This window comes from Cupressus sempervirens, chromosome 7 (assembly GCF_028749045.1).
Source record: "Cupressus sempervirens isolate cs-2001-9-10 chromosome 7, ASM2874904v1, whole genome shotgun sequence".
Lineage (NCBI taxonomy): Eukaryota > Viridiplantae > Streptophyta > Pinopsida > Cupressales > Cupressaceae > Cupressus > Cupressus sempervirens.
The window spans coordinates 890194264-890266352 of record NC_143124.1 but is presented as its reverse complement, the minus strand read 5'-3'; the positions used below and the strand labels follow the sequence as shown (position 1 = coordinate 890266352).

At 34.6% G+C, this 72089-nt stretch overlaps 1 protein-coding gene and 1 pseudogene across 1 annotated transcript; one reads left to right on the top strand and one right to left on the bottom strand.

Annotated features, from left to right (window-relative positions):
- The first annotated feature begins 42247 nt into the window (after positions 1–42247).
- On the top strand, positions 42248–42976 carry LOC149550355 (tRNA (guanine-N(7)-)-methyltransferase-like; annotated as a pseudogene).
- Positions 42977–50010: 7034 nt separating this feature from the next.
- On the bottom strand, positions 50011–51872 carry LOC149550354 (short-chain dehydrogenase reductase 2a-like). The gene is made up of 2 exons (XM_089795074.1): positions 51346–51872; positions 50011–51200 (listed from the first exon to the last, which is right to left on the bottom strand). The coding sequence occupies exons 1-2, from the start codon at positions 51513–51515 to the stop codon at positions 50393–50395; spliced, it is 978 nt and encodes a 325-aa protein (XP_089651200.1). The 5' UTR covers positions 51516–51872; the 3' UTR covers positions 50011–50392.
- Positions 51873–72089: the final 20217 nt, after the last annotated feature.

The window sequence follows — 72089 nt, the reverse complement described above, 5'->3', positions numbered from 1 at the left end:
TATGTTCAAATATGTTTGTTAGATGAATCTACAACTTAAACTATAACATTATAATTAATAACATGCTAAATTTATAACATATTTAATCATTAATTCAAACTACAACTTACTAGTGTAGGCTCCTCCTCAAGATATAGTGGCTACATCATCAAATCTACAAAACTCTCCTGTCGAACCTCGTGTGCACTAACAGTTTCCTATGAGATACAAAATAGTAGTTGTTAATATCACAGAATTCAGTTTTGAACTTATTTATGAAGATAAGGAAAAATAAAAAATAAATGATACTTATACATACAATGGGGCTCTCGGTGTGAATGGAAATGCCTAAGCATCTACGATGCAGAATCTGTATGGGCTCATCATCAATAGCCATGCCCTATATACAATAAAGAATGTAATTAAATTTCATTACCATAAATTTTTTACAAGAATTCATCAATATTTAATCAAATAGAAAGCACCTAATTACCTTTCCTTTGTCAATGGGTGCTGGCTCATCCCTCGCACTTTGTCCCTAGGGATAGGTGGTACCTGCAAGATAAAAGAAAGAGTAGAAGCCATATATGCTACAATATCAAATAGAAAAAACAATGAGAACACAACATAATGTACCATAGATTTCTTAAGGCCAAATGAAATGGCCGAGAGCGTGGCATCATCAATCTATCTTAGCTCCTTCTTGACCATCAACTAAATATGAATGAAGATCACATACATGTATAAGTCAGTATGGTTTAAAAATTAAAATTACTCTATTATAAAAATTAAATTTAAATTGAATATGTCATAACAAAAAAATGTATACACGTGCCGACATAGAAGGAGTCCATGCCTCTACATTCCCCTCCTCTCTCGCATCAGGGTCTATAGCCTCTGCATGTGCATCTGGTGTATCCTTGTCTAATACAAAATGATACTTAGGAATATCACCTATGGGACCTAGGCAAATATTCTTGCACGTAATGCAAGTGTGAGGCACACAAACATGTGATGAGCTAGCCGATGATGAATTGACACCAACATCATCAACACGGGGAGGTAGGACTGACCTAGTTTGAGATATCAATAGGCTACTCAGTTTATGAATGGCTCTAATGGTCTGAGAGTTAGCCTCTATGATAATATTAGGATGCTACACTCAAGGAGGGGGGAGACATTAGTTGGGCAAACAAAAGTGCCAACTTTCTTCTATTGGGAAGAGGGTCTATTCTGAGGAGCTCCTAACCCTACACCCATGTTGGGCTTCATGCTCCAATAGTTCACCTTGAGGCCTAACATAAATTTTGCATATAATTTTGTAAGGAAATAAAATGGCACGTTTAAATTTCTAGGTGGAGGGATATCAAAAACCATCCACCAACGACCCCAAAAGTTTGCATGTATGGTGTCATTTGTGCACCATTTAATCAATAGTTTGGGTTTTTTGTGATTGACTGGTATACTGGTTTTTGGGTTCACAAAAAGGCCAGTCAAATCATCTTTGGTTATATTGAGGGCTGCAACCTCATCATAGTCTAAGCCATCATCAAACATCTCATGCATTCGTCATGCCAATGAAGAGCAGCATTTTGTTCATTGGTAAGGGTTTCAATGTTATCCACTATGGTGTTTAACATGGATAACATAGGAGCCAATGCAGGTAGATTATTATATATTGTTCGCAAGGCCCTCAATTTGGTGAGATTTTTAATTATCAAATCCTTAATTTGAGGAGAGTTTTGAGGGGGTAAAGGATCATTTGGTGGATGATATTGCAGGGGCACTGGATCTTTTGGTGGGGGGTTACGAGGAATAGTATTCCTTGCCTCAGTGTCATCATTTTGATAAGCCATTCCTATTAATTTGCAAAACATAATTTATATTAAAAAAACCTTAATTTTAACAATTTCTATCTAAAAAACCCTAAATTCTAATGAATTCAACTAAAACTAACAAATTTATGATAAAATTTATTAAATTTATACTAAAATTGATAAAAAGCAAAAAAAAAACCTTATATCATGTATCCAATTGAAAACCCAATATCCGTACTGCAAAACTTGAAATATGACTATGAAAACAACCCACAGGTTTTGCTTTTAAAAAAAAAATAACACTGACAGATATCGGGTATCCAATATAATATTAGATATCAGATATAATATCAGGTATCTGATAATATTGGGTATCCGATATCAAATTAGATACCCAATAAGGGTTGGGCCTTAGTTTCTAGGTTTGGTATCTGGATGGGTGAAAAAAAGTCAAAGTAGATTTTGGAACGCTTTTAGACATTTTCAAACTCTATTTTTTTCATATAGCCACTTTTTGGCACACCATGATCCTACATATACCCATATATTGAAGGTTGGCTTTTCCTCTTATTAAGAGTATTTTAAGGTATATCATGCATTAAATTTCTTCATTTTTTCTATTTTTGTGACTATGTATTTATCTGGGTTGGATGATTAAATGATACATATTAGAACCCTCTTTCTAAATTAGTCACATACACTTGAGACAAACTATTTTGGTTGAAAGAATGGATTCATAAGGTTCATGAGGGATAGGAGAGAGATACTATCAAATGAACAAATAAATCTAGTTCTTCACAAAGAATACTTATGTGCATGGGCTAAGTGGTGCTTTAATATTCATCCATTGGAAAAATATTATTTATACATAGACTAAATAAAAATCATGGCTTGATTAATATTTTTGGTAACAATTATTCAATTGTATATTGTCATTGATGTTACACAAATGTTATACTCTAACTGAGCACTGCCAGTTGGAACCGAGTTTAGGAGACTCTAGTATCTGCTGAGCACAAGTTCAAAAGAAACAAGTTTAGGAATTCCTGTGTAAATTGAGTTAGTTTAGTTAAAAAAGGAGTTCAGTGTAAACCATGTCAAGTTCGTTACCACAAAACTTAGTGATAACTAAGTGACCCATTTTTAGCCGACCTGCAACATATTAGTTTTATTTATTAGTTGGTTTATGAAAGTCGACTTGGTTGATGTTATTTTTCTATTTGAAAGGGTATTCAAGCCAAATTGACATTGGATTTCATATATATGAAAGGTCAAGATGTTGAATGAAGAATGAAAAAGTGGAGAAGAAGATAAGATGCAAATAAAGAAGGATATCTGATTGAGAGCAGAGTATCCAAGGAGATGCAAATAATATTTTGATTAGGGGGATCTAGAGGATAAACTAGAAAAGTGATCTAAATTTTCAATTCAGTTGCTTCGTCAATCGTACAATCATTGTTACTCTCTAACAATTGTAGTAGTGAATAAATCTCTTAATAGAGTTGACTTAATAGTCATTTTGTAAATCCTCTATCTAGGTGACATTTCTAGATTGAAGTGTTTTAATACCTCTAACAATGCCACTTCTAATAGGGTGATTTAAATTCTTTAATAGGCTCATACCTAACAATGTGTTTTGTAACCTTTAGTAGGGTTGGCTCTTAACAGGGCTCACTTTGGAAGAGTGAAAAGTTGTAACTAGTTGCATTGGTAGTTTTCCCAAATTGGTTTTTCACGTTAAATATTGGTGTCTCATGTGTTCATGTTATTTTCTTATTGTGTTATCTTTCTGCAACTAAGTTACTAAAGGTTAATACACATCTTTATCTTAAGATTTCTTTGTTAACTCAATTATAGTGAATATCTAGTTCTAACTGAGTTGTGTGTGAAAATGAAGTTTGTATTGACATCTAGAGGATTTTGAATTATTTTAGTGGTAACTGACTCAGTCCTCCCCTCTTAGTTACTCCTCTTATTTTTCCAACAATTGGTATCAGAGCTCTTGGTGATTAAAGAAAGGTTTCAAGGACCTAAGCTAAAGATCAAGATGTCTTACTGAAGAGAGATTCCTAAGTTTAACAGAGATAACTTCAAAGCATGGTAGGATCTCATGAAGCTAAATTTGAAAACCATTGGAGATACATGCATAAAATTTGTAGAGAACCAATATGTGTTTCCTTTTGATCCTTTGACTATGGATCATATCGTAGATAAAAAGAATCACAACACAATGATGATTGACATTACTTCTACTCTCAATTATGGAAATTTTGATGAAGTTGTGGAACCAGATGCAAAAGATCTATGGAGGAGATGAACATGTGAGGAGAGCCAAAGAATAAATTTTAAGAGGCTAGTTTGATCAGATGAAGATGAGAGAAGATGAAAAAATTGCAAAATATAGTGAAAGAATCTAAGAAAGTGTAAGTGCAATCAAAGCCTCAGAAGGAAAAATAGAAGATGAAACAATAGTCAGTAAGGTGTTAAGATCTCTTCTTCATATTTATGCAATTAGAGTTTTATCTATTCATGAGGTAAGATGTGATCCAAAAACTGATATAACTTTGAATGAACTAGTGGGAAGGTTAACATCTTTTGAATTGGATAACTTTGATAACTATCTTCCTAGATCTCGCAACATAGAATCAACATTCAAAGAAAAACTAACTCTTCATAGAAAGGGAGGAAACTCAAAAGGAAAAAAATCTAACAATGAAGAAGAAGAAGAATCTGATGATGACCTTGAAGCCATTGAAGCCCTACTTGCAAAGGTTACCAAAAGGCAAACGTAAATATAAAGGAAAAGTTCCATTGATTTTTTTTTCTTGTGAAGAAGTTGGTCACATTGCTGCAAGGTGTCCAAACAAGGAAAGCAAAGATGACAGAAAATCCAATGAGTTCAAGGGCAAGAAAGATTTCAAAAGCTACAAAGACTACAAAGACAAAGGTAAGAAATCTTGTTATATTACTAAAGATTCTAATAGTGATGATGAAGATGAAATGGTATATATTTATATTAAAGATGAATCAGATGACGAGGATAAACAAAAGATAACACTTATTTCTCATGTTAGCAAGAATGACACATGGATAATAGATAATGGTTGTCCTCATCACATGATTGGTGATAAAACTAAATTTGAACACTTGAAGCACTATGATGGTGGAAGTGTTAAATTTGGAAACAATGAACCATGTTATGCGAAGGGAAAATGATGCATTGCATTGACTAATGGAATCAAATGCGATAATGCCTACTGGGTTGAAGGACTAAGACACAATCTTCTAAGTGTGGCACAACTGAACAACATTGGATTCAAGGTAGAATTCATGAATGGGAAGGCCAGGCTTTTGGATGGTAAAGGAAACCTAGTTGGAACTAGAAATTAGAAAAAAAGGTAATTTGTTTTATCTATACTTCACTAAAACTACATGTTTTCTAGGTCAAATAGTGGAACCTGAGTTATAGACAATGGGAAATGAGTCTCAAATAGAGGAGACTGAGTTGGACCTAGTACAACCCAAGTTAGAAATAGTTCTAAGAAAGTCTCAGTTGGAAGAATCCTAGTTGCAAACAGAGGAGATATTGAAGACCTCTGGAATGGAGGATTCAAAACCAGTTGGAACACCTATGTTTATTAGACATAGGCTATCCAAGAATGATTATTCAAAAGAGGTAAATTAGACTACCTATAGATCTATGATTGAGAAACTTTAGTATGTTGTTCATACAATACGTAATATTACATTAGCAGTTGGTATAGTTGCAAGCTTCTCTACAAATCCCAGAGAAAATCATATGATGGAAATCAAAAGAATTATGAGATATCTATAAGGCACTCAAGAGTATGGTCTATGGTACAAAAAAGGAGGAAACTTTGAGTTGAAATCCTTTATTGATGCTAATTGGGATGGAAGCATTGATGAAAAAAAGAGCACCAGTGGAGGAGCATTCTTTCTTGGAAAGAGGTTAGTATCTTGGACAAGCAAAAAGAAGAATTACATCTCCCAGTCTACAATAGAAGAATAATATGTTGCTACAGTAGTTAATTGCTCCAACATAATACATGGATCAAGCAATTGTTATCAAGAATGAAGGAAGAAATCAAGGATCCAATGGTTATCTATTGTGCTAACACAAGTGCAATCAATATATCTAAAAATCCAATGATGCACACCAAGACAAAACACATTGTAGTCAAGTATCATTTTTTGAGAGAATTAGTTCAAGATAAGGAGGTTAGATTAGAATATGTTAACACAAAGGAGCAGGTTGTTGACATATTTACCAAACCATTACCTGAGGATGCATTTTTGTATCTAAGAGGAAAGATAGGGGTCATTCCCCTATCTAATGTTCACTAGAGTATGAATTACCGATGCATCAACCAAACTACTTTGAAAATCTATCAATTTGATGCAAAGAAGTCAGAGCTCATTGCATATGAATAAGTACATCAGGTACATTGTAAAATCACTATGTCAAGTCTTTGGTATTTGATGTCAAAGAGGCATCTAGAATCATGTCATATATTCATTAAGAAAGAGATTGATGTAATTAGAGAAGAATTAGAGGCACTAATAGATTCGGCACCGATTTGTGACGGCTATGTGTCGCAATTACGACAGAAATATGTTGCGACTGCGACAGACATAGATGTCATAGTTATTTAGTCGCAATTTACGACGTCTACCCTTGCCGTCACATTTGCGACGCCCATCCGTCACTCTGCAACCACCGTATTGTCACACCAACCCTGTCACAATTCCTCTTCTTTTCGTCGACATTGCGACGGGGTTTCCGTTGCATTTGTGACGCCCATCTGTCGCTATGCAGCCATATATTTTTGGTTTAACTTCCACAGCCGTCGCAATTGCGACTCCAATTGCGACGGGGTTGCCGTCGCATGTACAGCAACCCTGTCGCAATGTCTGGGGTTGCCGTCGCAATAGCGACGGAATCCCCAACAATTGTGACGGGGTTGTTGTACATGCGACGACAACCCCGTTGCAATTGGCATCGCAATTACGACGGATGTGGAAGTTAAACCAAAAAAAAAAATATTGGCTCGAAACTAATAATTTTTAAAAAATTACTTGACCTTTAAATTACTATCCATAATTTATTGCAACATAAATAAAATAATTAAATACACTTTCTAAACTGTGACATTTTGTTTATGAAAAATAAGAAATTTTTAAACAAGCATATTACACTAAGATGTTTAAACAAAAATCTAAACCAAAAGTTCTCTTTCTGCCTACCAAAGCCATTAAAAAATTGAACTCATCTACCCACAAATCCAAAAAATTGGATGTTGATAAATGATATGATCAAAGAATACATTCTTACAATATAAACAAGTAATTTTTTATATTGTAAGAATGTATTCTTTTATCATATACCTTGTCTCGTACATTATCTTGTCTCGTACAATGTATTTTTTATATTGTAAGAATGTATTCTTTGATCAGAAGCATACCTTGTCTCGTACATTATCTGCATCTTCGCATAATAGTTAGAATTGATCAACAAGGCACCCATCCACCATGGAGACACTTAACCTTGATGCTATGTACAAGTGAACTTCGGATAATCACTTGTCTATATCGTCGATGCTAGTGAGCTGCATGATGGACCAATGACTTGATTACTGGTAGCAACCATTATGTGATAATCATCATGATATGCATCAAACTTCATATACATTGCCATCCACAGATATGCATCCACTCATGATACATACATTGTCATCCACATAAATGCATCCATTTATGATGTTCCATCACATGCATACATATATTCATGACACCCACACCATATATAGACACATCCATCTAGATGTAAATGCATCATTATCATGCATCATCCACATCATGTTATCATTGTCACATTATTGCATTCCAATCCACATTTCATTAAGCATCATATAAGTATGCACATATCTCTGAAAAAAGGAAAATCATCAGATCTAATACAACAATAACCATAGATGATAAGACTAATGAATCACCATACATCATTAGACTAAAGAAAAATATGATCGGCCATCACTTTCGATTCATATATCAGCCTTATAAGTTTACCATAGTACAATAACATACACTGATAGTATTATCCACCTAGCAATTAGTGATTCATGATTAATAGCATAATCGGCTGGCAATTGTTAGCAATAATCACTCATGATTAGTTCACTGAATAATCATGAATGATTATTGGGTAACAATATAATTAGCAGTTGTTATGAAGGGTGGCATCTTTCCACCTGCACAATTTCATAGTTTGATGCACATATATATACAGGTTAATCAGCTCTCCAAGAGGCAGTGAAGAATTGACGTTTGATAACTTATATATTCCCTTGCGGAAAGTGCTCAACTTAGGAGCATAGAAGGTTACTACCACAAACATTGGTACAAGTTATTTAACTCTATATCAGAGACAACATCCATTAGAGAAGCATAAACCATATTTTCTTCACAATCTAGAGAATCAGTGCATAAGCCATTCAAAGATATACCAGAGACAGCCTATCTCTATCCATGAACACTATACCAATGTGTATTTGCAGCATGGATTAAATAGAGAGATCAGAGACAGCCCTTCAGGTTATTGATCATATTTTTACATTGTTATATTTGGCACAGCCTTCACTTATTTGTATGCTACATTTTGTACTGTACAAAAATTCAGCATTTGCATTTGGACTTACCAGGAAGACATTTCATTCTGATCATAATTGTGTATGCCTTTGTATATTTGAATCATTTGCATTATTTACTACTTGTTAATTAAAATTGGATCAATAAAACAATTATTTAAGTAGGAATTGTATATTTTCAGTAGTGTCTCATATATACCAAAAAGGGGACATACAAACACCTTGTATCTAGATGGCAGTGCCCGTGAAACAATAGGTCTTAAGATAGCATCGTTAATTGTTTTAAACAAAGCTTGTGAAGCTCTCAACTCAGCAATCTTTTTGAAAAAAGATTCTAACTATTCTCCAATCTTCATCAAGATATGTAGCTGATTCTACAAATGATGTTGGGAAGTCCACCGAATTGCTTCATAGGCTTCTTCATCCTCACCACAATCTTGGCTTATAGACTCTTCCTTTTGGAGGAGATTTACTAGTTCCTCAAAACTGGGAATATGTTTCGTGACATTCAATGTTGTCACAAATGCCTTGTATCTGAATGGTAGTGCCCGTAAAACAATAGGCACCAAGATCATCCTTCAATTTTTTGTCTTGTTGATTCCACCTTTTAAGTAAAAAAAAACATGTTAGACTCATAACTGAAGTGAAGCTACCTTTAATATAGTTCAAGAAATGGATGAAAAAGAAAACTATTCTAGCAATGATATGAAATCAAAATAGTGGTTTGGGGTTTTAGTTAGGATATGATGTTCTACTAGGTACGCACGGTGGGCCGAAATATTCGCAAACACTCATCACCAAGTTTTTTCCAAAAAACATCATTCCCTACAAAAAAATCATGGGATCATTAGTCGATGAAGAGTGATCAAAAACTAAATTACTATTATATCACTATAGAATAATAACTTTAAAGTACCTGGAACTTTGGCTACTTTTAATGGAATGCCTTCATCGTCGTTGATGATCAATATGACATCCTTCACCGTTCCCGTGCTAGGAACATAGGAACATCCAGGGAATGATGCTGCAGCTCCTATTGCAAAAAGTTTCATAAGTTTCATAAGTTTAGATAAATTAACCTATTTCAGATAAATTATTGCAAAGAGAAATTTGGAGATATTTATTGCAAAGAGAAATGGGTTGTTTACTTTATCTACATCTGCAAGGATCACCCTCTTTTATTATTAGTTGTTCCAACAATCAACATCAACTAACTAATCAAGTCAATTCAAAAGAGACATCAATTCAACCATCTCCTTGCTCATTGGGCATTAAGGGTTGCCAATATCCTAAAATGCTGAAAGTATCCTTATACATACCGATAAAGTGGATAGCGATACAAAGATAGTTTAAAGCTCTGATCCCTTTGGTTCTTCATCATTAAATGACTAAATCTATTATTTCAAATTACATCTAAACACGTTATAAATTACAAATAAATTAAAGAAAAGTATAAAAAAAACAACAATTATTCTTACCCTAATCTCAAATGAAAAGAATGGAATCAAATTTGTAAAGGTATTTCACTGTTTGTTTCTGTCTCTGTTGATTGGTGCCCACATTTGTGGCATTGCTCAATTCTGTATTTCTAGTTGTAAGTAATCAAACTCGCCATTTTTTTTTTTAATATATTTTAATAGCAAGTGTTGGACAACATTAGTGACTTTGAAAGGGACTTCATTTTATATATTGTGCGGCAAAGGTGTTGTCTCTTGCCATTGTTTAACTTTACCTCATCTTTGTACCCTTCTGCTAGAGATTGTGCTATTTTGCAGCATACTTGTGAGATTGCGCACATGACAGATTTTTTAGCTAACCTATTAAAGAGGCTAAATCTTCAAAGAGAAAATAAATTCTGGGTCCCAGATTCAACTCTAATCTGTTCTGCAGATTCTGTAATACATCCTGCCTTTCACCTTGGCATTTAATGCCTAATATCAACAGAACATTTTGTTGACTATTTTGTTTCTAAGTTCTAAAGCTTTTTTTTATTTTAAGCTTTCAAACATATCAGTTTCTCCTTTATGATTACATTCTGCTATTTGCAAACCAAGCACAGCTTCTCATTTGTGTTTCTGTTAGGGAATGTAATTTCATTTGTGTTTCTATTTGGGATAAGTCATTTCATTTTGTTTTTGTTTGGGATAAATCATTTCATTTGCTACATTTTGAATATTTTAAATGTAAAAATGAAAGATATTGCAAATAAATTGTTCCTTTATTATACATTGACACCATGTGCATGAAAAAAGAGAGAAAAAGAGGGATTTGTGTACCAGTAGATGGTGCAACAGTCGATGCTTGTAAATTGCGTGTTGTCAACTCAGCAGTCGGAAAGAGATTTGTGGTTGTCCTGGATGGAGGCGGTGTCATCACAGGATTTGAAGCTAAAGAATAAAATTGTTAGAGCACTCATAAATATAGAACGCGTGCATAAATTCAGTCTTAATTGCATGTATTGTCAATGATTATGATAATTTCTATCTATATTCAATGGAAAACACAAGTGGGGAATGGAACATGCGATCTACTTGAACCACCTGCAGTACCCTCATCATGGGAATGGGGCTCAAAATCATGCAAAAAACTCTGTAAAGACAACACATCCATATTTTAATTAATGGCATAAAAGAGCATAACATAAAAACTATTATTGAACTCTTGTTATAATTAAAAATTTCATTAATACTTACTTTTAAAGTTTCAGAGGTGTGCAACAATTCAGATGCCCTATTTTTTATTTCCTGAGTAGTAGGCTTAATGGTTTCCAAACGTATAATTTCTCTACCAATTTTCTTTAGAAACTTTTTAATCGAACCAATCGGGTCATCGGTCTCTGCTAAATCAATATAAAATGGGCCCTCCTCAGGGGTGGACTGCTGAGGGAGTGCAGGTTCCTTTCCCTCCCTCCGACCACTGGCCCTCTGTGACAACAATAGTATTAGTATTATCAAAATTACTCCAAAACAATGAAGAAAACAACATTAAAAAAATAACATTTTGCTTCTATCTAGTTTGCACAATTACAATGAGTTTTACCTACTCATGTGTAGATGAGCCGGGAACATCGCTAGCATCCCCTCCAGGCGGTTGCTCCATATTGTGCCCCTGTGTCAAAGATCAAGTATAAAAATGTTAGCCAAAAATTTATTGAATAAATGGTATGTTGGAATCATTGATTAGAAGTTGGTTTAATAGTATGTACCACCCCCATGATAGTAGCCTCGTTTGTATCTATGCGGTTCAAATTGTAATCAATAAGAAGCTCTTCCCCTGCACGTATTGATTTTATCGCACAGATGAATACACGATTTCCCTCGCACGCCTCAAATATGCAATTGGGTTGCTTTATAGTTGACCCGAGTCGTGTACTATTTATAAAACCTGCAATATTCCTTGTTGCTTTTGGCCTTCCATCAATGTATATAGCCACACTTTTACTTTGATTATTGTCTTGCTGCTGTATATAATTTGCTGAGAGGGCATACCTACGCATACTTTTTTTATATTGAACAATATGCATCCAACTTTTGTAATCATAACATGGTCCAACATACTCCATCAATTCAGAAACTTTGTTGTAAGACACCTTTATGCCATCCATAGAAAATAGGCCCAAACCATGTAATGATGATGGTGCTATGCGATATATCCTCTTGTTAACACAAAAATCAGTGTTTATTGGAGGAAGTTCCTTGAGTACCCAATGTTTCTGTAGATGTTGGTACCTCAAGGGCATGTCGATGTTGCCTTCCATCTCATCATCATAAGAACATGACCCCCCTTGAGCAAGGAAAAATTTCATGCGTTTATTGAATTTCCTTCTAGTCCTTTGATCTCTAGTTAATCTCCCTATTCTAGATAAACTGCATGTCTCACTTTCCTCTTCTATTCCTATATGTCCCTCACTCGAGGAAGACACTTCTGACAAATACCTATTCGCTGCTACCTGCAAATGGGAGAGATCTTAGAAGACATCAATCTTACTATTGATAAGTGTATTAAATAGACTGTCTATAAGGAGTATTGACTTATACCTGTCGATCCATGAGACTATGCGGGATGCTCCTAAAAGGGGTTCAGTTTCTTGCAAATGTAATTCAATTATCATGAGTATAATTACATCATAATCATAATCACATCCATCATAAGCATCACATAAAAATTAAAAACATTAAAAGGTACACAATATAACACTTAAATCAGGCTCACATTATAGATATTATTCTAGTTACAACTCCCTTTTATAGATATTTAATGAATTCCCTTTTCTAAACTAAACACTTACAAATGCTTTTGACCTGAAAGAAAATAAGGCTCAATACATTCACGCATCAATATGTGTTTTAAATAGTTTTATTTAATTAATTTAGATTAATAGTTAATTTAGATTAGCAGTATTCTATTCTATTTCTATTAGCATACCTCTAAATTTCATCATCATCATCCTTGTCGTCGTCATCATCATCATCATCATCCTCCTCGTCATCATCATCATCCTCGTCGTCATCATCATCATCCTCCTCGTCATCATCATCATCCTCACCATCATCATCATTGTCGTTGTCATCGTCATCATCAACATCATCATCATCAACATCAACATCATCTTCATCTTCATCATCATCATCAGTAGCAACATCTACATCATCTTCTACTTCTTCGATATCTTCTTCTTCCATCGCATTATACTTTATTGGCCTTCCTCTCAGTTCATGTCTAACAACAAATGACCAACCTGGTTTATGTGGAACCTCTAAGTAAAATACCTGCTTACATTGGCTTGGAAGAACATAGGAAATCCATTATCATGTTCAATAACAGTTCTATCAGGATCATTTGGATTAAGTCGTAGCCTGTACCATTTGACAACAAAGAGTACTAATTTGAAGGAACTAAAATCACAGTCTAGTATATCATCCAAAATGCCATAGTATCGATTTTTAGACTCTCGAGGATGTAAGTTGTTTCTAGATGAAATATTAGTCACTTGAAAGACTGCAGTTATTCCTGAATCACAAGTTTTCTTCATGTCATCCAACACTTTGATGTGAAATTTTTGACCATTACAAAAAATAGCCTTGTGGTGTTTAACCTGCAATAATATGTGAAACATGTCAAAATTATTGTATCATGAGTTGATAAACATACAGGTGATTAATAAATTTGTATGTACCTAGAAATCTCTTAAACCACATGCTAAATCTATTTCCCTTTGTGTAACATTGGAATCTCCATTACGATGAGCTTCTTTAACCAATGAAGATACACCTTCCCATGTTAATGTTTGACCAGAATGTTGACATCGTTCAATCCATACCGTCATCCAATCAAGATTGTTTGCAATATACAAATGTAGTGCATCCCACTCTCAAGCACCTTTCACTTTCCTCAATGTACCTTTCCCAATCAAGTACTCCCCTTCTAATTTTTTAAAAGGCTCGAGATCCCAAATCCGATCTACATAGATATTTGATGCAAACTTAGGAAGATATTCAGTAATGTACACCATAGTCTGGTATACCATATATCCCTCTACCATAGAACCCTCAGGATGTGCTCTTTGTCAAACCAAAGCCTTCAAAGATTTCAAGTGCCTCTCAACCATCCACATTGACCTACTGTGTACAGGTCCACACAATTCAATCTCCTCAACTAGGTGTATGAGGTAGTGTTTCTGTGCATTGAAAAAAGTTGGAGGTAGACACTTTTGCATTTCACACAGTAAATGAGGAATTCTTCTCTTCCAATAGTTTATATCTTCTTTATGGATTTCTTTAGATGAAAACCACCTACATTAAGAGATTCAAGTCACAAAAAATATATAGATACGAGACTTTACAAAATAATATACAATAGATTACATAGCAAGAAAAACAAATCACGAATATAATAAATATATACAAAAAATTGAACAGGTATTACTGCTTACCTCATGTATTTTCCAAGATCGTATATCACTTGTTTGATGTTATTGTTGAAGGGCTCTGGGAGAGATAGAGGAAGCACGTACTGCAATAATTATAAACCAATCATTTCATTGTTTTCTAACATAACATAACGAACAATACACGTAGTTTATGAATATATTGTAAATACAGAAGAACATAACTTACCTTGATGAAAGTATGCCAATCATGCGTTTTGAGCCCTGGCCCAAATTCACTTTTTTTTGATATGAGATTGTTTATGTTCGCAACAAATCCTGTGGGAAATTGAATTTTTCGTATGACTTCTTTTATGGCATCACTTTGTTGCTCCATTAATAACCAAGGAAGGGCACTTATATTAATCTGATCTCTATTGCTATTTGAGTGAATGAAATTCTTCAATGCATGATTGGATTCATGAATGTCATTACAAATTTTGACAATTTTTTCTTTGTCACGCCTTCCATCCAATATTTTCCACAATGTCTCTATTATATTCTTTCCAATATGCATAGAATCAAACAAATGCACAATTTGTAAGTGCTCGTAGTAGGGCAACTTGCTAAATTGTTTGGGATAGCTTTTTAGTCCCTTTGGAAGGTTGTCAGTACTGCCTTGACGACCTTCACGATCATCAATTACACAATTAGTAAACAAAAATCACAATAGAAATATATAAATTACAAACATAAACCATTAGGTGGAACAACATTACCTCGACGATTAATTCTATTATATTCCAACTTCCATAGGCGAGGTGTCATTCTTGGTGGCTTTGATGTAGTCTCTTCTTTCCCATTGAAAAGATGTTTTTCCGTACTTTGATACTTATGATTCCTATGGAGGAAGTGTCTACACTCATCAAACACCTGCTTTCTTAAACTTTTTGAATGACAAGATTTCATTTTTGGACCACAAACTGGACATGCAAATTTTCCCTTTGTTTGAGGACCTACAAGATAATGATATAATTGGATTATTAAATATGTTTATTTTTGTACATTAATGAATTATCATGCGCAACTTGAATTCACTATAACATACCACAAAAATGTGTTAGCCCTGGGGCATCATGTATTGTCCATGCAAGTATTGCATGGAATTGAAATTTTCTTTGTCCTATTGGTCTAGACACGTCATACATAGTGACACCGTTCCATAACTCCACCAACTCGTCGATAAGAGGCTCAATATATACATTCATATCTTTAACTTGATATTTACCTACTTGAATGAACAGTAACATTACATAATTATTGTGACCGTTTTACTGCAAGATTTGTAAGTACATGTAAATTAATAACTATCAAATGATAAGATACCTGGAACAATAATTGCCAACATAATGTGCTCCCTCTTTATTGACATCCACGGAGGAATGTTATTGTTGATAACAAAAATAGGCCACACCGAGTAAACAAATCTCATCTCTCCAAATGGATTGACACCATCTGCTGCCAATGAAAGCCTGAGATTATGAGGTTCTTCTTTGAAGTGTTGCCACTTTTCCTCTATGTGCATAAATGCTGAACCATCTGCAGGGATTCGAATAATGTCATCTCAACTTCTATTGCATGCATGATAATCCATAAATTGAGCCAAGCTACTACACCTGAATAATTGTCGCATCCATGGAATAATGGGGATGTAACGAAGAACCTTTTGAGGCACCTTTTTTGTTAGTTGATCTGTTCGATATCTACTCGTATGACATATAGGGCATTGTGTTGCAAATTCATGTTCTTTATAATATATAATATGATCATTGGGACAAGCATGTATTGCTTGATACTCCATTCCAATATCTTTCATAATAGTAGATAATTCTCGATATGAGCGAGGTAGAATATTTGATGATGGTAATAGAAACTCGCCTATCAATCTATAGGACAAAATATAAGTTGTTAATATAAACAATATTAGTGGTACATTATTCACCCTTTGTTAACTATAAAGACATATATGACATACCTTAATATACGTGACATAGTTATGTTGGATAAAGCACTCATAACCTTCAAGTTCAACAACAATACAGCAGAGAGAAGAGTTGTTTGGGAGTTTTTATATAGGGGCTCGTATGCCTTCTCAAGTAGAGGTACATCGAGGCTATCATCATCATCATCATCAGATACGCTTGGACTAAATGTGTCATGGATCAATGTATTTATACCATCATCTTCAATTGTGTTTTCTAGCGCATGATCGTCATCTTCCATGGGATCATTGTCTTCACCTTGGATATTTGCACCTCCATGTTCCTCCACTTCAAAAACTATATTCTTTGAATTGTTGTGGTTCATATCATGTACTTCCCTGGGGAGATCAACCTATATAAAATTGATTAACATAAATAAACCATGATCATCAACTCATCATCAAGTGATTTCATATGTATATAAATTTTTAAAATGATATAATGAATGAATTACCAGTGGATGATAGTCATGCCCCCCTTCAATGTGACCATTCTCCCTGCAATGTCTCTTAGCTGTTTTGATTAGCAGTCTTCTACGATTTAAGCCCTTACAAATTTTTCAAGGACAATAACATTTTCCATCACCTTTTCTTTTCAAGTTAGACCACAATCTAGCGATTGTCTCCCTGTTTTGTTCTTCACTTATATTATTTGACATGATCGTTCTTTGTAGAAGCAAAAATCAAGCTATGAAAACTTCGGTCTACAACTTTCACAAACTAAGAAAAACTGTCAAAAGTACACAAACTTTCTTAGACCTAGTTAAATACTTTAATATTTTAAAAAATACTTTCTTTGACTTTATTCCTAAGACATTTAATCCAATCACCTTTTATAACATTCAATCAATTGCTCTAGGCAAATTTTTGGATAAGATTATTTGTAAAACTTTGACCAACCGCCTGAAGGTCTTATTTCAAGAGACCTTACAACATTAAGCCACTAAAAAATATGCAATTTTCATACCCAAGCACGCGGCTATATAACTCGTGCAACGGCCTTCTTGCTTAGCTGTAGAAACTCTCCAGCAATCAAATCATACAAGCTACAAGGCCTAACAACAATTTCAAAACATATAAGCTAAAATTCTAGTTAAAATATACATTAGATTAAAAAATATGCAATTTTCATACATGAGTGTGCGGCTATATAACTCGTGCAATGACCTTCTTGCTTAGCCGTAGAAGCTCTCCAGTAATCAAATCATACAAGCTACAAGGCCTAACAACAATTTCAAAACATATAAGCTACAAGGCAAGACATATTATATGACATGGCAAAAGGAACAAAATTTACAAGTGTTAGCAAGACATATTAAACGACATCATAGTGCTAGAGAGATCACAATTATATGAGTCTAGATTTTGATTGTAGTCTTTCAAAATTGTGTATGGACTATGGTAGTATACGCATTACATAAAGACCATTGTTATGATAGATTATAACATTTTCATTTCTGTTTTATGCATGTGAAGAGGAGGATATTGCAAATTGGAGCAGTAGGAGGTCCTCCACACTATCTGGTCAAAGATAGATCTATTTGGTGGGGGCTTTCCTATAATGGTAAACCTTTGGCTTTAACACAGAGTTGTTTAGCCAAGGCTTGGAACTTAAAGGGGATCTCGTTGATACAGGACATTATGGATGGTGGGCAGCTAAGGGAGTGGGAGGATATCAAATACAAATTTAACATTCCTGACTCGCAGAAAAAGACATATACCCTTATTAAGAAAGCAATGCTTAGTTGTAAGCCAAAAGAATTGTTAGATGCTAATGGATCCTTAAAGAAGATTAAATGGATTAATGGTAATCTGTTGTCAGAAAGTACTACCAAAAATGTTTATCTCTGTATGAAAAATGACTCCTCTCTCATAGCCAGGGTGTCTCGGTGTTAGGGGAAAATTAAGCCTTTTTCTATTTGGTCTTTTTTCTTTGAATACATGTTGAAAAGTAAAGCAGAGCCAAAAAAAAGCTTTGTTTCAAGTGGTTGCTCTTATTTAAGAAGTTAGCTCTTGGGAAAGTCCTTTCATCAATTGGTCTTGCTCCTGTGTGTTGTAATATTTGTAATGTTCATGAGTCTTTTGAGTACCTATTTTTTGAATGTTTATATGCACGTAAGATATGGTCTATTTTTTTGGGGTCTCCATGTAAGTAGAACTGTATTAATAGTTTTTCCTAGTCAGAGATCCTTGCTGGATATGTGGATAGATTTGATTCTAAATTCAATAGTTTTTGGTTTGTTCTGACTATTGAGGTGTTATGGATTCTATGGAAGGATAGGAATAAAGAAATCTTTCAAGCCGAGAGGAGTAAGCTTACTGAGTTTAATTTTAAACTCACCCATTTTAATATTATGTCACAAGTATCATTGGTTCTTCAAATCAAAAGATCAGACTTTATGAGGCTAATCTGTGAAGGGTGCTTAATGATAAAGAAAGATCAAGTTCAAGCTGCAAACTATGTTTCAGGATTCCAATCCTTCTTGGCTCCAATAGAAATGGATGAATTGAACAAATATATTAGTGAATGTCAGTTGCAAGATGTCCCTCAAACTGAGCTTCCTCAAACAGGTTGGGAAAATATGTATAATCAAGAGGAGGATCAGGTTGATGTTGTTCAATCCGGTTGGGGAGCTGATCAGCAATCTGGTGGAGGTTTAGTCCATAATCATGAAGAGCAAGGACTAGTGTAGCATGATGGTTGGAATACAATGCCCAATCAAGATAATAGACAGAGTGAAGCTGATCAAGTGGGTCACGCAGAGGTGTCCAACGTCAAGGATGGATGAGGTCAGTTTCAATAGTGAATTTTCAGATTATAAATTTGCTAATATTTGTAATGAAAATGGATTGTAGTCTAAGTATAGCTAGTTAAAAAGAACTGATACTGTCACCCCCTAATTTTGTAATTGTATATATTCAAGGAGGTGTGAAAAGTCCTTTTTTTTTCTTTTTCTTTTCAGAACTCTAAACTCGTGATGTAGATATTTATTAAACTATCTTAATAGAAAAAATATATATTATTATTATTGATAAATAGTTAGAATAATAAAATTACTAAAAATAATAATAACTCTAAAAATAAAAATAAAAATAAAAGTGAAAATATATGAACTTTAGGATTGAAAAAATTGATTGGTGAAATTAATAAAAGAGAGATGAAAACAAAGAGGGAAACTTAGATTTTAAATGAAGGTTTTGTATTTAAGAGTAATAAAAGTTTTAAGTCTTCAAATGTCGGTCGTTATTTCTGAGCTACATTATTTCAAGACTAAGATTCGGTTGGCATTCTATTTAATGAATTTTTTGAAAGCCAATTTTTCCAATCGCTGACGAGTGATTATTTTATAGGACGAAAATTGAACAGACTGTGAAAACCACGAATAAATCATAATACAATTATTCGCCAATAATTGTTTCTGTAAAAATGCTTTATTTTGGCTGGATAGATGCTGCAAAACTGTATTCCTAAAGGCCATATCACTTGGATTAGAAAAGGCAGTTCAAATTAGAAACCACAAAATTTAACAACGGATATCTATTGTTTGATTATTTTTTCCTAACGAAGCTTATCTAGACGAGCAATTTGCAACTAAAAAGTTCAGACCCACATTGGAAAAGGTGCGATCTTTGTGAAATAGAAGAGGAAACTTGGAAACATACATTCATTCTACATAAAATTTAGATTTCAAACAAAGAAGAAACATTTACTGTAGCATCACATTGCACAAAGAACAAAATCAGGAAATAACTCTGTTAAGAATTTCAAAAAGGGTAATGGCAGTTGCAAAGGAGATAATGAAAAGAGTTGTCTTCTTAGAGAGTATGCACTGAAATGGTTCAACTCATATATCTCTAGGAAGCGCACTTTTAAAGAGGTTGAAGAGGAAGCAAATAACATGCAAAATGCAGAGCAAGATCACATTAGGAAGAGGGCAACAAGGGATATAGATGATGGTAGCTCTCACTTTAAAGAAGTTAGCAAGATTTAATGTTCTTTTCTATAAACATCTTCTAAATGCAATCACCCCTAAGGGTATGTGCAAGATCATGGTGTACCAAACTATGGCCTTAAGTGGCAGTGAAAAATTAGCAAATCAGGTTTATGTCAACTTGACACATAATTTTGAAGTGGTTATGGACTTTATATCAAAAAGTTGTAAGAAAATAATTTGTAGAAAATTGAATGTAGTTTCTAAACTACTAGGCCTTATCAGGAGAAAAAAATAATTGATTGGTCAAAAGTTTAAATTTTAATGCAGTACTAAGAAAATTTCAGGGCGAAAATAAAAAGTAGGTGTATGTCTGACCACCTTAATCAAAATCAAATCATAATATTTTTTTAATATAATTATAGATATGAAAAATAGACTCATGCCCGGATGTGACGCATATTTTTTGATATTTTTATTCCAAATAAATAATTAAATATGAATTTTCTACCAAAACTTTTTCGGATTAAAAAAAGTCCCGTGTCTGACCACCCTAACTAATAGAAAATTTGATCAAATTTATTTTTTAAAATTTTTTTCTTATACTAGGCGAAGTATAGAATGTGACGCAACTTTTAGATTTAAAAAATGTTATACCGTTTGAAAGTTATAGCTATTTTTCATTCAGTATGTCAATCAACACTTTACAATAATTTTCATTGATAATTAACTAATAAATACTTATCGAACTCAGAATTTGACAGAAATTATATTGATGGAATCTAGAGAGCGATATTAAAAAATCCATTTCGTTTCATTCAATTTTGATCAAAATAACATTGTCAGACGGCTATCCGAAGTCTGAGTATCACTAAAACTCTCTATAAACACGTCTTTGGGGTTGACCGGGCAGGCTTGGTAAATACCAAGCTTGATCGGATATTCGATTCAAAATTGGATATCCGATTTGACATCAGATATCCGATATGGCTCGGTAGTCAAATTCTAAAAATCTTCAAATTTTGGAAGAAAATTCGATTTAAACGTTCTAGTTTTTTATTTTTAAATTATTTCACTTATATTAATATGTAAAGGCATATTTTAATATATTATATATATATAATAACGTAATGTAAACATACAAGATATAATCTAGTAATATATAATAATATCTTATGTTAATCTTATTACAATCTATAAATATAATATATATTATTATTTTTACTAAATATAATAACGTGATTTATATATATATAAAATACGTATTATATATTATTATATTAATATGTATGTTATTAATATATACAATAACGTAATATTTTCATTAAATGTAATATGTATTATATATTATTATATTAATATGTATAATAATATAATATTTATATAACAACGTAATATTTTTATTAAATATAATATATATTATAAATATTATTATATTAATATGTATGTTATTAATATATTTATATAATAACGTAATATTTTCATTAAATATAATAATGTAATATGTATATGTATATATATATATTATTATATTGATATGTATATTATTAATATATATGTATATTATTAATATGTATATTATTAAAATATAAGAGTCAAAGGGGGTCATAGGGTGACCTATAACCCTCTTTGACCCATTAAACGACGATATATGTCTCTAGGGGTCTTAGGACACCTAGGGACATATGTCGTCCTTGAATGGGTCAAAGCGGGTCCCTTTGACCCATTAAATGATGACATATGTCCCTAGGACCCCCAAGGACATAGCCGAATCGTTCATATCAGTCAAAGGGGGTCATAGGGTGACCTATGAACCCCTTTGACCCATTAAACGACGACATATGTCTCTAGGGGTCCTAGGACCCCTAGGGACATATTCGAATGAGTATTATGGGTCAAAGGGGGTCATAGGGTGACCTATGACCCTCTTTGACCCATTAAACGATGACATATATCCCTAGGGGTCCTGGGACATAGTCGAATCGTTCATATGGGTCAAAGGGGGTCATAGGGTGACCTATGACCCCCTTTGACCTATTAAATCACGACATATGTCCCTAGGGGTCCTAGGACCCCCAGGGACATAGTCGAATCATTCATATGGGTCAAAGGGGGTCATAGGGTCACCTATGACCCCCTTTGACTCGTTAAACGACGACATATGTCCCTAGGGGTCTTAGGACCTCTAGGGACAAATTCGAATGGGTAATATGGGTCAAAGGGGATCATAGGGTGACCTATGACCCTCTTTGACCCATTAAACGATGACATATGTCCCTAGGGGTCCTACATATTCTAATCGTTCATATGGGTCAAAGGGCCCTATGACCCTCTTTGACCCATTAAACGACGATATATGTCTCTAGGGGTCCTAGGACCCCTAGGGACATATTTGAATGGGTAATATGGGTCAAAGGGGGTCATAGGGTGACCTATGACCATCTCTGACTCATTAAACGATGACATATTTTTCTAGGGGTCCTTGGACCCCTAGGGACATATTTGAATTGTTCATATGGGTCCCTATGACCCCCTTTGACCCATTAAATGACGACATATGTCCCTAGGGGTCCTAGGACCCCTAGGGACATATTCGAATGGGTAATATAGGTCAAATGGGGTCATAGGGTAACCTATGACCCTTTTTGACCCATTAAACGACGACATATGTCCCTAGGGGTCCTCAGACCCTTAGGGACATATTCGAATCGTTCATATGGGTCAAAGAGGGTCATAGGGTGACCTATGACCCTCTTTGACCCATTAAATGACGACATATGTCCCTAGGGGTCCTCGGACCCCTAGGGACATATTCGAATCGTTCATATGGGTCAAAGGGGGTCATAGGGTGACCTATGACCCTCTTTGACCCATTAAACGATGATATATGTTCCTAGGGGTCCTAGGACCCCTAGGGACATATTCAAATCGTACATATGGGTCAAAGGGGGTTATAGGGTGACCTATGACCCCCTTTGACCCATTAAACGATGACATATATCTCTAGGGGTCCTAGGACCCCTAAGGAAATATTCGAATAGGTATTATGGGTCAAAGGTGGTCATAGGGTGACCTATGACCCTCTTTGACCTATTAAATGATGACATATGTCCATAGGGGTCCTTGGACCCCAAGAGACATATTCGAATGGGTAATATGGGTCAAAGGGGGTCATAGGGTGACCTATGACCCTCTTTGACCCATTAAACGACGACATATGTCCCTAGGGGTCCTAGGACCCTAGGGACATATTTGAATTGTTCATATGGGTCAAAGGGGGTCATAGGGTGACCTATGACCCCCTTTGACCCATTAAACGACAACATATTCGAATGGGTAATATGGGTCAAATGGGGTCATAAGGTAACCTATGACCCTTTTTGACCCATTAAACGATGACATATGTCTCTAGAGGTCCTAGGACTCCTAGGGACATATTCGAATCGTTCATATGGGTCATAGGGGGTCATAGGGTGACCTATGACCCTCTTGACCCATTAAACGACGATATATGTCTCTAGGGGTCCTAGGACCCCTAGGGACATATTCGAATGGGTAATATGGGTCAAAGGGGGTCATAGGGTGACCTATGACCCTCTTTGACCCATTAAACGACAATATATGTCCCTAGGGGACTTCAGACTCCGAGGGACATATTCAAATGGGTAATATGGGTCAAAGGGGGTCATAGGGTGACCTATGACCCTCTTTGACCCATTAAACGATGACATATGTCCCTAGGGGTCCTAGGACCCTAGGGACATATTCGAATCGTTCATATGGGTCAAAGGGGGTCATAGGGTGACCTATGACCCCCTTTGACTCATTAAATGACAACATATGTCCCTAGGGGTCCTAGGACCCCTAGGGACATATTTGAATCATTCATATGAGTCAAAGGGGGTCGTAGGGTGACCTATGACCCCCTTTGACCCATTAAACGATGACATATGTCCCTAGGGGTCCTAGGACCCCTAGAGACATATTCGAATGGGTAATATGGGTCAAATGGGGTCATAGGGTAACCTATGACCCTCTTTGACCCATTAAATGATGACATATGTCTCTAGGGGTCTTAGGACCCTTAGGGACATATTCGAATCGTTCATATGGGTTAAAGGGGGTCATAGGGTGACCTATGACCCTCTTGACCGATTAAACGATGATATATGTCTCTAGGGGTCCTAGGACCCCTAGGGACATATTCGAATGGGTAATATGGGTCAAAGGGGGTCATAGGGTGACCTATGACGCTCTTTGATCCATTAAATGATGACATATGTCCCTAAGGGTCCTAGGACCCTTAGGGACATATTCGGATGGGTAATATGGGTCAAAGGGGGTCATAGGGTGACCTATGACCCTCTTTGACCCATTAAACGAAGACATATGTCCCTAGGGGTCCTAGGACCCTAGGGACATATTTGAATGGTTCATATGGGTCAAAGGGGGTCATAGAGTGACATATGACCCCTTTTGACCCATTAAACACTGACATATGTCCCTGGGGGTCCTAGGACCCCTAGGGACACATTTGAATCGTTCATATGAGTCAAAGGGGGTCATAGGGTGACGTATGACCCCCTTTGACCCATTAAACGACAACATATGTCCCTAGGGGTCCTAAGACCCTAGGAACATATTCGAATGGTTCATATGGGTCAAAGGGGGTCATAGGGTGACCTATGACCCCCTTTGACCCATTAAATGACAACATATGTCCCTAGGGGTCCTAGGACCCCTAGGGACATATTTGAATTGTTCATATGAGTCAAAGGGGGTCATAGGGTGACCTATGACCCCCTTTGACCCATTAAACGACGACATATGTCTGTTGGGGTCCTAGGACCCCTAGGGACATATTTGAATGGGTGATATGGGTCAAATGGGGTCATAGGGTAACCTATGACCCCCTTTGACCCATTAAACGACGACATATGTCCTTAGGGGTCCTAGGACCCCTAGGGACATATTCGAATGGATAATATGGGTCAAATGGGGTCATAGGGTAACCTATGACCCTCTTTGACCCATTAAATGACGACATATGTCTCTAGGGGTCCTAAGACCCCTAGGGACATATTCGAATCATTCATATGGGTCAAAGGGGGTCATAGGGTGACCTATAACCCTCTTGACCCATTAAACGATGATATATGTCTATAGGGGTCCTCAGACCCCTAGGGACATATTTGAATGGGTAATATGGGTCAAAGGGGGTCATAGGGTGACCTATGACCCTCTTTGACCCATTAAACGATGACATATGTCCCTAAGGGTCCTAGGACCCCTAGGGACATATTCGAATGGGTAATATGGGTCAAATGGGGTCATAGGGTAACCTATGACCCTCTTTGACCCATTAAACGATGACATATGTCTCTATGGGTCTTAGGACCTCTAGGGACATATTCGAATCATTCATATGGGTCAAAGGGGGTCATAGGGTGACCTATGACTCTCTTGACGCATTAAACGACGATATATGTCTCTAGGGGTCCTAGGACCCCTAGGGACATATTCGAATGGGTAATATGGGTCAAAGGGGGTCATAGGGTGACCTATGACCCTCTTTGACCCATTAAACGATGACATATGTCCCTAGGGGTCCTCGGACCCCAAGGGACATATTCGAATGGGTAATATGGGTCAAATGGGGTCATAGGGTGACCTATGACTCTCTTTGACCCATTAAACGACGACATATGTCCCTAGGGGTCCTAGGACCCTAGGGACATATTCCAGTCGTTCATATGGGTCAAAGGGGGTCATAGGGTGACCTATGACCCCCTTTGACCCATTAAACGACAACATATGTCCCTAGGGGTCCTAGGACCCCTAGGGACATATTTGAATCGTTCATATGAGTCAAAGGGGGTCAGAGGGTGACCTATGACCCCCTTTGATGCATTAAATGATGACATATGTCCCTAGGGGTCCTAGGACCCGTAGGGACATATTCGAATGGGTAATATTGGTCAAATGGGGTCATAGGTTACCCTATGACCCTCTTTGACCCTTTAAACGATGACATATGTCCTTAGGGGTCATAGGACCCCTAGGGACATATTCGAATCGTATATATGGGTCAAAGGGGGTCATAGGGTGACCTATGACCCTCTTTGACCCATTAAACGATGATATATGTCTCTAGGGGTCCTAGGACCCCTAGGGACATATTCGAATGGGTAATATGGGTCAAAGGGGGTCATAGGGTGACCTATGACCGTCTCTGACTCATTAAATGACGAGATATGTCGCTAGGGGTCCTAGGACCCCTAGGGACATATTCGAATGGGTAATATGGGTCAAAGTGGGTCATAGGGTGACCTATGACCCCCTTTGACCCATTAAACGATGACATGTCTCTAGGGGTCCTGGGACCCCTAGGGACATATTCGAATGGGTATTATGGGTTAAAGGGGGTCATAGGGTGACCTATGACTCTCTTTAACCCATTAAACGACGACATATGTCCCTAGGGGTCCTTGGACCCCAAGGGACATATTCGAATGGGTAATATGGGTCAAAGGGGGTCATAGGGTGACCTATGACCCTCTTTGACCCATTAAATGACGACATATGTCCCTAGGGGTCCTAGGACCCCTAGGGACATATTTGAATCGTTCATATGAGTCAAAGTGGGTCATAGGGTGACCTATGACCCCCTTTGATCCATTAAACGACGACGTATGTCCCTAGGGGTCCTAGGACCCCTAGGGACATAGTCGAGTCGTTCATATGGGTCAAAGGGGGTCATAGGGTGACCTATGACCCCCTTTGACCCATTAAATGGCGACCCTCTTTGTATTATATATTATTATATTAATATGTATAATAATATAGTATATATATAACAACGTAATATTTTTATTAAATATAATATATATTATAAATATTATTATATTAATATATATGTTATTAATATATCTATATAATAATGTAATATTTTAGTATATATAACGTAATATTTTAGGATATACTATTTATACTATTTTCGGATAATAATTATAATATAAATAAACACTAAATATTAATATTATTATATGTATAGTAATAATAATAATACTATTATAGCTATAATAATAATATATATTAATACTATATATTGTAGCTTAATATAAATAAACACTATATATTTACACTATTATATCTATATTAATAATATTAATACTATTATAGGTATAATAATAATATTGATACTATAGGTATATTAATACTATTTTATATTAACATTAATGATATTTTATACTAATACTAATATACTATTAACTTAGTTAGAAATTAAAGTCATTTGCCTCCAAATATTTTCATAATATTAATATTATTGTGGCAAAGGAGGGAAACCTTAGCAAGTTTTCCCCACAAAAGTCCTTTTCCTATATCGGATATCCAATTATACTGGCATCAATTTCAAATATTTGACTGTCCCTACAGACCCGACAACATTACTTTTTTACCTCTTTTTTTACGGGATTTGTAAAAAGTCGTGTTTTGGGGCCCAACCAATCGAAAAGAATTCAAAAATATAACCTTAGGTGTTCGAATTTGTCATCTGAATGGGGAGCAGCAGTCGTCGAAAGAATAAACATAAAAGGAAGATATCCAATGAAGATATTGCAGCATATAGGGAAAAGGACAAAATGAAACACCGAAAAAAAAGACAAGGTATGCTAAATATCAATCAAGTTGACGATGAATTAATAGAAGGTGAAATCATAGAGTCAGGTAATGAAAATGTACAGTTGGGGAATGAAAATGTACCTATTGAAAATGATAATGCGGAAATTGAAAATGTAGAGATTGAAAATTTTGAAGAAGAAATGCCACCAAGTCATAATCCAAATTGCATAATTGACCATGTCGAAGATGACAATGCACAGGAACTTAATGCACAAGAACCTTACATATCTCCTAATTATAATCGACATGAAGGTTCTAAAACACCAAAATGGATAATTGAAATTGATGAAACGATTATGACTAGTTTGGAAGGAAAAAAATCAGAAAGAACCATTCGGTTATGGGCTTCAGACTATATCAGATGTTTTTCGGCAACAAGACAGTGGTAGAGCAATGTCAGCTTTTCATGTGCTTATTAAATATGCAAAAGATGAGACCTATGCTTTCCAAATTGAAAATTCGTGTTAGTAAAAAGTTGGAAAGAAATGCCATTATTGTGAAGAATCTTTTCAGTGCTCTCAATAGCACTGGGAAAAATAGCAGAGAGAAGGATAATAGAGCTGCTCGAAGGGTTATTACAACCTCTTTGGTAAGTCATCATTTGAGAAAGGGTAGATATATGAGACAAACTTGTATTGATTTGAATCTAAATTGTACTACTTTGAGAAGAGCACTTAGTTGACGAGAGAAAATTGATGATCCTCTTCAAAATGAAACATGGGCATTTGGTGGGAGACTTCCACGTTTTGATAAGAAGCTATCCGACGATGTGAAGAAAGAAATTATACAATTTTGGCACTCTAACTCACGAGTATCACCCAATGCTAAAGATGTCTTAAAGTTGAGAATTGGCATCAGAGACCGCACGCCACATCCTAAACACTATTTGGAGGTAAGTCAAACTATGTTGTTCAAACAATTTAGAGAGAGTCATCCAAGTGTTCATATATCACAAAGGGCTTTTGAATCTTTGAAGCCATTTTATTGTGTGCCACTCAAAATTCGAAATACATGTTGTTGCAAATATCATGTTGAGTTTTCTATGCACCATGAACTATTATGCTCCATCCATTCTACTTTGCATAGTAAAGAAATGTTGGAGGATTGTGGGGCTAGTGGGCTTCCAAAATCATCAAGAGACTTGTTAGATCAACTCTTATGTTGTAGAGTTGATGGTTGTTCCTTTTATAAAAATGCTTTCTTAAATGAGAAGTGTTCAGAATGTGGTGGCTTATCCAAGTTTGACACATGTTTCCATGAGGGGTGTGAACAAGATCTTGGAAAGAAAATAGTGAAAAAAAGGGTCTATGAAATGGTGAAATACACATTGAAGAGTGGGAGTGAGAGCTCTAGATGTGAATTGGTTGGAAAAGATATCAATGTGGCTAATTTTATTTCAGATTTCAAGGCAAATCTTTTTTACAAGTATGCAAGACATAGTCACAGGTCTCAGTGGTTGGATCAACAATTTAGAAAGTGTAAGGAGACTTTTTCCATTGGCACTATTATATCAGTTGTTGATTTTGCTGAGAACTACACATTGCAACCTCAAAATGAGACACAATCTCAGTATTACAACTCTATTTAGATTGCAATTTTTGTTCACATAACATATAGACATGCCCCTGATAGTGCGGAAGATAATCGAAAGATTATTAGAGAGTATCATTTTTATATGAGTGATGATAGATCTCACTCTCATGAGTTTGTGCAACATTGTTTCGAGAATTTTTTTTATTTCTTACACGAGCATGCAATTGCTATGGATAGACATATCATTTGGTCAGCTAACTGTACAGGTCAATTCAAGAATGCTCGCATGTTTAATTGGTTGTGTAGGATGCACGTAGAGAGAGGGGTGCCTCATATTTGGATTTTTTTTGAGTCCGACCATGGAAAAGGGGAACATGATGGAGCAGGGGCATGTGTGAAGAGAGCTCTAGTTAAGGAGCAACTGAAGATTTCAACAACAGAGCTTCTTGATGCTCATAGCATTGTTGATTGGTGTAGTTTAGCATTATCACAGGGGGGGACTCTTAATTCAGTGGTACGCAGGTTCTTTTGGTTGGTTGAGGAAGGGTCCATAGGTGATAGATCAGATTGTGCTACAGTGACAGACTCATCAAAAATGCATTCATTTCGGAGCTCTAATTCTAGTACATGGACCATTTGGACATGACAACTAGCTTGTTTTTGTCGTACTTTTTTTCAGTGTGATTGGGATCACTATGAGTCAAGTGAGTGGGTGGACACATGGGCTCCACATTATCTTACTCCATTTTCTATCATACCCTCTATAAAAAATGATGACATGGAAAGTTCACTTGAGCATAATCATCTATCAGATCTACTTCAGCTAGGACATGTCTTTGCATTGGTTGCACCACAGGGGAATGATGAGAAATCCGATTATTGGTTAGCACGTTGTGTAAGAGGAAAACAAAAACTTGCACAACCGATCACAGATGATGATGGATTCATGTATCCTACTGGTTCAGTGGTTGTTGCTGGAACATGGTTGTAGACATACATGCTTAGAAGGAATGGAATTCCTACATTCGAAGACTACTAGAAGCACAAAGTAATTCTCATATATTCGCATCTTATTATAGCAACAAATGTAAAGTTATTGAAGCATCAAGGAAGACCAAAAGTAAAAGAACTTTTTACTATTGCTAATGCTGATCATGAAGCCTTGTTGGAGACCCTAAAACAAAGAGAGGACCCTATTGGAATACTTGACTAGGTATATATACTTCTTATGTTATTTTCTTCATAATGATTTAATGAATTGATGATTATCTTGTTTAATACAATAAGTTACTAATTTTTGTATGATATTGGAATGTAGGTACATCATGAAGAGTTGGAGGGGGGTGGTATTGGGGAGAATTTCTAAAATTTATGAGGTATTATGATGTAAAATGTGTAGTTTTTTGTATATGGTTTTTGTATTTTGGTAGGTTCTTTGTAAGGAATTATAAGAGGAAGATATTGAACAAGTTCTTCCAAATCATATTTGCATGTGATACAAGGCTATAACGACAATTTAAAGAGCATTTATAACTATATGAAAGATAATTGCATGCGGATATCTTATTACAAATTTGGTTTTTTCCTTATTTGACATAAAGCTGACATTATGATTGTTAAAACTATTTTTATCAAACTAATCAAATAAGAAAAATCCATAAAGTATGGATGAACAATTAGAATACTTGATTTCTTCCATTTTACAACCAATCAAAGCATTTGAAAGCATAAAGAGTCATAATATTGTATAATGTTTTGAAAGACTTTCATATTGAAAAGTTGTATGAAGCACATTTGGGATAAGCCATAAAATCCATGAAAGAAGATAGCATGTAGGATAAGCAATTAAAGCCAATAAGCAAGATAGCACATGCATACTGACATGATATGAAGTTGGATATGAAGGCTATGAGTGGATGAGTCATTAGAGGTATCAACAATCCCATCATAAATGAGATCTTGGATTTTATGTTTCAACACTGTGGAATCTTTAGTTTTATGAAATTTTCTTCCATGGAGATTAATTTAAGAATGCCCCGTGTGTATGTAAAGGTCTTAAGGGAGATTAATTTAAGAATGAAATATTCTCCTCTAACCTTTTCTCAAGTTTAGAATTTATTTCTATCATGTTCTTAGAGAGATGAAGGTAAGAAAGATTATTTGTCTCTTCTAGCTCTTTGTATTGAACATATAGAAAGAGAGATGACAAGTGAACAAATTTAAGTGTAGTCAATAGATCAAGGAAACCATTTAGTGAAAGAAATTCCTAGTATGCATATCATAGACCATGAAGTTAGAAAATACCAATAGCTCTAAGACCAAAGAGCCATTTTAAGTATGTTCAAGCACTAGAGACATAGAAAATCAAAGTCAATTTATGAAACTCCCCTTAGCAAAAAATGCAAACAAATATTTGCATTTGACATTTTGACTTGGTTGAAAAAGTTTGACAATAATTGATAATATTGCAAGCTTGATGTTCAAAAGCAATTTTTTTTCCAAGAAAGATAGTGACACATGGAGTAGTCTTCAAACAATCATCCATCATTTGCGGCCACCCCGTACCGAGGAGTCTCCAAGGTGCTCTAAGTGCATTTGGTGGTCGATCTTTCGAGGGTCATAACTCAGAGCTCGTGAGGGCTATTGATGAACTATCAAATGCTATAGGATGATGATCCTGAGGCCTAAAATAACCTATCTCATTTTCGAGAGATCACATTCCGTTTGGATTCAGCACTGCGATCTAGCTCAATGCCAAAACTCGTAGTGTGCCTCAGTTCATAGGTGCACCACAGCGTAACTTTGAAACCACTGATCTTGGCATCGAATCGTCAGTGCCATTAGCTCCGGATGGGCGGGTGAACCCTACTCACACCCTTGTTCTGGCCACGAAGACCATCCATCATTTGCGGCCACCCCGTACCGAGGAGTCTCCAAGGTGCTCTAAGTGCATTTTGAGGTCGATATTTCGAGGGTCATAACTCAGAGCTCATGAGGGCTATCGATGAACTATAAAATGCTACAGGACGGTGATCTTGAGGCCTAAAATAACCTATCTCATTTTTGAGAGATCACATTCCGTTTGGATTCAGCACAACGATCTCGCTCGATGCCAAAACTCGCAGTGTGCCTCAGTTCATAGGTGCACCACAGCGTAACTTTGAAACCGCTGATCTTGGCATCAAATCGTCAGTACCATTAGCTCCGGATGGGCAGTTGAACCCTAGTTACACCCTTTTTCTGGCCATGAAGGCCATCCATCATTTGCGGCCACCCCGTACTGAGGAGTCTTCAAGGTGCTCTAAGTGCATTTTGAGGTCGATCCTTCGAGGGTCATAACTTAGAGCTCGTGAGGGCTATCGATGAACTGTCAAATGCTACAAGACGGTGAACCTGAGGCCTAAAATAACCTATCTCATTTTTGAGAGATCACACTCTGTTTAGATTCAGCACAACGATCTCGCTCGATGCCAAAACTCGCAGTGTGCCTCAGTTCATAGGTGCACCACAGCATAACTTTGAAACCGCTAATCTTGGCATCGAATCGTTAGTCCCATTAGCTCCAGATGAGTGGGTAAACCCTAGTCACACCTTTGTTCTAGCCACGAAGACGATCCATCATTTGCGGCCACCCCGTACCGAGGAGTCTTCAAGGTGCTCTAAGTGCATTTTGAGGTCGATCCTTCGAGGGTCATAACTCAGAGCTTGTGAGGGCTATCGATGAACCGTTAGAGGAGACAAGTTCATAAGGATGAAGTGGCTTAGTGTTTTTGCTAAAATAAGTTAGTGGGAAGGCTTTATTAGAGGGTCTTGGCCAAACTAGTGGGGTGTTTGCCAAAATTTCTTGTTTTATTTCTACTTGGTTTTGTTTTCTTGTTTTGTGCTTGAGTATTGTTATGGGATTGGGACTTACACTCACCCTTGTGAGAAGGGAAGAGAAGTCCAGGGTGAAGGGCTTAAGTTGGGTTCGAAAAATGTATTGAGAACCTTGGAGTATGGGCTCCATTGTATGCCATAACATTTCATATCTTGCTGGGGGTGATAAGGAAAGTATGGTGTAGAAAGGAAGTTTGAGGAGTTACAGCTGATGGTAGTGGGTTTGGAGGAGGAAATTTGGAGGCCCCGAGAGGGCATTAAATGGTTAATTTATGATAGCCCTGAGAGGGCATGAAATTTGGTGAATTATGATAGCCCCGAGAGGGCATGAAATTTGGTGAATTATGATAGCCCCAAGAGGGCATGAAAATTGTTTATTGCAAATATGGTTTGGTATGGCAAGTCTCCATTTTAGAACACACCTTCACCCTATGTTTATGGTTCCATCTGTGAAGCCATTGTGAAATAGTCTTGGGGGGAAATTGTTCAAGTTTGAAATGTAATGTTTATGCATTGAAAGATTGTATGTGTATCCCAGTTTGAGCCTTGTTCCCTAGCGCGGGGGTGGTCTCTTTGAGGCCTATGGTTGGGTGGAAAGCACCCATGGTCCTTGTTATTTTGTTGTGTTGCATATGCAGATTTGTGTCCAAGGGAGCAATGGAAATGGCTTGGAATGATCATCTTGCAGATTGATGTTGGATGAGAAAACTTGACATTGTGCCCTCATTTGTGAAGGAGGATTCACCAGCTTGTTCATGTTCTCAACGATCATGTTGGACAATGTTCATGCTACTCATTGTCCATATCTTTCAATGTCCATGTTCCTTATGATTTTGAAAAGTCCCTTATGTTGCCCCATTGTGATGGAAGGAGATTGTATCATTGTTACCTAATGTACGTGTAGAAGAAAATATTGATAAGGTTGTATATGCATGTTTCATTTGGAGTTTATATTGTTATGAAAGCATTGGTACGAGTCACAGATTTGCTTTGACATCATTGTTATCATTTGAAAATGTGAAAGAAAGTTTTCTCCTTGTGGTATTGTAAATGACTAGTTGATAATAACAATCCATAGATGTTATGTGATACCATTGATTGTATAAATTTAAAACTTAGTAGATTGCTTACAATCTTGTTGTGCACTTAATAATTTGGTGAGGAAGCAATGTTGATAGATAATGAGGATATAGTAATATACTAATTGTCACATTAATATATATTGTAATGATTAATGAATGTGTGTACATTGGTAATGAGGATAATAAGTAATTCTGATCCCCTTCCCTTACATGCTAGAATCACGACCTAGTCCATATGATACAACTGACAGACCCTAATAGAATATTAGTATTAGAGGCTTGTTAGGATATGAATTACCTCACTAATTTATGAGTGTTGTATCTTGAACTTTCTCGTTTGACTCATGACGCTAACTTGAACTAGACTGACATCCAATCTATTTGAAAACCACCTGTGACTAAAATGTTAACACCTTCACACTATTCACATGAGTCTTGAACTCCTATTCAATGATAACCTTGTTTTACAATATGTAATTTCTTATGCGACTTCATAAGCTAAAAAAAAAAAAAAAATTGTTGTGTTTTTACTAGTAAAATTTAGGGCATGACACATGATCCATGATAAATTGAACAATACTAGATACTAAATTAATATGTATATCATTGTGCACGTAAATGATAAAAATATATATCAAAATACATGTATCCATAGACAAAATTTTACACAAATATATATCAAAGATCATGTATCCATAGACAAAGTACTCAAATATATATATATATATATATATATCAAAATACATAGATCCATATACAAAATGTGGCTGATCCTGCCATCAGAATGTGTATAATATCAATGTTTCTATATACAATGTGGCATATGCCATCTCAAAATGTCTCATGATGCATCCTACGAAAACTATACTATCCTAGGGTGCTGGTGGATGATCAAAATGCAGCCTCTTTGCTGCACTAGGTGGATCGGATGCCTCCTACATAAAAAAAAAAGGAAAACCCAAAGTTAGACTACTAAATTTATATGATTCTATGTATCTAACATTGAATTACTCAAATACATAATGATCTTTTCCGTATTGGAGATTAATACTATCAAAATTTCATAATAAATACCTCTCTCGTTGACCTCCTGCGCCAGTCAGGAGTCCTCTTGTATGCCCTCGGCAATGCTGGTACCTTTGTGATTGTGGGTTGTATATGTTCAAATACCTTTGTTAGATGAATCTACAATTTAAACTATAACATTATAATTCATAGCATGCTAAATTTATAACATATTTAATCATGAATTCAAACTACAACTTACTATTGTAGGCTCCTCCTCAGGAGTGAGTGGCCGCGTCATCAAATCTACATAACTGTCCCGTCGAACCTCATGTGCACTAGGAGTCTCCTATGAGATACAAAATAGTAGTTGTTAATATCATGGAAATTAGTTTTGAATTTATTTATGAAGATAAGTTATGCAAGAGCATCACATGCTCATCAGGGGAACATTGAAGATCCAAGGCATTACAGAGGTCATGGAACATCTCTTGAAGTCAATTGGGCAATCCTTGCACCAATTATGGCTCATGGAAGCATACAAAGTTATAATGTTGGACTCATATGTGGAAGAAAGTTGTAATTGGGCATGAGATATGATTTTAGGATTTCATATGGTAGATGTGTCATTTGATAGGTTCATGTAGGTTGTCATGATCATATCTTGTCATTAGACAAGTCAAAATGTTCTATAATTGAGTTTTGGGGTTTGAACAAGCAGGCCCTGGTTTTTAAGCCATTTTAAGGAGGGTTTTGAAGTTTGGGTGTTTAGGAGTGTGACCAAGACCTATAATCTTGAAAATCCTTAGTGTGTTGGTACCTTTGTTGAAGCCTTGGTGTGTCTAATTCCTCCTTGTGTGTCCCAGAGTTGAAAGGTAAATAAGTGGTGTCCAGAGATTTTTTGGTGAGGAAAGAAAGAGAATTAGTGAGTTGGCCCTTGGGAAGGAAGAAATTTTTTTGTGAAAATGCCTCCTAAAAATCAAATGGCTAGAGAACTTGAAGAATTGAGGGAAGAGTTGGCAAAAGAGAAAAGAGAGAGGAGAGAACTTGAAGCATCTAGAGTGAGGGAAGAAAGACAGATGAGAAGATAGAGGTTGAAGCTTATTGCAAGGATAGAATCCTTAGAAAAGGAAAGGCAAGAACCTAGAGGAGAAGAGGTTAGAGGAAGAAATCATGGAGAGAACCATGAAGAAGAAGAGGTTGGTAATGCAAGGCAAGAGCATGAGACAACAGATGATCCTGAAGAAAGGAGATTTATGAGAATCATTAAGGTAGTACAAGGTAATGGTGGGAAGAACCATATTGATTTTTCAATATACCAGGGTAAAATGGATAGTGAAGAAGTGCTAGGGTGGATAGAGGCCCTTGAGAACTACTTTGATCTTGAAGACATAGAGGCAGATAAGAAGGTAAAAGTAGCAACAACAAGACTGAGAGGAACATCACTCACTTGGTGGACTAGTGTTCAGAATGAGAGAGAGGAAAGGTGGTGCAGGGCACCTAACCTATGTGGCAGGGGGGAACAAGTATCTCTGTTGCCGGACACCTTGCCACTCCATGAAAGCGAGGATTCAAGTAGATTAGGAAGTTGGAATAAAGGTTTGGTCCATATTTTACAAGTTGGTCTATGTTTTGCAATAAAGGCACATGTAAGGACCACAAGCATTTTGGTGTGGTTATAAACCAAGTGACTCCATGGGACCAAAAGGCCTTAGAATAGGGTATTTAGAGTCTAAACAGTATTAGCAAAAAGTGGTTGTTTGTTTGTTTTATGGTTGGGAACGCTTATATGGTTGTTCCAACGGTCATGTAGACCTTTATATATGTCATATGTGATCTCAGTTGAAAGGGGGAGATCAGAGTGTACGGTGGTTTGGAGAAAAAATAATAAAAACTTCAATTTTCTGGAAATTTACTTAGTTGCATTTAATAAATCCATATGACCAATTTTGAGTCAATGGAATAGTTTAGAAAGTTAGGGAATTCATAAAAACTATAGTTTGAAATTTGAATTTCAAATTCAAATGGTCATATTAGTTTTGGAGGGAAAGTAGTAATTTGGTATTTGTTTGATTAAATAAACCTTTGTAACCAACTTGGTCGGTTGGATAGGTGCATATAAGCCTATTTAAGTTGTAATGAACATATGCAAGACATGAATCATTATTGGTACGAAAAAAATCATAGAAATTGTATAGAACAACAATCATACTTTCCTCTGCATCAATTAAAAAAATAAAAAATAAATGATACTTATACATACAATGGGGCTCTCTGTGCGAATGAAAATCCCTGATGATCTAGGACGCCGAATCTGTACAGGCTCATCGCCAGTAGCCACACCCTATATACAATAAATAATGTAATTAAATGATATTACCACAAACATTTTACAAGAATGCATCAATATTTAATCAATTAGAAAACATCTAATTACCTTTCCTTTGTTAATGCATGCTGGCTCACCCCCCGCACTTTGTCCCCCCAGGGCAGGTGGTATCTACAAGATAAAAGAAAGATTAGCAACCATATATGCTACAATATCAAATAGAAAAAAAAAATGCGAACACAACATAATGTACCATAGATGTCTCAAGGCCAAATGAAATGGTCGAGAGTGTAGCATCATCTATCTGTCTGAGCTCCTCCTCGGTCATCAACTAAACATGAATGAAGATCACATACATGTAAAAGTCAGTATGGCTTAAAAATTAAAATTACTCTATTATAAAAATTAACTTTAAATCACATATGTCATAACAAAAAAATGTATACATGTACCGACACTGAAGGATTCCATGCCTCTACATTCCCCTCCTCTCTCGCATCAGAGTCTGTAGCCTCTGCACGTGCGTCTGGTGTATCCTCGTCTAATACAAAATGATACTCAGGAAGATCACCTATGGGACCCAGGCAAATATTCTTGCATGTAATGCAAGTGTGAGGCACACAAACATGTGATGAGCTAGCCGATGATGAACTGGCACCAACATCATCAACACGAGGAGGCAAGACTGACCTAGCCTGAGATGTCATTAGGCTACTCAGCCTATGAATGGCTCTGATGGTCTGAGAGCTAGCCTCTGCCATAATATCTAGATGCTGCACTTGAGTAGGGGGGGAGATATCAGGGGGGGGGGGACAAAAGTGCCAAGTTTCTTCCGCTGGGAAGAGGGTCTATCCTGAGGAGCTCCTAGTCCTAAGCCCATGTTGGGCTTCATGCTCCAATAGTTCACTTTAAGTTTCAACACAAATTCTGCATATAATTTTTTAAGGAAATAAAATGGTATGTCTAAATTTCCATGTGGAGGGATATCAAAGACCATCCACCAACGGTCCCAAAAATTTGCACGTATGGCGTCATTTGTGCACCATTTAATCGATAGTTTGGTTTTTTTTGGGTCAACTGGTATACCCGTTTTTGGGTTAGCAAAAAGGCTTGCCAAATCATCTTTGGTTATGTTGAGGGCCGCGACCTCATCATAATCCAAACCATCATCAAACATCTGGTGCATTTCATCACGCCAACGAAGAGCAAAATTTTGTTGGTTTGTAAGAGTTTCAATGTTATCCACTATGGTGTTTAACGTGGATAACATAGGAGCCAGTGCAGGTACATTATTGTATGTTCTATGCAAACCTCTCAACTCAGTGAGATTTTCATTTATCAAATCCTCGATTCGAGGAGGGTTTTGAGGAGGTAGAGGATCATTTGGTGGACAGTTTTGTGGGGATATTGGATCGTTTGGTGGTGGGTTGCGAGGAATATTATTCCCTGCCTCAGTGTCATCATTTTGATCAGTCATTCCTATTGAATTGCAAAACGTAATATATATTAAAAAAAAATCTAAATTTTAACCATTTTTGTCAAAAAAACCCTAGATTCAACTAAAACAAACAAAATCTTGTTAAAATCTATTAAATTTAGGTTAAAAATGAGTCGGGGGGGGGGGGGGGGGGGAGGGGGGAACATACCTGATATCCGATTTGCTATCTGATATCCGATTTATTATCTGATATCCGATCTGACTGGCCCAAATTCGCGTGAAAATAAGGGCCGCGGGTCTATGATTTTGTGTTTAATCCATGCGCAGGTATCAGATATCCGATATTATAATATATATAATATAACATATATATTACATTTTATATATTTTTATATTATATTTTATATTTATTATATTAATTTACTATATATTATAATATAAAATATTATTATTATACTATATTATTATAATTTATAATATATTATACTTTTTTATTATATATTATATTATAAGATATTACTTTTTATTATTATATTATATTATATATATATATTATATTACATTACTATATATTATAATATATGAAATATTATATTATATTATTATAATATAATATGTTATTATAATATTATTATTATAGTATAATATTATACGATTATAATATAATAATAATAATATTATTATATTATAGTATAATAATAATAATAATAATAATAATATTAAATAATAATAATATTATTATAATATAATAGTATGATATATTATTTAATAATATTATTATTATTTTATATCAATAATAATAATATTAAATAATATATCAAACTATTATATGATTTTAATTATTAGTCAGATATTGGATTTAAAATCGGATATCCGATATCAAATCGGATATCCGATATGATATCGGATATCGGATATCAAATCGAATATCCAATAAGGCTCGGCTTAACCTTCCAGGTTTGGTTCCTGGATAGGTAAAAAAAAGTCAGAGCAGATTTTGAAGCGCTTTTAGGCGTCTTCAAACTCTTTTTTTTTCACATCGCCACTTTTTGGCACACCATGATCCTGCACATACCCCTAAATGTACTATTCATATTTATAAAAGAATGAATACTAAATATGTAAGAAATATCTCCTCCATATGAAAACCTATTTTACTTCTAAAATTGCTAAAAAGTTATAGTGTCCTTTATTCCATGAATATTTTTATTGTGCTTGTAAGCACTACAGAATCTAAGTGGTTTCCCATACAGTTTCCAATTATAGGTGGACGACAGGTGGGCAACACAACATTTTCCCCTCCATGATTGCCTTTGATTCTAGCTATTTGAGATAAAATATTGGTTGTTGACATGATACAATTTGCATCTCAGCTGTTAAAAAGTGGGAGACGCTCTTATATGCCGTTGAGGATGAACCGACAAAGGACAAGCTCTGACTTCCCATTGGGTAATTTTGGTGCATTTCAATCAGCTACTTAACAATTCAATCAAATAAATTATTTATTTATTATATTTAATACATTTAGGCTAAATACATGGGTGAGAGGTCATAAATTGAAATCTTATAGGAAACATGTATGCACGTCTTCTTTGTAACACAGTTAAATAGTTCTTTTGAGAAGTACCGAATATGCTTATATTGCTGTAAGTTTCTATAAATCCATGTACACATTACTTGATATCATAGATTATAACAGAATTGTTTTCTTTCTTTCTTTTGATTGCAGTTATCAAGAAACCAATGGAAACAGAGAAGCAGGGGGTTTTGTTGGCATATGAACTTCTAGTGTCGCAACAATTTGGAGTGGCAGCTCGTAAGATATTAGAGCATGTGGAGCAGTTCCAGTCATTTTCTGAAGGAAAATCTTCAACTCATTTAAAATCAAATGATGATTGTCAAATTTCATCAAGATCTCTAGAACCTTTGGCTTTGACAATTAAAGGTACATCTTCCTCAAGATTTTTGGGCATGTATCAAATTTTAAATCTAATTTTATGTGACAGTTTTGTAATTCATTTTTTCAATCCAATTGTAACTGTATTGTAAACTATTAATAGCTCAATTACAAGCCTATAATCTAAAAACAAAACATCAATTCTAGTAGAGCTCTAAATCAAATACATTAATATATAATAATTCAAATATACCTTCTCACACATTGTTCGAATAGACTTCATTGTTCTCCAATCCTTCAAGACCTTGTACATAATTGTATTGTTTCAGCATTAAATACTAACTTAAAATGACATGAAAGAAAAATATTGTTGATTGATGACACAAAGAAGATAGAAAAATAATACTAATCATAATAAACAGACAATGATAACATGCCGGCAATAATACTTAATGTGATTTTTTAAATATAAACACACTAAAAAACCTCCATTTTACATCTGAAAGTATATTTAACAAGCAATAAATTTTCATTTAATTTTTTCCTGCATTTGAACAGTTTATATTTTATTTATTTTCTAATAATTGCTTCTCATTTGTTCCATAGAAAACACAATACCAGTATCAAGTTCAAATGGACTCTCTACATTAAATATTGCAACACCTTCATTTTGTATTAGTCATTGCAACATCTGCCTTGGACCTATTGGAGCATCATCTAGTATCACTAATGTTGTTGAAAGTATTCCAATAGTTCCAAAAGAGATGAAATGCTTTCGAATGTGTTTATCAGATGTATATGGGGTTCCTGAAAAGACAAAAGGTTTTCGAATGTTTTTATCAGAGGTATGTAAGGTTAATAATGGACTATGTCCCTAATTTTCCCCCTTTCTCAAATTCAAAACCCCTGTTTTATCAAATTTGTCCGTTGAGCGAGACCATGACTACACAGGGGTTACAAAGATCTTGAAGAAATATGACAAGACAATGGGAGGCGTGTTATGGCAGCCATTCATCCAGGAGGTTCTGCAATAGCCATTCTTCACCACAGAGCTTCTCTCCAATCTCATCAAGAAATGTGAAGAAAAACCCTCGAATTTGAGCAATGTCGCATGCTAGAGAGCATTGCGCGTCCGTGAAGCATCCAAGGAAGCATTTTTACAGAGCACGAGCTCACAGCAATCCTCTCAGTGATTCACATTTTCCTGTACCTCTCTGTCTAGCTCAATTCGATTATGCCGACCATTTCCCTTCATATTTCTCCAGAAAACATCTCCAAGACAACAAATCTCCAGCACCTAACCCTAATGGCGAAGCTCAAGAAGAACACGAAGTCTCAAACTCTAAGGATTTGAAACCAGCAAATGCATGTTCTGCCTCAACTGGTCAAGAAAAGAAAATTGGATTTGCAGATATTGGCTACGGCTTTGGTGGGCTTCTGGTGCAACTTTCACCCATTTTCCCATTGACCCTGATGATAGGCATGGAGCTCCGCGACAAGGTAAGCGATTATGTTAAAGAAAGAATTTTGGCTTTGTGAAAAGCGAATCCGGGCCATTATGATAATATCTCTGTAGTGTCCCTACTGAGTTTGTTTCCAGAGCATATAAAAAGGAAAAAGGAGGAGAACGAAGCAACAGAAACTTTTCCATACCTTGGGTGCTCGATTTGGCGATTCAGAGGCAGTGATAATTCTCGGCGGCGGCGAAGCTCGATTCGGCGGCAGCAGATAATGAGAAATGCGCCTCTTTTTTTTTTGCCTTATAGCCCGACGACGTTGCAATTGCGATGTCGTCGGGCTATAAGGCAAAAAAAAAAGCCAAATGCAAATTGACGTCGCAAAACACTCCCAAATCTATTAGTGAGGCATTAATATGAAAGAGGGAGAACTTGATCTTATGGAGTCTGAAGATAAGATGGTAGAGGGAGAATCTTAGAGGGAGTTCTCATGGATGGATGGAGAATCAGAATGAAACTAAGTATATTATAAAATCTTACAAATCCTTTTGATTGCTCTATGTTTTCTTTTCTTAATGACATGTTGTGTTGCCATCAATGCCAAAGATGGTGATTGTTGATAACAATTATTCAATTGTATATTGTCATTAATGTTACACAAATGTTAAATACTCTAAGCAAGAACTTCTAGTTAAAACTGAGTTCAGGAGACCCCAATGTCTACTGAGCATAAGTTTAGAAGAAGAAAGTTCAAGAATTCATGTGTAAATTGAGTCAGGTCAGTTATCAAAGGAGTTCGATGTAAACTGAGTCAGGTTGGTAACGAAGGAACTCATTGGTAATCGAGTGACCTAGTTTTAGCTGACCTACAACATATTAGTTTTATTTATTAGTTGGTTTATGAAAGCCAACTTAGTGGATGTTATTTGTTTATTTGAAAGGGTATTCAAGTTGACTTGACACTGGATTTCATATATATGAAAGGTCAAGATGTGCATTGAAGAATGAGAAAGAAGAGAAGAAGATAAGATGTGAATAAAGAAGGATATATGATTGAGAGCAAAGTATTCAAGGAGATGCAAACAATATTTTGATCATAGAGGATCCATAGGATAAACCAGAATTGTGATATGAATCTGCAAATCAATTGCTTCATCAATCAAGTCAATCATTGTTACTCTCTAACAATTGTAGTACTGAAGAAATCTCTTAATATAGTTGACTTAATAGTAATTTTGTAAACCCTCTAACTAGGTGGAATTTCTAGATCAAAGTGTCTTAAGACCTCTAACAAGGCCACTTCTAATAGGGTGATTTAAATCCTTTAATAGGGTCACAACTAATAGTGTGTTTTTAATCTTTACTAGGGTTGGCTCCTAACAAGGCTCACTTCAGAAGAGTGAAAAGTTGTATTGGTGGTTTTAATAAATTGGGTTTCCATGTTAAATCCTGGTGTCTCATATGTTCATATTTTTTGTTTATTGCTTTATCTTTTTGCAACTAAGTTACTAAAGGTTAAGACACATCATTATCTTAAGATTTCTTTGTTAACTGAGTTACAATGAATATCTAGTTCTAATTGAGTTATGTGTGAAAAGGAAGTTTGTATTGACATCTAAGGGATTTGGAATGGCTTTAGTGGTAATTGATTCAACCCTCCCCTCCAAGTTTTTGTTCCTATGTTTCAAACATAATATAAGGTACAAGATTCTCAATTTTACTTAGAAAAATTAAATTTTACCCTTAAGTTTATGCACAAATAAACTATCACAACACAAGGTGAACTCACAAGCTATTCTTTCATGTGGGTATTCTTATGAACACATTTTTTGGGTGATACATGATTCTTCCAATTGTACAATGCTCTTACAAAATCGTTGTACTAGGTTTTTCAATATCAATTGCATTTAATCCTATTATATCAAGTACTAAGGCTTAATTAGTCAATATTACCATAATTACATTTTCTACTTGTTATCTTCTACCTTCATTAAAAAAATTGGATTAATCTATATTGCCTACAAAAAAAGTAATTCCTAGGGTTCTCCTTTTCTATCACTACTTCCAATGCTAGTTTCAACATACCAAATCTACTCATTAGAGGTTGTAGAGACAAGTAAAAAGTCATTTTAGATACCATACTGTTGATAATATAAGAACTTATCCAAGGTAATTTCTAAAATTACATAAAAAATGTGAAAACCATAATGTTACAATTGACCTTGCACAAATAATGAAAATACATCATCTATATTTTATTCTTTTTACTTTTAATAGATCTAAACTTTAGTAATTCAAATGATACATGTCAAAAGATAAGATTGACACTATGAACATTTAATAGTTAATTGTCAAGATCAACTAAGATTTCCATTCCTCTTAACTTTGAAGTTTCTAAATTCTATAATATAATTTATTATAAATTTTTTGATTCATATTAATTTTAAATTATATTAATTATTGGACTGGTATATTCGTTTCTATGTAATAATAGAATTCTTATGTTTGTTTTGAACATATATTATTATATTCTTTTTCTCCAAGTTGCAACAAATAATAATAAAGAATAAAGTTGTTTCTTCATGGAGTTATTGTGTTTGAGGTTGCTCAAGCCACCTCTCAGTAGTCAATGAACATTTTGAAACTATATATGCCTCAACCCTAGTAGTTTTGGTTTCTCCTAGGTTTGTGCCTTTGGTAGGGACATTGAATGCACCATATGTAGATGGTGGGCCTATGACGGTTTCACCTATGGGGGACTCAAAGATTCTTAGTTCTAATGGAGGGGGGGTCTCTATTAATATAAAGGTCAAGGCCTCCCCATCTTTTTCTACTGTTGGTAGAAAGAGCTATGCTTGCACCACTAAATTTTCTCCTTTGAAAGTGAAAGATCATCCATTAACCTATGAAAAGACCTCCCTTGTAGTGTTTTGTGGTTGGGAAGTGGTGAAAACTATGAATTTATACCAAGCATTTGGGTTGGTTTATAGATTTTATGGTTTCTGGCCTCCCTTCTAGATCTACACCATTCGATCATGGAGGCTTGGAGATTGTTAGTCTCTAATAAAATCAAGTTCTTTCATTGTGCAAAAGTTTTATTTTTATTTTTTAAATGACTTTTGAGGAAAAATATGATTTGATTTTGAGAAAATAATGGATGTGAGAGAATAAATCTCTTGGCCAAACCTTAGACAATCTCCTTTAACCCTCCAATTGAACAACTTAATGTGCATCCGATGTGGGTTGGTCTCCCAAATCCCCCCTTCATTTTTGAGAGAATTCTCACTTTGTAGCCATGCATAACTATATTGGATGATTTTTAAAAGAGGACAAGGCTATTGTTGAGGTGAGCTAGTCTACTTTTACTCACATTTTTGGTTGACCTTGAAATATCCTCATCCCTTCTAGGTAACATGGTTCTCATCACTAGGGGCATGTCATGGACCCAATTCTTTAATTTTGAGGGCATCCCTTTCAAATATGGGCAACACTTCTCTATTGGTCATGTAGTCACAAATTGTTCTCTTTCACACTGTAAAGGTGTTTCCACATGGTGGAAGGACACAAATGGTGATTATTTTACTATCCTAGCCTTCAATTCTTCCTATAATGACATTCTTTAGGATGATGACATGTCTCCTTCAAGGTGATGTTCCTATTTTGATCTCCTTGTCCTAGTGGATCTGTCTCCACCTCTTGTTACTAATTTAGTTCCCTCTCACAAGATTAACTCTTCTCTTCTTGTTACTACTCTTGATATGATCCAACCTATGGCTATTGAGGTTCAACATTGTCAACAGTTTGGTCCTATCACTAATGTTGATTATCTCACTTTGATGGTCCCACCATCTTGTGTTGGGGATCCTATTGAAAGTATAGATGGGCTATTATTCATCGATGAAGAAGAATTGCTCTATAGTCTCTCACCCTCAAATTATTTTGGGTGAGTTGTGTACCCATAATTGATGTGGGTTACTAGCTACGTAGCTAGTTTGTTGTCAATGGTCTTCTCTTGACCTTATTATAAATATCTTTTGTTTTTTTGCAAGGCGCAACACCCTTATTTTGTTGCTTCTAATAATAAGAAAACAAAAAATAATGAATTTCACATATTCTTAAAACAATTACATACATGTTGTGTTGATATTTCATTTTTTCCACTTCAATTATATGAAGTTATTTTTGTTTATTCAATTGGCTTGACCAGGTCTATTTAATTATTTGTTGACTAGTTAAGAAAAATATTTTGAATTTAATAATTTATTGATAAAGTTGAATAATTTTTTTATGAGCCAATGTTGAAGATTTTATTAAATGTAAGATTTCTATTAAAGTTGAAAATTAGATGTTATTGTAGACAATTTTGATGAATTAGATATTTTTATATCTTAATTGCTAAAATGTTAACTTTAATTTACACTTTTATAATAATAATTTTTTAAATAGTATTTTTTTATAAAAATATTCATAAACATTAACTCCAAGCATCATAAACCTTATTTGTTAATCATTATAAAAAGAAAGCCACAGACCCTTCATTTTATTATAATTCAAAATGATAATAAAATTTCTTTAGCTTTAACTTAAATTATTCTAATTAATTGAGTATACATTTTTATGTTATAATATAAAATAATTATTAAATAACATATTGTTAATAAGTTTATATTTTCTATTTAGGAAAAGTAAATAAAAAGATTTCAATAGTTATTTTGGTAAAATGAATTTTTTAAATTAGTGAAATATTTTACTGTTGATATTGGTCCTCTTAAGAGAGAAGATCTTGAATGAATTTATAGATCTATTTATGAATATTTATTATGATGTTTTTTTTTTTTTAGCTTATATTATAAATGTCTAATTCAATTTTATTTGAAGACAACTTCAATCTTTACTAAAATCTTTTAAAAATTCTCAGTTTATTGTAAAGATTAAAAATTTTCCCTGTTGCAGGGGGTTGGTCACGGGTTCTAGTCTCCTCCATCCTCGTGGTACTGGTGGGCGTGTCACGCCAGCGCTACCGGTCACGTTAAAAAGTTTACCAGGTGCACTGCAGTTTATAAGGGGGCTGTGTTGCACCAATTCTTGCAGTCTAAGAGAAAAAAATAAAATAAAATAAAAATTCCTTAGATTATATCAAAAAATATGAACAAGAATTAAAGATATTAGTATGTAGATCTTATTAGTTTTTAATATACCAAATTAAAATATATCACTATTAATTACCTCTTTAATGATCTCTAATAAATTATTTTGATTAATATCTAAATTATTAAAATAAATTCATTGAACATCTTCAAATACTAACACATAACATGAAATCATATCAAATATATATTTAATAGATTCGAAACAGAACATGAATGAAACTAATAATTCGACATTAGATCTTTGCTATAATTCTTTTTTGCATTCTGAAAAGTAGGCATTAGAAAAAGTTGGAGTTTATGACAGTTCTTTATAATAAAGAAGCATATGCTACCAATGTGGTGGTTTTCCTTTAAACCATAAACAAATATGTGAGAAATCAATACATCTGTCAGTCTTAATGCAATTTTTAAAAGGAAATTTAAATTCGTACCCATCCTTAGGAAAGAAGTAAAGGTCGCAGCAAACCAAAATTCTTTTTGTTTTTAAACATTTAGTGAAACAAAGAAATCCATATTATATCAGATGAAACAAAATTCTTACGAAAAAAATACAAACCAATGACTGAATTCAAATACAAGAATAATAATCCTGAAAGTATCTTGTGATTTCTCTTGATTCGATGTGAATTTTTAATTGCAACTTCCTCCTCCTTACATATCCTTTGAAAATTTAAGGGCGGCAATGATTTTTTGTTCCAATTAAATTGCAATAAATGTTTTGTTTTGTTCAAGTTGGATCGCAATAATTATGAGACTATATTCTATATCATGGAACATAGCTGTTTATTTCATAGGAAACCAACAAACATGATATTTCATAATCCAAGTAGATGATCTTTCATGATCTTCTTGATTTTTTCCAAGTTTCCTGTGATTGGTAAACATGATTTCTTGGATATAATTTATAGTTTTCGCCTCAATTGTCTTTGGGAAGAAACCACTTTTAATGTACATAAATAAATGCTAGTAGTATCATGACAATTGTTAATGATAGCAAGGGTGATGGTATGTAGGTAGTCAGATCTATTGTTTTCTAATTTAAAATTGAAAATCTTTTATTAAAAATAAAATATATCAGTATTGGATCTTTAATTTTAGGGGACTCAATTCTGAAAGAAATTTTTATTACTAAGTCTATTTGAATTGAAGTAGTATTGGGATGAGTGGTATTTGAAGAATATCTAATATTTTATCTTGTAACCATCACTTATATGCAACACGTAATGTTTGTAGCATTTATTCTCAATAAATATAACGAGTCCTGAGTGCACTATTCATTCTTATGAGAGATGGATTCTCGTAAACCATTATTCATAAATCATACTCAATGATTTGAGTAAAAAAAACTATACACTTGATAAAAAGATCCAATACTTATCTTTATAAACATTACTTGAATACTTAACACTTTTTAAAAATAGATATTTGTTTAGACCAATCAGTAGATTTTTCAATCTTGAGCAATTTCACTAAATTTAAAAAGAATATAATGATAATTATTCTCTAATTTGATTATATTGCTTATTGTTTTGAAAAGACCAAAGATTTTCATGCGTTCACAAGTACCGTCCTTTGTGATTCCTTGATTATTTTTATTTGAATGACAGGAAGGCCTAACAAAATCTCTCTTTATTGAAAGTTTTCAAGTCATTTTTGGTTACTGTTTTCTCCTTTTTGCAATATTCCTCCACTGTAAGCTGGTTTTACGGTCCAGTGACTTTATATTATGATTTTTAGTCAATTGTAAGTATAAATTTTATAACAATTTATCATGTGGGGATAAAGGTTTCTACATAATTTGTTTGTGTATAGGTTTTATTTGAATATCATCTGTTTCAGTGGTCAATAGTAGATAGTAATTTGTATTTAATTTATTTATAGTATTTATATTAAATATAAAGTTTATTTTTATTGATCAAAATTAATAGTTGATTATTGAATTAGATTATATTTGGAATAGCTTAATGTGTAGATTGTGATATTGTGCATAATAGCAATAGCTAGATTACTATTGAATACTATCTAGTTATTTTGAGAAGCCAAGTTTACAAGCTCATGCAGTTCTTTACATTGATAATATTGAACTAAATTTTAAATTGTGGCTGCTAACATAATTGACTTCATGGCTCCTTTTGTATTAACTATTGACCATTGAACCAGGTTATTATTGAAAATGACATGATGTGTTTGACCATGACACTGTTTAGAATAGCAACATTTACATTAGATCAGAATAGTATATAAGATTCTTAAATATGAGTTTACAAGTAACAAAATTATTTATACTGATAATACATCCATCAACCACCATCAGCCACTGAAATAAACCTCTTTCAAGTTAGAGTTATGAGCCCTTGAGGTCACAAATAAAGGACTTCATTTCTACAGCACTTCAGTAACATGTGAACCTTGATAACAAGAACATCAACACAACTTAACCATCATGTTCTGCCACGCTGACTTCCCTTTTTATTCTCTATAAATTTTCAACTGTTAAATTGAATTATACTTCAAAATAATTAACTGATGAACTGATTTTTCTTTTTAAAATAATCCAATGTATGAATCATTAGACTATTTAGAATATGTTCAATAATTACACTACAGCAGAATAGCACCTAAAATTCTTTGAAAAACCTATTTTACAGGCCAACACAGTTGTTTACACTGGTAATACCTCCATCAACCACCAAATTGTGGCCACTAACATACTTGGCTTCATCACTAACGAGATATAGAGCTGCTTCTGCTATGTCCATGGCTCTCAGAGTTTGCCCCTTCAAATTTGCAAGGCTCCTTACAAACTCTTCAATTCTCTGCTCTTGGTCATCAACATCATCATACATTTCTCCCTCATATTTCCTCCATGCATTAATCATCATAGAGGTTGCTACCCCAAAAGGAGATATGCAATTGACTCTAATCCCATACTTTCCCAACTCACAAGCAGCATTTTTGGTGAGACCAACGATGGCATGCTTGGAAGCAGTGTAAGCATGAGGCCCAAGCCCCCCTTGCACACCTGCCACACTTGCTGTAGAAATGATGCACCCACTTCTTCTAGGAACCATTATTCTTGCAGCATGTTTCATGCCAAGACAAACTCCCTTCACATTCACACCCATCACATTGTCAAACTCATCTACATCAAAATCCATTATACTCTTCCTTTTAGCTTGCTCTCCAAGGATTCCTGCATTGTTAAACATGATATCTAGCCTCCCATATTTAGAGACTGTCATGTTAACAACGTGGGCAACATCTTCTTCATTGCTTACATCACAATGCATGTATGTCACTGCTTGAGACAAAGACTCACAAATCATCTTCCCTTCATGATCTTCAATGTCTGCTATTACAACACTTGCCCCATGTTTTGCAAACAGTCTAACAGTTGCTTCTCCAATTCCTCTTGCCCCTCCAGTGATTATGGCCACTTTTCCCTCTAGCCTGCAACCCACATTTTCAACCATTAATATTAGTTGATTGATTAACATGGGTAGATTCAATATGGTCCAAGCATACTAATAAATAAATAAGAAACAATTTGATTGTCCAGATGCCCAAAAGGAAAATGAAAGCAATTTTTTCTTACCTTCTAAGAGATGGGTGATAGTTCACATTGTCCTCTGAAACCATGGAGACTTTCAAATAACCATTGTTATTAATGTCAGGATTGATATTGGGCATCATATTGGAAAGTCTAGTTTGCTCATTCCAATTTCCATTTCTCTCTGCAATCACCGTGGCCGACATGACTGACATGATAGTGAAAAACTCTGCTCACAAATGCCTAAAGTAGTTAGAAAGACCACTCTTTCTTCTTCTTGATGATGAATCACTGAATGTGATCTGAAGCGCCAAAAGAATAAGAACAACACAACTCCAAATATACAGATCTTGCAGTAAAAATGGAGATGATGAGATGAGAGCACCTACACTAGGTGTACCTCACTGCAAGATTTGTCAAAACTTTCTTAAATGAACTAAAAAGCCAAATCATACACACTCCACAATATACTTATGAGGAACCCATATAGTTGCATATATATAGCTTATCTGAGGATGATGGTGGGGATAAGCCATTACAATTCCATTTAATGCTTCTAAGGTAGTTGTAATAGTATATTACTAAAACCCACTGCCCCATAAAGTCTCCCCTGATTTTCATACATCGATTTATTCAGAACTCTGAATAAAAGTCGGCAGAGAATCATGGGAATTCTTGTCTGACAACTTTTTTGCCATGAAGTGGTCATAAGGAGGTTGTGAATCCGCGTAATCTGGTCTGTCCAAAACATAGTTTGATAAAGAAAACTTAATGATGAAGACAAAGAATGGTGGCGTTTGGGGAATTAAATACATAAAGTTGGCTGAATTTGGCCACTAACTTCAGAGGAAGAATGGGTCTTATTATGAAGAAAATGAAGCTTCGAGGAAGGAAGCTTCATTTCAGAAAATGGGGTCAAGTCAAAAGCTCTGAATTTTTTAAAATCTACCATGAGCTTGGCTTCGTATTGTGACTTATGAATTGAATTTTTTAAGTCTACCATGGATGGTTCCTCGTATGCATTGAGATCTATTGAATGTATTAGTTTATCTAGAATTTTATTGTATTGGTCAAAAGCAAAACCATCTTGAAAAATTCGTTGGATTTGGTCCCAGTTAGATTTTGGCTACGTGTTTCCATCACCTGTTTGTTTTGAATGGTGGATCATTGTCTTCTTATTTAATAGTAAATGATATGATGACTTAATTCCCTACCCAAAATAAAATGTTCAAAAAACTGTATATTATAATTTTAGTTCATTTTTAAGAGTTGGTCAATGTTTATTGTAAAAGTATGTAGGAAGAAATGAAAAAGTAATTTTTTATTTAAAGCCAACTTGTTCACCAAGTTGTATGTACTTAATTTTTATTCATTTTTGTAAGTTATGCAAAAGTATGCAGTCAAAGAAAAAGTCAAATTTTATTTAACATAATTTTCTCTGTTTTATTATTAAAGTAATAAAACAAGGTGCAGGGTAAAACTGTGGGTTACTTTGTCTTGAGATTTGACCTTATTTAGGTGTTCAGTTTACTTCTATAAATGTCAACCCGAGGTGTAAGCTTGTGGAATATATTGGGAGAATTTGCCGAAAGGATGAAGGTAGCAAGTTAAGTGGGGATGAAATGCACATTGTCATGAAAGTAAATATAAATCATTTAAGAGTGTTTATTTCACTTAGGGCCTGTTTGGCTGTGGGAATATAAAAATGGGGACAAGAATACTTATTCTCGAATAGAAAATGGTTTACGTATTCCTATTCTTGTTTGGTTCACCTAGAATTTGATCTGGAATTTACGGACTAAAAAAATTATGTTTTCTAAAATAAAAAAAATTGGAATAGGAATACGTATTCCTATTCCACCTATTTAGGTGGAATAGAAAATGCTCATTTTTGGGCCAAAATTGGAACGTATTCCAATTTTATTCCTATTCCAATTCTGATTTGGTGCATCTAAATAGAAAATTCAAAATTTTAAGAATATACATATGCCTATTCCACTTGTATTTCCATTGCTAAATGAGCCCTTAATGTTATCTCTAGGTCTATTGTAACTACAAACCAAATAAAACCCTAGGAGTTTCACCAATCTAATAAGTTGATCTAACTAAGACTATAGAATAAAAAATCAAATATTTATGCTAATTTTTTAAAAGAGGGGTAAACGCTTTGACCTGGAGCTATGAACCAGTGAGGCCACAAACGGGGGACCTCATCCCCATGAGATTGGAACATTGATGGCAAAGATAACAACACAACAACTTAACCATCACAACATGCCACTATTGACAAAAAGGGTTTGTGATAAACCTAGTGTGACTCGAACCACTAATAACCACTAATCTATTATGCTAATAACCACTAATCTATTTGCAAATAGAACCCCAAGTCTATTTAAGATAATCACACCTTAAAAAATTGCAAATAAACTCACACCTTCAATCTTTCTGAATATATATATATATATAAACTTCTATTTAGATCACACAATCTAATAATACTTGTCCATCTTCTAATCACTCTTGATTAATTTACTCCAATATTCTAAATACTCACACTATTATATATTGAAACTTATGAGTATCGTACCCTTAATGTTATGAAATATTTGACAATAATATAAATGGTGTAGGACACATTTTGCGATAGGAAGTCAAATTTCTATGGGAAGTCCAATTTAACAAATAATGGAAAATGTGACAGTGAGTTTAGTTTCATAGATGATGGTCAAGAAACAAATTGCGACATGAAGTTCAGTTTAATAGCGATAGATATGCAAGTAGAATGCAATAGGAGATTTGAATTGTATGTGGGGAAGAACCAAAGACATGTGACAGAGTGAAATGGATTATGGGTGAGACGACACCAGTTTCAACGATTGAGGAAACAATTTAATCCTTTGAATAAAACTCAATGATCACTATTCCATTAAAGATACGTGACACTGATTATATGAATTCCATTCCCATCACAAACATAAATAAATAGTTCAACATTCACACACTTTCAAACTCTCTATTTTTGCAATCAAAACTTGACTTAATGAAATGAATCAATGAAATATCAATTGCATAAACACAAAATAAAATCACACCACTAATTTAAACAATCTCACCAGAGTTCCCAAGAGGGGGCCCTTCTTCTGGTTCACGAGGTGAGGGAAAAATTAATGCACAACTGCTATAGGAAATTCAATTCTCATAATTGATGCATTCACAAAAATAGAATAAGAGTAATTCTGAAAGAGCTTATATTATATTCATATCACTCTCTCATGTACATACTGGTTTAAATAGTTTCAAACATTTAACTAATTAATAGCTAAGTTGTTATGGCCGATGACATTAATACTAAACTTAAACAAGTCTATAACTTCTCTTGGCTGTAAGACACAAATGTTTAACATAAAACTAACATCAAAAAATTAAAATAAAGTTTTAGCTTTTGGCCATATTTTCAAAATAATATAGATGTTAATATCACAACAACCACCATTTATGCTCAACATGGTCACTCAACAAGTACCCATCTTTATCTCTAATCCTATAGTACAACCAATCAAATTTTTTAAAATTTTCATTGTTTCTTCATGAAATATATTTTACCCAACTGCTTTATTCAATGTACTATATTTCTTTAATGATTAATGGCATAAAGGGGATTAGGAAAGACTTAAAGTATGGTAAAATGCATAAGGAATATACAAAAAGAAGCACAATTGAACACTCATCATTTCCCCCAAACTGAAGGACATTGCATATTCTCATGTAAACTTGGTAGACAATCAAAATTTGGGAACTGGGCATGTAGATTTTTGGGGGTTCCTATGATCTCTGTGGCACCTTTTTTATTTGCGACACCTTTCCTTTGTCCTATAAGTACTTGTACTTGCTCTATTAGTTGTTGATAGGATTGTTGAAGTTGATTAATCATTATCCTTTGTTGCTTCTTTAGATTGTGGAACCTCTATTTCATGTATGCCATTACTTGTGTTATGCCAATGTCTAAGATAGGATTTTCACCCGTTATATCTACTTCTTGTTGAGTATCCTTTCCAAGGGGAACATTATTGGCCTTTTCTATTATTTTCTCTATAGATGCATTTGTCATTAAAGTTTCAATTTGAGGCTCTTCAGTTGAATTCTCTTGTTGTCTTCTGAGAACAATTTCTGCATTCCCTCCTTTGTCAACCTGAGGGTCTTTAGTTGGATCCTCTTGTTGACTTCCCATAATAGTTTCTACATTCTCACCTTGGAAACATAGCCAACCAAAATGGGAAAAATTCTTTAAAGCTTCATCAGCAACATCCAAGTTATCTATTGAGTTAGGTTCATGGTGAATGTATCTTGTTCCCATGACATCAAGCAATAGGATTCAAGAAAGAAACAAGTTTTGAAAATAGAAAATAGTAATAGAGGAAAGAGACAGTGAAGGAAATGACAAGAAATAATAAAATGTTCCTCAAGGAAAAAGATAATAAATGGAGAAAGTACAAACCCAGACAATAATGATGACAAGATGGTAGGTGAGAAAACCAAAATTTATCATATCCAAGGTAATTAATAAGAAAGTGTGAGAGAATGATGTGGTGAGGGTAAATAATCGCATACCATGGTAAGGTCAAATAATCATACAAATTTAAAAGTAAAACATGAAAGAATGATGTGGAGTGGAATCTCGTCCCAAGAAAAGGATGAACCATCCCGATGATGCCAAGTAATCATTAATAAAAAATAAAGTACACAAAATAAAGGAGTAAGGTAAGAAAGTACTTCTTGAATCCACAAGTAGCATAGATATCTATGTCAAGAAACTGTTAAACAGAATAGTAGATTTGGTGCAACAAACTAGTGACTTATTCCAACATCCTCCCTTAATTTCTACCACTAAAGACTCTTTCAGTGAGAGAAATTACAATAAGAAATTTAAACATGATAGGTCCCGGCATTAAGCCTTTTGAGGTACCCATTTACAACATAGAAATTTTTAGTTTCCCCTATCACAATCACTATGAAAAATTTATTTTTCTTGTTAAGTGGTTTTAGCTTACCACAAACTCTTCGAAAAAAAATGCTTTAGGATCTTTCACCCAAACAAGTGGTTTTGGTTTACCACAAACCCTTCAAGACTTTTAGGTTTTTCACCTAAATAAGTGGTTTTGGCTTACCACAAACCATTCAATAGATTTACTTAAACAAGTGGTTTTGGATTACCACAAACCCTTCAAACTTCACAAAACCATTGATCCAATGATAGGTAAACAAACTCTAAACTTTTCTCTTGCATACTAATATTGAGTCCATATGAAAAAATAATCCATCTACCGAGTCACATGGGTACCCAGCCACTGTGCTCGCTAGTTCTCTAGGAATTTTTTTCAGATACATGGTTCATCAATATAGTAAAAACTTTTGAGGTGTCAGGTACAACCGATAGTGCACCTCTTGCTACAACCATCACTATTTTAATTTTCAATATGGTATCAGAGCCTAGTTTAGCCAGGTTCAGCTAGAGATTCATTTAGAAGTTCAGCTAGAAATATTGCTAGAGGGTTTTGTTGAAGGAAAATATATTGCTGGAAATGGCATGTTTGCAATTTTGGGCTGTGATTTTTTAAGAAGCTGTTGTTTTAAATGTGATTTAGAAGATATGTTGTTGTCAAATGAACAAAAAAGCTGATCATTGAAGTCAATGTTTGCAATATGAAGATCAAAATAGTGATGGTTGTAGCAAGAGTTGCACTATCGATTGTACCTGACACCTCAAAAGTTTTTACTATATCGATGAACCATGTATCTGAAAAATATTCCTAGAGAACTAGCGAGCACATCGGTTGGGTACCCATGTGACTCGGTAGATGGATTATTTTTTCATATGGACTCAATATTAGTATGCAAGAGAAAAGTTTAGAGTTGGTTTACCTATCATTGGATCAATGGTTTTGTGAAGTTTGAAGGGTTTGTGGTAATCCAAAACCACTTGTTTAAGTAAATCTATTGAACGGTTTGTGGTAAGCCAAAACCACTTATTTAGGTGAAAAACCTAAAAGTCTTGAAGGGTTTGTGGTAAACCAAAACCACTTGTTTGGGTGAAAGATCCTAAAGCATTTTTTTTTGAAGAGTTTGTGGTAAGCTAAAACCACTTAACAAGAAAAATGAATTTTTCATAGTGATTGTGATAGGGGAAACTAAAAATTTCTATGTTGTAGATGGGTACCTCAAAAGGCTTAATGCTGGGATCTATCATGTTTAAATTTCTTATTGTAATTTCTCCCACTGAAAGAGTCTTTAGTGGTAGAAATTAAGGGAGGATGTTGAAATAAGTCACTACTTTGTTGCACCAAATTTGCTATTCTATTTAACAATTGACTGCTGCTCCCTATTCTCTAGTCATCAGTTTTGTAGGACTATAGTTAACTCCACCACATGTATGTAGAATTGAATTTATCTCCAAACACATGGCAAGGTTGTTAAGTGAAGTGTTAGTGCTGTCACATTAGATGATCCACATGTAAGCTCTAAACAGCTGGAAGTCTTCTATTTATAGAGGTTATGTAATTAGTGATTGTGATAGGGGAAACTAAAAATTTCTATATTGTAAATGGGTACCTCAAAAGGCTTAATGCCAGGACCTATCATGTTTGAATTTCTTATTGTAATTTCTCCCACTGAAAGAGTCTTTAGTGGTAGAAATTAAGGGAGGATGTTGGAATAAGTCACTAGTTTGTTGCACCAAATCTACTATTCTGTTTAACAGTTGACTGCTGCTCCCTATTCTCTACTCATCAGTTTAAAGTAGCATCCACCTTCTTGGAAATATAGTCTTTAGTAAGCTTAATTCCAGATTGAAAAGGAGTAGGGGCTGGCTTACATTCAAGCATGTTAAATTTATCTAAAAGATCCAAAGCATATTTTGCTTGAGAGATAAATAACCCATCATGAAGTTTACTAATTTGCAAGCCAAGAAAATAATTCAGTTCACCTAAATCACTCATATGAAATGCCCCTTTAAGATCTGATTTGAAATCACTAATTAACCCAATATTTGGTCCAGCTATGAGTAAATCATCCACATAAACTGCAACAAAAATAATTTCATTTTGCACTCTCTTCACATAAAGATTTGGATCTAATTTGCATTTTTGAAACCCATGAAGCTGAAAATACCTATCAATCTTCTCATTCCATGCTCTTGGTGCTTGTTTAAGCCCATAAAGTGACTTCTTTAACCTACAAACAAGATTAGGATGTTGCTGATCTACAAAACCTGGTGGCTGATCCATATATATTTCTTCATATAAATCTCCATTTAAGAAAGCATTTTTTACATCCATTTGATGAATATGCCACCTAAGACTTGCAGCCAAAGAAAGAATAATTCTAACTGTATTCATTTTAATGACAGAAGCAAAAGTTTCTTCATAATCAACACCCTCTTTTTGATTAAATTCCTTAGCAACCAATCTAGCTTTAAATTTTTCTATAGCACCATCTGATTTAAATTTTGTTTTATAAACCCATTTGCAACCAATGACATTCTTACTTTTGGGAAGTTGCACAAGTTACCAAGTTTTATTTTTCACCAAAGCATCATATTCTTCTTCCATAGCTTGCTCCCATTCTTTCTTCCCTCTAGCTTCCTTATATGATCTTGGGTCATTTACTTTTAATACTTTGGACATGAGAGCACTACCATTCCTCCTTTGGATCTTTAAACCTTGCCTATATATTTCTTCAACACTCCTTGTCTTTTGGCTAGCTGAAAAGTTATCTTCTTCATCATTACTACCTGCAGAAAATGTCTGATTACAAGCATTAGTTGTTTTGTTTTCACTAGTATTTTCATCATTTGTAGAAGTGCACAACTCATCCTCATCAATGTAGTCTCCATTTCCTCCTAAAATATCTGAAAAATGAGAAGCATTTGTTGTAGAGTGAGAAGGAGTGGCTGTAAGTTGTGAATGCTCATCAAACTTCACATCTCTACTAACAAAGACCTTGTTTTTTGTCAAATCATATAACCTATAAGAAGCCAGTCAAAGAAATTGAAGACTTGTAACTATAATGAATGCCATAGTAAATGGTGCCACGAATGTATCATAAAATTCTTTTGGCAGCCAACCAATGAGTTTCTTTTGGTTCTTGCATAAATCTAGATACCAAATTGACTACAAAACAAATGTCTGGTCTAGACTGTGTTAGATAAACCAAGCTACCAACAAGCTGTCTATATAAAGTAGCATCCACCTTCTTGGAAATACAGTCTTTAGTAAGCTTAATTCCAGATTGAAAAGGAGTAGGGGCTGGCTTACATTCAAGCATGTTAAATTTATCTAAAAGATCCAAAGCATATTTTGCTTGAGAGATAAATAACAGAGATAACTTTCAATTATAATATTTCTGCAAGTAAAACATTTCTAATTATATCTTGTAATTTTCTATAATTTAAATGTCCAAGTCTAGCATGCCAAATTTGTGACATATAATCAGTTTGAGCAATAAAAGCATGAGAGAGTGTATATTTATCATCAAGAAACCCCACAAATTTAAATAGATCCTCTTCATGATCAACTCTACCAATAGCAATTATATTGCTTGGGTCTTTTTTATCTCTAACAATAACTTGATCAACATTGACAACAAACTCATATCCAGCTTGAACTATTTTGTATACTGAAATAAGATTCACACCCAATCCTTTAACCAATAAAACATTTTTCAAAGACCCATGTGTTACATTAATAGTTCCTGTTCCTAAAACTGGAAGTTTCATTTAATTGCCAATAGAAATTTCTTGATTTTAATTCTTCCTTCATAAAAATCAATAAACAAAGATCTATCCCCAGTCATGTGAGATGATGCCCCCGAATCTAAAATCCATTCTTTATTAGAATCTGAAGCAAAGTATCCCCCTTTAAAGATCCAAATCATATTTTGCTCTGATACCATATTGAAAATTAAAACTATAAAGAAACATGATGATAGCAGAGAACAAAATTATTTCATTGATCTGGCTGCACACAAACAACCAATTACATAACCTCTATAAATAGAGGACTTCCAGCTGTTTAGAGCTTACATGTGGATCATCTAATGTGACAGCACTAACACTTCACTTCAAAACATTTCCATGTGTTTGGAGACAAATTCAATTGTGCATACATGTGGTGGAGTTAACTACAGTCCTACAAAACTGATGGCTACATAATAGGGAGCAGCAGTCAATTGTTAAATAGAATAGCAGATTTGGTGCAACAAACTAGTGACTTATTCCAACATCCTCTCTTAATTTCTACCACTAAAGACTCTTTTAGTGGGAGAAATTACAATAAGAAATTTAAACATGATAGGTCCTGGCATTAAGCCTTTTGAGGTACCCATTTACAACATAGAAATTTTTTTAGTTTCCCCTATCACTATCAGTATGAAAAATTCATTTTTCTTGTTAAGTGGTTTTAGCTTACCAAAAAATCTTCGAAAAAAAAATGCTTTAGGATCTTTCACCCAAACAAGTGGTTTTGGTTTACCACAAACCCTTCAAGACTTTTAGGTTTTTCACCTAAATAAGTGGTTTTGGCTTACCACAAACCGTTCAATAGATTTACTTAAACAAGTGGTTTTGGATTACCACAAACCCTTCAAACTTCACAAAACCATTGATTCAATGATAGGGAAACCAACTATAAATTTTCTCTTGCATACTAATATTGAGTCCATATGAAAAATAATCCATCAACTGAGTCACATGGGTACCCAGCCGCTATGCTCGCTAGTTCTCTAGGAATATTTTTCAGATACATGGTTCATCAATATAGTAAAAACTTTTGAGGTGTCAGGTACAACTGATAGTGCACCTCTTGCTGCAACCATCACTATTTTGATCTTCATATTGCAAATATTGACTTCAATGATCAGCCTTTCTTTTCATTTGACAACAACATATCTTCTAAATCACATTTAAAACAATAGCTTCTTAAAAAATCATAGCCCAAAATTGCAAACACACCATTTCCAGCAATATATTTTCCTTCAACAAAACCCTCTAGCAATATTTCTAGTTGAACTTCTAAATGAATCTCCAGCTGAACTTGGCTAAACTAGGATGTTTATTCGCTTGCCATGATAAACAGTAGGACCCAACAACATAGCCCAAAAATCTAACAGCTTTGATACCATATTGAAAAATTAAAACTATAAAGAAACACCATGGTGACAACAGATCACAGGAAAATATAACTATATTAGTATGCTAGAGAAAAGTTTAGAGTTGGTTTACCTATCATTGGATCAATGGTTTTGTGAAGTTTGAAGGGTTTGTGGTAATCCAAAACCACTTGTTTAAGTAAATCTATTGAACGGTTTGTGGTAAGCCAAAACCACTTATTTAGGTGAAAAACTTAAAAGTCTTGAAGGGTTTGTGGTAAACCAAAACCACTTGTTTGGGTGAAAGATCCTAAAGCATTTTTTTCCGAAGAGTTTGTGGTAAGCTAAAACCACTTAACAAATGTAGACATGGTTGGTTCTATGGGATAAGGTAAGGCCCAGTCAACAGATAGACGTGGCTCACTATATAGCAGATTATTTAGGAACACCATACACATATAGTTAAATTTTAACTAACTTCAACGTGGAGCATAAGAATCATTCTCACATCCTCCCTTAATTTCTACCACTAATGATAATGTGTGGGAGAAATTACAATAAAAAAAAATATAGATAGGATAGGCCCCGGTATTAAGCCTTGTTAGGTACCTATTTACAAAAAAAGAAAGAGAGGGGAACATGATATGACTATCCCTCCTTAATGTTCACCTCAATCATACCTAGCATGCCTCGCAGTTTCAAAAATTTGGCCTCAAGCATACTTTTAGTAAATATGTTTGCAGCTTGGTCTTCACTTGGATAGAATTGGAGATTAACAAAATTTTCTTGAACAAGATCCCGAATATAGTGAACATCAATCTCAATGTGTTTTGTTTTAGCATGAAAAATAGGATTATTTGCAACTTGGATAGCACTTTGATTATCACAATACAGAGTAGTAGCCGAACTCTGTGCAAAACCAAGCTCAAATAAAAGGTTGTGAATCCAAACTTCTTCCTTTCCAACTTCTTTTGCTGCTCTATATTCTGCTTCACATGAGAACAATGATGTAGTAGTTTGTTTTTTGCTGCTCCATGTAATTGGACCTGACCTGAGCTAAAAAATATAACCACCAATAGATTTCCTATCATCTATGTCACCTCCCTAGTCTGAATCTGTGAAGCCAGTCAAAGAAATTGAAGACTTGTAACTATAATGAATGCCATAGTAAATGGTGCCACGAATGTATCGTAAAATTCTTTTGGCAGCCAACCAATGAGTTTATTTCGAAATCATGAAGGTTCTAATCATTTTTCTAGAAATGATAGTACAGAAAAGCAAGCTGGAAGAAAGCCTTTTATTTGCAGGTATTATGGAGGTGAGAATCACATGGAGAAGTTTTGTTTGAAGAAGAGGGACAATGAAAGGCAGCAATATAAGCCCAAGCAAGAAAGGTTTAAGGATGGAAAGAAGGATAATCATAGTTTCGTAGCTATCTCTTTAAAAAGGCAAGAGAAATCAAATGAGGAGGTAATTGCTACACCCAAAAGTAAATCTAGTGTTAAAGGGGGATACTTTGCTTCAGATTCTAATAAAGAATGGATTTTAGATTTGGGGGCATCATCTCACATGACTGGGGATAGATCTTTGTTTATTGATTTTTATGAAGGAAAGAATTCAGATCAAGAAATTTCTATTGGCAATAAAATGAAACTTCCAATTTTAGGAACAAGAACTGTTAATGTAACACATGGGTCTTTGAAAAATGTTTTATTGGTTAAAGGATTGGGGGTGAATCTTATTTCAGTATATAAAATAGTTCAAGCTGGATATGAGTTTTTTGTCATTGCTGATCAAGTTATTGTTAGAGATAAAAAAGACCCAAGCAATATAATTGCTATTGGTAGAGTTGATCATGAAGAGGATCTATTTAAATTTGTGGGGTTTCTTGATGATAAATATACACTCTCTCATGCTTTTATTGCTTTGATACCATGATAAAATAAATTCAGAACTTATGAAGAAAGTGGTGAGAGCAGAATTCAGATGATGCAAATTGAAATCAAATATGCTATGAACATAATAAGTGAAGAAATAGTAAGAAAGGCATAACAGAGATAACTTTCAATTATAATATTTTTGCAAGTAAAACATTTCTAATTATACTTCCAAAGATCACACTGCCTCTATTTATAGAGACTTCCTACAACCATAGAACTAAAGGAGACTTCTAGATACGTAGACATGGTTGGTTCTATGGGATAAGGTAAGGCCCAGTCAACGGATAGACGTGGCTCACTATACAACAGATTATTCAGGAACACCATACACATATAGTTCAATTTTAACTAACTTCAATGTGGAGCATAAGAATCGTTCTCACATCCTCCCTTAATTTCTACCACTAATGATAATGTGTGGGAGAAATTACAATAAAAAAAATATAGATAGAATAGGTCCTGGCATTAAGCCTTGTTAGGTACCTATTTACAAAAAAAGAAAGAGAGGGGAACATGATATGACTATCCCTCCTTAATGTTCACCTCAATCATACCTAGCATGCCCCGTAGTTTCAAAAATTTGGCCTCAAGCATACTTTTAGTAAATATGTCTGCACCTTGGTCTTCACTTGGACAGAATTGGAGATTAACAAAATTTTCTTGAACAAGATCCCGAATATAGTGAACATCAGTCTCAATGTGTTTTTTTTTAGCATGAAAAATAGGATTATTTGCAACTTGGATAGCACTTTGATTATCACAATATAGAGTAGTAGCCGAAATCTGTGCAAAACCAAGCTCAAATAAAAGGTTGCAAATCCAAACTGCTTCCTTTCTAGCTTCTTTTGCTACTCTATATTCTACTTCACATGAGGACAATGATGTAGTAGTTTTTTTTGGCTGCTCCATGTAATTGGACCTGACCCGAGCTGAAAAATATAACCACCAATAGATTTCCTATCATCTATGTCACCTCCCCAGTCTGAATCTGTGAAGCCAGTCAAAGAAATTGAAGACTTGTAACTATAATGAATGCCATAGTAAATGGTGCCACGAATGTATCGTAAAATTCTTTTGGCAGCCAACCAATGAGTTTATTTCAAAATCATGAAGGTTCTAATCATTTTTCTAGAAATGATAGTACAGAAAAGCAAGCTGGAAGAAAGCCTTTTATTTGCAGGTATTGTGGAGGTGAGAATCACATGGAGAAGTTTTGTTTGAAGAAGAGGGACAATGAAAGGTAGCAATATAAGCCCAAGCAAGAAAGGTTTAAGGATGGAAAGAAGGATAATCATAGTTTCGTAGCTATCTCTTTAAAAAGGCAAGAGAAATCAAATGAGGAGGTAATTGCTACACCCAAAAGTAAATCTAGTGTTAAAGGGGGATACTTTGCTTCAGATTCTAATAAAGAATGGATTTTAGATTCGGGGGCATCATCTCACATGACTGGGGATAGATCTTTATTTATTGATTTTTATGAAGGAAAGAATTTAGATCAAGAAATTTCTATTGGCAATAAAATGAAACTTCCAGTTTTAGGAACAGGAATTGTTAATGTAACACATGGGTCTTTGAAAAATGTTTTATTGGTTAAAGGATTGGGGGTGAATCTTATTTCAGTATACAAAATAGTTCAAGCTGGATATGAGTTTGTTGTCAATGCTGATCAAGTTATTGTTAGAGATAAAAAAGACCCAAGAAATATAATTGCTATTGGTAGAGTTGATCATGAAGAGGATCTATTTAAATTTGTGGGGTTTCTTGATGATAAATATACACTCTCTCATGCTTTTATTGCTTTGATACCATGATAAAATAAATTTAGAACTTATGAAGAAAGTGGTGAGAGAAAAATTCAGATGATGCAAATTGAAATCAAATATGCTATGAACATAATAAGTGAAGAAATAGTAAGAAAGGCATAACAGAGATAACTTTCAATTATAATATTTCTGCAAGTAAAACATTTCTAATTATACTTCCAAAGATCACATTGCCTCTATTTATAGAGACTTCCTGCAACCATAGAACTAAAGGAGACTTCTAGATACGTAGACATGGTTGGTTCTATGGGATAAGGTAAGGCCCAGTCAACAGATAGACGTGGCTCACTATACAACAGATTATTCAGGAACACCGTACACATATAGTTCAATTTTAACTAACTTCAACACGGAGCATAAGAATCATTCTCACATCCTCCCTTAATTTCTACCACTAATGATAATGTGTGGGAGAAATTACAATAAAAAAAAATAGATAGGATAGGTCCCAGCATTAAGCCTTGTTAGGTACCTATTTACAAAAAAAGAAAGAGAGGGGAACATGATATGACTATGCCTCCTTAATGTTCACCTCAATCATACCTAGCATGCCCCACAGTTTCAAAAATTTGGCCTCAAGCATACTTTTAGTAAATATGTCTGCAACTTGGTCTTCACTTGGACAGAATTGGAGATTAACAAAATTTGCTTGAACAAGATCCCGAATATAGTGAACATCAATCTCAATGTGTTTTGTTTTAGCATGAAAAATAAGATTATTTGCAACTTGGATAGCACTTTGATTATCACAATATAGAGTAGTAGCTGAACTCTATGCAAAACCAAGCTCAAATAAAAGGTTGCGAATCCAAACTGCTTCCTTTCTAGCTTCTTTTGCTACTCTATATTTTTCTTCACATGAGTACAATGATGTAGTAGTTTGTTTTTTGCTGCTCCATGTAATTGGACCTGACCCGAGCTGAAAAATATAACCACCAATAGATTTCCTATCATCTATGTCACCTCCCCAGTCTAAATCTGTGAAGCAAGTCAAAGAAATTGAAGACTTGTAACTATAATGAATGCCATAGTAAATGGTGCCACAAATGTATCATAAAATTCTTTTGAAGAAGCATGGTGACAGAAGATAACAAAATTATTTCATTGATCTGGCTACACACCTAAAACCAAATTACATAACCTCTATAAATAGAGGACTTCCAGCTGTTTAGAGCTTACATGTGGATCATCTAATGTGACAGCACTAACACTTCACTTAACAACCTTGACATGTGTTTGGAGACAAATTCAATTGTGCATACATGTGGTGGAGTTAACTACAGTCCTACAAAACTGATGGCTACAGAATAGGGAGCAACAGTCAACTGTTAGACAGAATAGCAGATTTGGTGCAACAAACTAGTGACTTATTCCAACATCCTCCCTTAATTTCTACCACTAAAGACTCTTTCAGTGGGAGAAATTACAATAAGGAATTTAAACATGATAGGTCCCGGCATTAAGCCTTTTGATGTACCCATTTACAACATAGAAAATTCATTTTTCTTGTTAAGTGGTTTTAGCTTACCACAAACTCTTCGAAAAAAAAATGCTTTAGGATCTTTCACCCAAACAAGTGGTTTTGGTTTACCAAAAACCCTTCAAGACTTTTAGGTTTTTCACCTAAATAAGTGGTTTTGGCTTACTACAAACCGTTCAATAGATTTACTTAAAAAAGTGGTTTTGGATTACCACAAACCCTTCAAACTTCACAAAACCATTGATCCAATGATAGGTAAACCAACTCTAAACTTTTCTCTTGCATACTAATATTGAGTCCATATGAAAAAATAATCCATCTACTGAGTCACATGGGTACCCAGCCGCTGTGTTTGGAGACAAATTCAATTGTGCATACATGTGGTGGAGTTAACTACAGTCCTACAAAACTGATGGCTATAGAATAGGGAGCAGCAGTCAACTGTTAAACAGAATAGCAGATTTGGTGGAACTAGTGACTTATTCCAACATCCTCCCTTAATTTCTACCACTAAAGACTCTTTCAGTGGGAGAAATTACAATAAGAAATTTAAACATGATAGGTCCCAGCATTAAGCCTTTTGAGGTACCCATTTACAACATAGAAAATTCATTTTTCTTGTTAAGTGGTTTTAGCTTACCACAAACTCTTCAGAAAAAAATGCTTTAGGATCTTTCACCCAAACAAGTGGTTTTGGTTTACCACAAACCCTTCAAGACTTTTAGGTTTTTCACCTAAATAAGTGGTTTTGGCTTACCACAAACCATTCAATAGATTTACTTAAACAAGTGGTTTTGGATTACCACAAACCCTTCAAACTTCACAAAACCATTGATCCAATGATAGGTAAACCAACTCTAAACTTTTCTCTTGCATACTAATATTGAGTCCATATGAAAAAATAATCCATCTACCGAGTCACATGGGTACCCAGCCGCTGTGCTCGCTAGTTCTCTAGGAATATTTTTCAGATAAATGGTTCATCAATATATTAAAAAGTTTTGAGGTGTCGGGTACAACCGATAGTGCACCTCTTGCTACAACATAATCTAAGATCACCCCGAGTGATGTGAGAATAATGAAGTCAAGCAAAGTGCGTAACAAGACTCAAACTAGTGGTAGGAAAAAAGGTAACTAGAAATTATATTATAGAGAAAAGCAAGCTGGAAGATGACTTGGTGACAAAAACTCCAATGAAAGAGAAGAGAGATGGGAATTACACTACAGTGCATGCCATGCATAAAGAGAAAAATAGGAAGTGGCAAGAACGCTAAAAATAATAACCTTCAAAAGAAAGAGATCTAATAGGAACAAAGGAAACCTCTTATCACACTAGGTAAAGCAAAGCAAAAAGTTGATGTAAGAGTCCCTTGTTTGACTCCTTTTTTTCTTTGTGTCCTTTTCTTGTTAAATTTAACTATGACACAAGGCTGCCAAAAAATTAGTTTTCAACCTTATATCGTCTAATTGTGATGGAAACCTATTTTCACAATCAGAATTGACCACAACTATAAGGCACTAGAGAACCAATTTTCAACTAATAATTGGACAACAATTCCAGTAACCTAGTTTTTCATTGTTGGATCTTTTATTGATTTTTTATTTTGATTCTCAAGTTCTAAGGAGGCCAAAGGGAACCATGGTGAGTTCCTTGGAAAAATCAAAAAAGAAGACTTCCTTCAAAAGAGGTTTTGGATACAACTTGAGATAATGACCATTAACAAGAACCTTGCAACATTTAGATTCTATAGTGCAAAGTTTAGTTCAACACCATTCTCATACACATGCTTAACTTCATAAGCTCCCATCGATCATGTATGCAACTTTCCTTTAAAATCCTAAAACTGGGATTCATACAGAAGTGCCCAATCCCTAGTTTGAAAGGAATGTCAGTGAATATGGTTGTCATGCCATGGTGCATGCTACTTTTGGACAATCTTAGAGTGGAGAAGTGCATCTTGACAAAGCTTGTCTAGAGAATTTAATTGAGCAAGGTTCTCTTGTTGAGCATCAGAGAGACTTAAACCAAGTTATAATGTGGTTCATAATGTCTTGATCTTGAACTTAGTGGGAATAACATCCTTCTAACCATATACTGTCTCATAAGGGGTTAGACTAGTAGTAGTCTTTGAGATGGTGTGATAGGCCTATTGGTGTTTGAAACTACTAAACAACAAAAATGCTCAATACCAAAATGATAACATTCATATAACGTAAGGATTAGCCACATCCTATAATCAATTACATAAATAAACCTTTTGGACCCAACTTCAACAAAACCAAGGATGGTTTTCTACTCTTTAGGCTTTGCAAAACCAAGGTGGGTATACCTAGGGAAGATTCTAATGCAAACTGTTGTATAAAAATTATCTTAGTTTCATTTTGATTTTCATCTTCTACCCTTAGGCACATACATAGTTCACCAATTTTCTTAATGATTTCAAGTTTATATGCATCCCTCATAAGCAAATATGGTCATAATTCTCCTAGAGTTTACAAGTATTCCTAGAAATAACATCTACCTATGACTCAAAAATTTAATGTAGGTGAATGGTGAACAACATTATAACCTTGAACATAATGGAATAAAATGACTTTGAATTTGTAATTATTTTGACATGTAGAAGAAAAATTTACTATCAATCATCTCTGATTTATATGACCAATGCCTTATCCATTGGGAAGAAAGAGTGAACTATTGGCATGAAATCTTGTTTAATTAACTTATAATTGAATCTATTAGCTATAATCACCTATTTCCATTTCCATTCTTATATGGTATCTTCTTCATGAACTCATGAGTTCTATTGATTTATTGAAGCATTTGCATAATCCATTGAATTAAAAGCAACAATATAACCAATACACAACCCATCCAGACTGCATTCAATTAGTTGAACTTTATTCAAATGATCTCACAATTAACAAATCCATGAAATGGAGACAGAAAATAGTGACACAGATCTAGTGTAAATACCCCTTTTGCATTATCCTTTTTGCTGATTAATACAATAACCAATAGAAACTCAGTAAGGAACCCAAAAATTCATACTAAGTCTATTATTTCTATTTGTTATCAGAAAAGTACATGACAAGAATTAAACTCAAAAACAACTACACATTACTGGACCAAATGCACTTTTTTGAAAATTGAAAACATATAAAATTTTGGACCATCACAATGCCTTGAAAAGTTATTTATATAACATGAGTTGCAACAAGCAAAGGGAAATTGTGATTGACAGGTGTCCTTTTTCAAAATATCTAGACAGCTTAATTTAAAAAGAAACAATAACAAGTAGTTGTAGATGACAGTTGGAGCATAAAATCTTTAACTTTGTCTTTTTCTCTAACTACTCCCTGTTGGTAAATATTTGATTTGTGTTCTTGCTTCCCAAACAATAACTTCTCTCTTGGTGGTCCATTTGCATGTCTTGGTTCTCACTAATTCATTAATAGACTTCTACCACCTAGCATCAGTAATCACTTTCCCCTCTGTAGTAAACCTATTCATTTCAGTTTCAATCTTAAATAGGGTATCAATCAGCTCATTGAAAATGCATTCATCAATATCACCTTGGATAATAGATGCCACCTATGGAAAGTCTACAGTATGGTCAAAAGAATTAGACCATCCATTGAAATCCTTCACTTTGTTATCAGAACTAAGAACATAAAGAATGAAAGAATGAAAGCCACTTGTTAATACTTTCATTTTATTTTGTATTGCTGCCAGTTTTCCTATGAAAAATTGTAAAAGATCTTTCACTTTGTCCATACCTTCTTTCACAACAATAAATTTATCTACCAGATCTTTCTTTTTCACTAATAATGGTATCAATCTGTCAAAAAAATTGCATATATGGTCCCCATTATTGGAAGATTGGGTCAAGCCATCCTATGGCATCCTTGCAAACCTATTCTATAGATTGTAGATTGATGAATGCACTATATGCATCTTGACATATTCTCTTTAGAATACTTATTATGTGACTTAGTATATTCATCATAACATTCTTTTCTATTTCAATGCTAGGTTGAGGAGCCTCTATTTCCACATTTACCATAGGAACTGGTACTGTTACCCCTATAGGTATCTCTTTTGTTTGGGCCTCTTCTTCTATAGTGTGCTTTTCTTCTTCCACTTGCCTTGTTGAATGTTTTGCCTCTATTGCAGCCTTGAGTTGTTCTTTGAGGGATGCTATTTTTGCTTCTAAATTATGGATTTTCCACTCCAACTCTTTTATTCTTTATTTCTACACATAGCTTGTCTTGAGCTCTTCTTCATACAATTTTATGATATCTATACATTCATTGTAGACAAAAGCTAGCCTATCATCAATTTCATCTACCCTTACCTCATTCATGAGTGCAGAGTGTTTGACTAGGCTAGAGATTTCTTTCCTAGTAGTATTTTCTATACAATCATGTTGCCCTATGCAGTTTCCTGTATATCCATCATTCTGGGCTTTTTGGTGTCAGGGGCAACACTCCACACTGCTAGGGTTTTTGTGTCTATGTTAAACCTTAACCCTCTCTTTAGTCTGTCATTACTACTGGCTTCATAACTGATGGCTTTTTCTTGACTTCTCATTTGATCCAGAACAAAAGCCCTCTCAATATCCTAATGTGGTATTAGAATAATACCACTCCTATGCACCAACTCCTTGGCTTTTGTAGGGGTCATTGTCTGACTCTCAAGATTATAGGCTAACAATTTCTCAACTAACTCTTTGTTCTTCTCTGGATCCTCTCCTAGCATGAGGCTCAACGTGAGCTCATTTTTTTTTATTTTGTAAAGAAAACTTTTAAACTCTGAAGATTTGATGAAATCATCATCTTCCATGAACTTTTCAGATTCAATGAGCCTATCATCCAATCTTGATTCTACAATTTGGAGATCACTAGAGGCTTTCCCTGCCTCTATAGCCCTTTGCTGTAGATAATTTTTCCTAATATCAACAAAATACTCATCATTCCCAGCCATTACTTGTAAGGCTATTCTTACAATCCTCTCTGGGATGTGCATTAACTTCTACCTTTTATTGCCCTTTGGTACCCATTTTGAAGTTGATGGTTGTTCTTCCTCCAACTCAACCTCCATTTGTACATTTGGCTCAGGGGATTCTCTATTTATAGTGGCTTCCTCTCTGTCTGGCTCATGTGGCATTTGAGACATGATGTGTTCAAAATTATCCACCATTTTTCTCAAGTTTCTAGGGTAGAGAATTTATGTGTAAAAACCCTTAAAATCAGGGTTGATCCTTTTCATGGCTTCCTCTACCTTTCTTATTTCACCATATTTTCTTAATAGCTCATCAGCCTCACCTGTTGCTACTATGTTAGCAATTAAATCCTCCATAGGGATTGGCTTGCTTGGAGGTAGGATGTATCCCCTAACGGCCT

Bases quoted from the DNA above. Each gene is read 5' to 3' on its own strand.
- LOC149550354 (XM_089795074.1), bottom strand. From the start codon at position 51,515: ATGTCAGTCATGTCGGCCACGGTGATTGCAGAGAGAAATGGAAATTGG. The intron at 51,201-51,345 runs GTAAGAAAAAAT...TGTGGGTTGCAG, and splicing joins TATCACCCATCTCTTAGAAG to GCTAGAGGGAAAAGTGGCCA.